The sequence below is a fragment of the Artemia sp. Qi Xiang Cuo genome, chromosome 17, assembly GCF_049724085.1.
Source record: "Artemia sp. Qi Xiang Cuo chromosome 17, ASM4972408v1, whole genome shotgun sequence".
NCBI classification, from domain to species: domain Eukaryota; kingdom Metazoa; phylum Arthropoda; class Branchiopoda; order Anostraca; family Artemiidae; genus Artemia; species Artemia sp. Qi Xiang Cuo.
Window position 1 is genome coordinate 9,712,518 of NC_142810.1, and position 72,089 is coordinate 9,784,606.

Genomic DNA, 72,089 nt, shown 5'->3' on the forward strand with positions numbered 1-72,089 from the left:
TAGTAAGTTGTAACCACCAGTTTATATTATGTGACTATTCGTCAGATTGACTGAATCCGGGTTTCTCGAAAGAGATTCACCTTGGTACAATTTTGTTTTCTTTGGTTTTATGTCATCAGGTGAATAGTCACAACGTATCTAGCAAGGATTTCGGAAGCAATGGTAATCAAACAGTTCGTTTAGAGAAACAGTCCAAAATAACTGGCTTTCCTTCTTCAAGCATTTTAGAAAATCTCTGGTAAACCATAGAAAACATTATCGGCATAGAAAAAAAAAGCACAAGGAGGTCACAAAAACAAACGATGTCTGTGGTCTATCAAAAATTAATATGTCCATGATTGTTACCAAGTAGGACTAAAAAAAAAAATAATAAAGCATTAACTGGGTATGTTACTGTTACAAATGCTTTAATTCTCTGTGTAATATTCTATTCAATTCCATCCAATATGAGCATGGAAACCGCGGCAGAAAAATTAACGCCTTTGCTGTGATGACCAGGAAAGTCGTGGACCCAAATAGGAGTACACTACTGGTAGTTTCACTCACAGTCTAGCCACTGATTGTCGTGACCAGTGTCTGACCATGAGGTGGGATATTTTCGAACGCATAAAATAAGATTTCTGGCGAAAGAAAAGAACCTTTGAGGGGCAATCCGAGGCAAGAGAAGAAATCGGCTTTCCGTACTAGTTTTGAGGATTCAGTGCCTTTTACCACTGAGGACTGGTGAGCAGTAAGTGACTCAATTCACTTTTGAGGTGCGAATGTTGCCTACCCAAACCAGTCTGAAGCTGACTGGTGGGGTTTTCCGGGCGGGGAAAACAAAGCTTGGCACCTTAACACTACCAAATAGGGATCTTGCACTAAGGGGTAAAAAGAAAAGCAATGTGAGTCTCAACTTTTTTTGGGCTGTGAGGAGGTAATTAGCCTTTGTAGGCAGAGCCCTGACGCCTTTTTATAAGTCCAACTATAATACCAATAATGGCTTTTTTAGAAGTACTTTTTCCCCTGTTGACCGCCAAATTTTTCATCCATCCTTTAGACAAGAGGCAGTGTCATGAGAATAGCACCAGTTCTATACTTAACGTTTCACCAAATTACGTCCTTAGCTTAGAAAAATTTAAAAAAGCAAAAAAAAAAACATTTTTTGGCGTTCAAGCCCACAATGTTTCAGGAAATATGATGTTCTGTATTGTCACAAACCTTACAAACAACATAACGCCTGAGAGGATGTGTTAAAAACTAAGAAGTTTTCTGGTTTTTATACTCTGATATAATTTTGATCAATACGTTAAAGAAAACACACAAAATAAATTAAAATCAACAGAATTCAAAGATTATATCACATGTTTGGATGGTAGTGGTCTGGATTCTTCTGGGGATAGAAATAGCTATTGTAGAAATTCTGAAAGTTTCCTTGGTAACCTTCTCCTGTGAAGAACTGTGGGCTGTAGTAATTTGGGTAGTATAGTTGTTGTTTTGCTTTCTCAAATTTAGCTCGCTCCGCCTCTGGGGAATTTTCAGGAGTTTCTATTGGTAGTTTCTGTTGCAACTCGGTTCTCTGATTTCCGAAAAAATTTCCTGAAAAAAAAATAGAGATATAATCTCAGACATGTTCACTTTCGGGGTGGTAGAGAAGGCCAATCCTGCAAGAAAATATTGCTTGATGGCACTGCGGCAGAGATACTGTAAAAAAACTAATACGGAAGAGTGAAAAAATAGAAAATGTGTTTATGGTTTCTTTTACTATTATTGTGAGGTTGTTTTTTTTTCTTATAACAGCTCAATCTTTTCAGACATAAATGAATGAATTAGTTAATTAAACTTACCAAACAGAGTTAATCTCGATTAACCAGAATCATACACAAAAGAAAATAAAAGAAAAAAGCACCTAAAAGTGACCGATCATCAACCACCCATCCCCTGAAAAAATACTGTATGTTAAACGCTAAAATTTTAGAAAATTCATAAAAAGGCTTGAAACATTTTTGTCTCGCCATATTATATTCAAGTCAAATGGAATTCATTGTAACGAAACCCCAAGTTTCAAATTAATTCTTAGACAAGAGCTACGCATATGAGACATTCAAATAACATATTTCTGCTACTTCTTCTATGTCACACATACAATTCGAAGAACTTGTTTCTTTTTAACAGAGGATAGAATTTATAGAGGTGAAAATAATTCATAGGCGAATTAATTCATTAGTAAAGGTGAATCACAAAAAGCTACAAATAATTTCCATTACGATTATAATTATCTCTGCTTCCAACAATTCTCGAGTAACCAGCCTGCGTATTCATCCTGGAATCAGAAATTGGCAGAATGGAAAGATGGTGAATGGTTGGAAATATTAATACCCAGCCACTGAAGTGATGTAACAAAGGGGACAGACAGCGATGTACATATAAGATGCGAAGGTCAAGAAGGCGAAGAACCAAATACATACAAGACCAATCCAAAGTGCCCATACGACAGAGCAACCATAAATAACTCCCTCATTAACTACATTATTATATGCACATTATTAAACATTATGAATATATTTTCTCATTATATATACACCTTTGTCTCCAACAATTTTTGTGTGGCCAACCTGCATCTTCATTCTGGAATCAGAAACAAGTCGAAAATTGAAAGGTCGTAAATTATTAGTAATGTTGTTGGATGTTGCACAACCACCCAGATGATGTAATAGAGGGAGTAAATAACGATTTGCATGCCAAAGACAAGGTAAAGGATGCAAAGAGCTGATAGTAAAAGCATTTAAATGAAGACCAATCCAAAGAACCTAAGCAGCCGGGCAGCAATAAATAATTTTTTAAGTCAGACAAAGAATGTGGCAGTAGCGGGGCCACAGGAAGCAAATGATGCAAGGAGGACTTCCATACGACGTGATAACCTTGTACTTCTATGGGCTTCCAGAAGAATGGTAGACAATGGATCGCGGTTGGTGGTTCCCTAAAAGATGAGGTTGGGGTTCTATCCTTCAACGAGCTACGGTCTTTGGTTTAGGATTATCTTACAGGAAGATTAGCCATTGCTGGCCTACAGTACAGTAAGCGACTAGGCACATGAAGAACTAAGTCTAAGTAAGTAAAAAAAAAATCTTAAGAAAAGTATCCTTACTTCTGCTGAATACAAGAAGGTCATGAGCATATGCTAGACATGTGATGTCAAAAGATCCACAAAAATATGTCGAAGGTGGATGCTTAATTAACTGAGAGACGCATATTTCAAATGGAGTAGGTGATAGAACTCATCCTTGTCAGACCTATTTGGAAAACAGTACGTTTTTTTAAGAACTGAACCGTTACCATGAACATTAAGAAAAGACGAAGAGTGACAATGCTTCGGCAGGAAAATGATAGAGAAATTTGTCCCTTTCAGACACAATAAATGAAATAATATAAAGTGGTTCATGGAAACATCCATTTAGAAATATCAAGAGCTCAAAGGTTAATAGTCTGTTTTTTTAGAGGCATCCAAAAAAGAGAAAAAAGTATCTGATCAACTTGGCCTTAACCCTAGGCAGAAAAACAAGTGAATTCTATCCAAAATCAACCTCTCAATCAAAATCAATTAATCAAAGGATACGTTCTAAAACCTCACTCAGATTGCAAAATGCAGTAATAGATCGGTTGTAGGAACAATCAAGTACCTTTTTTAACAGCCTTTTTATGGTATGGTATGGTAACCTTTTTTGTTACCATACAGCACAGAAAGCTATCCAGGACGATAGACGAGCTTCAAATTTTTTTGTAATAACAACTGAAGGTTACAAAATCAAAATTCTGCAGTCTGGCTGAAGATGAACAGCAGAAACCCGAAAATCAAACTCATTAGACGAATATTTTAATCGCTTAAGAGTAATTTGAACGAACGATAAAGCCACAGAAATTACATGAAACTACTAAACCAAAAGCGGTAGATATTTATGAAAATACTGACAAAAGTAACTGCGAACAGACTAATTCAATTTTTAATCGCTGATGATGATGATAACTTTTGATGAATGATATTCAGCCCAAGGTTAATCTTCTATAGGGCAAAAGCGGTGTAATATTTAACTTGTAAGTATTAAGTTTCTTGGATAGGGCTAAAGCATGCTTTTCAAATCATTTTAGCGAACATGTGACAGCAGCGTAAGCCGTTACCAGAACACTCATAGCTTTTGTAGATGACCTTATAACAAAACAGGTAGGGCAACTTAAGACTCCCTACAGAAAAGTATCTTCTCAACCATATTGCTCTTTTGAGACGTAGGCAGTTGGCAACCTTGCTCAGTAAAGTCACTACTCTACTTCTCGCTTTGGTTCTTCTTCAGGCACAGCGAAAGTGAAGTTTTGTGGCAAGCCGTGTATCAGTGTCAAAAAAGGGCGAGACACAAAAAGGGAAAATGTAGCTGACTTATAACACAGGCTAGTAAAAATTATACCGGCTATTCACGAATTACGAGTGAAAAAGCAAGCTTTTTAAAAAGTGACCGCGCTTTCATCATTATAACCAATTTTTATCAATAAACCAGGTAATGCTTGGTCTCAGGTATTTTCAAGCAAAGTTTTCAAAAATACTATTCAATTCCTGAAGAACTTGATAATAACACGAAGAAAAAAGTCACAATTATAAGTTTTATTAAAGTCATGAGCGTTATAATCCGAATTTAGTGCCGAGAACTGCTTGCCTGAAACAATCTATTCTAGCGGACGGGAATTGCTTTCCAAGTCTAGCCAATTTTGTCTTCTCGCGAATACTGATCTGGCAACTTTTCGTTAGACACAGATAATGAAAATAAGTAAAAGAAAGCTAAACTAGCTTCACTTTCTAGCTCGCAGAGAAAGGCCTAAATTTTCGTGATTTTTTTTTGCACTCTCGACAACACTGAATGGAAAAACTTGCTCTGGTATTTCACAACACTTGTATCATCTATACTCTTTCTCAATCCAAAAAGTTCAGCACTGGAGAATATTTCATCATTCCTTCATACGTCACAAGTCGGGTGAAGTCCACTGGACACGATTTGAACTCTTATATTTGTCAAAAATTACGCAATAAGATTTCACCTGTTGTTCCTCATGCTATAATTTGATTTATATAGCTAGTTTTATCTATTCAAGTTCAAAAGCTAGATAACAATTGAACATGATCAAGAGTTAAATTTATGACATTAATTTCGGCACAGATTCAACGCCATTCAGGCCATTTTTGTCATCACTGCAGCCTGGATAAATGTAAATGTTTGTTGACGTGATGCTTTTATGCACTACTTCAGTAAAGCTGGTTCAAATTGATCGCGATCAAGTGTTACATTTATGACATTAAATTCGGCACAGATTCAACGCCATTCAGGCCATTTTTGTCATCACTGCACCCTGGACAAATGTAAATGTTAGTTGACGTGATGCTTTTATGCACTACTTCAGTGAAGCTGGTTCAAATTGAACGCAATCCAGTGTTACATTTATGACATTAATTTCAGCACAGATTCAACGCCATTCAGGCCATTTTTGTCATCACTGCACCCTGGATAAATGTAAATGTTTGTTGACGTGATGCTTTTATGCACTACTTCAGTAAAGCTGGTTCAAATTGATCGCGATCAAGTGTTACATTTATGACATTAAATTCGGCACAGATTCAACGCCATTCAGGCCATTTTTGTCATCACTGCACCCTGGACAAATGTAAATGTTTGTTGACGTGATGCTTTTATGCACTACTTCAGTGAAGCTGGTTCAAATTGAACGCAATCCAGTGTTACATTTATGACATTAATTTCAGCACAGATTCAACGCCATTCAGGCCATTTTTGTCATCACTGCACCCTGGATAAATGTAAATGTTTGTTGACGTGATGCTTTTATGCACTACTCCAGTGAAGCTGGTTCAAATTGAACGTGATCAAGTGTTAAATTTATGACATTAATTTTGGCACAGATTCAACGCCATTCAGGCCATTTTTGTCATCACTGCACCCTGGATAAATGTAAATGTTTATTGATGTGATGCTTTTATGCATTACTCCAGTGAAGCTGGTTCAAATTGAACGTGATCAAGTGTTAAATTTATGACATTAATTTAGGCACAGATTCAACGCCATTCAGGCGATTTTTGTCATCACTGCACCCTGGATAAATGTAAATGTTTGTTGAAGTGATGGTTTTATGCGCTACTCCAGTGAAGCTGGTTCAAATTGAACGTGATCAAGTGTTAAATTTATTACATTAATTTTGGCACAGATTCAACGCCATTCAGGCCATTTTTGTCATCACTGCACCCTGGATAAATGTAAATGTTTGTTGAAGTGATGCTTTTATGCAATACTCCAGTGAAGCTGGTTCAAATTGAACGAGATCAAGTGTTAAATTTATGACATTACTTTCGGCACAGATTCAACGCCATTCAGGCCATTTTTGTCATCACTGCACCCTGGATAAATGTAAATGTTTGTTGATGTGATGGTTTTATGCGCTACTCCAGTGAAGCTGGTTCAAATTGAACGTGATCAAGTGTTAAATTTATTACATTAATTTTGGCACAGATTCAACGCCATTCAGGCCATTTTTGTCATCACTGCACCCTGGATAAATGTAAATGTTTGTTGACGTGATGCTTTTATGCACTACTCCAGTGAAGCTGGTTCAAATTGAACGTGATCAAGTGTTAAATTTATTACATTAATTTCGGCACAGATTCAACGCCATTCAGGCCATTTTTGTCATCACTGCACCCTGGATAAATGTAAATGTTTATTGAGGTGATGCTTTTATGCACTACTCCAGTGAAGCTGGTTCAAATTTTGTAATCTGTTTTTAATTGACTGATTCACAAGAAAAAACTCCATAAATACCAGCGGGGGAGACTTTTGGCTGTTGATAAATTCAAATATGCAAGTAACTGCAACAAATCAAAATATCAAATTAAAAAGCCATAAAAAAATGTTCCCCTGAAGCTTTGCCTAAGGACGGCCAACAAGCCCAGAGGTGACCGTTTAACCTATTTGTGAAACATCAGTAAAGATAGGCAAGTGACCTTATTATACCAGACCATTAACTTCAGCCGATTTCTTCTTTGTTTATCGAAGGGAAGTCATTCCTATGTCGCTTCGGCAGACAGCATATAAAAATGGGGAATACGCCAGGTCCAAAGAGGATTAGGATGGTGCATAGTAGGCGTAAGTCAAATTTTCAATTTGGTATTTGCAGCTTCTCGAGATATCTTCTGATTGCACATATGAGCCTTGCAAGACAAAAATTCTTAGTTTATTTGTCGACCTTACGTATAATTTTTCGAAGAGTTCGAACTGAGTTTGGGGTAGAAACTCAAAGTTATTATGACTGAGTCACTACACCTGATTATGCAATAGTGTTTCCACTTCTACCGATTCTTCAGGACATCTACCAGATTCCCAATCTGTTTCCCAATAAAATAAGATGACGAAACTATTTTCGGTAGAAAATCGTTACAGGTTCAGGGACATCTACCAAAAATCATCGAGGTTTTACAGATTGTTTTAAGTGAAAAGTGGAAACAGTGTTCTGCAAAGAAAATAGACAAGATAAAGTAGAAATTTGTTTGATACATTTCAACTAAAATTCAATTTACCTGGAAAATACCACTGTTGCATTTGCTGGTTCCAGTGTGTCTCAGGCATCGTTGATCCAGATTGTGTTGGGTGTACAACAGAGTCTGGTGGTAAATACTGGTCAAGTTCATTATTATCCAATCGTAAAGCGTCTTCTATAGTCGCTGTATTCATATTAAAGCGGTAATCTGGACGAAAGCTTGTCTCTCCTGAAATTTAGGTAAGTTTAATAAAGTGCTAGCCGTCTTGTAAATTATGCTATAGTAGTGGCAATAATGGAGGATAATAATGGATGATCATCGTACACATTAACAGGGATCATGGGGAAAGTAATGGTGATATTGATGGACATAGTAATAATAATGGTGGTGGTGGGAGGATGATGAAAGCGATAATGACTATGAAGATGATATAGAGCAACCACTCTACTAAAATTTAAATTATTATTGCTAAATTTATAGCACAATTGCTTAAAAATTAAATAGAATAAATTCATTCAATTAAATTACTAATTAAATAACTAATTAAATTAAATAACTAATTAAGTTTAATTTGTAAGCTTGGGTGCAAAGAGAAAAGCGGTAATTGTTACGGAGTTTCAGCGGAGTTTCGTGAATATTTCTTTTTTAATAAAAAAAAATGTTCGATTTTTTTCGTTTCAATCAAAAAAACATTTTTTGTTTTGTTTTGTTTTGGCCTAACTGACCTCCTACTAGGTAAAAATGGCTGCACACATGCGGCAGAGAATACAAGAATATCAATAAAAAAAAAACTTTTTTGGTATTTCGTTAAATAAATTTCATTAAAAACGACGAAATTGCCCGCCCCCTCGTAGATTTTTAAAGATATATTTTTCCTTTGCAAATCAACACCCCTACCCTGAATATAGTATATTTTACCCTCGACCCTTTTTCTAAGAAAGTGTGAGATAGATTCTTTGGTGTTTAGTACAAGACAACAAAGGATGTTTTTGGCAGTGATGGTGATGAAGATGATGATAAAACAGGCCTACTTTGTAATGACAGTTGTGACTTTTTCATATAATGAATTATAAATAGGGGTTATTTCAAGAAATAGCACTGAACATTGAGCAAGGATAACTGAGCAGAGATTCGGCAGATGGTTTTGATAGCACAATACAAATTTGCTGAAAATTGGATCAGTAATATGCTAGTTAATATTGGGTTGTGCCCTGAGCGTTTGATTTTCATTGAGAAATTCAACCAGTTTTCCTAAAGTAGTTGGTTACAGAGATATCAACATGGGCAATCCAAAATGTGTTAGTTTGAAATTTTATTGAAAACGAAAAAACATTAAAGTTTGATTTTTTTTTTCAGACGTTAGAATTTGAAAAAATAAAAGAAGAGGCAAGGAGAGGGAAAAAATTAAAAAAAGTAAAAAAAATTACAGGAGAGAAAAAATTCATAGTTTTTTTTCACTTAACAAAGAAAAGTTTGTTGCAAAAAGAGGATATTTTTAGAAATCAGAAATTTTGAGAAATTGCGACGTCAGAAGCTCCATTTTTTAACAATATCCAATTGTGAGAACAGGGGATCTAGTGCGTTTTCGAAAAAAATGAACTTTTAGCAAAAACCAAATAAGTTATGGGGAAACGGATTGGTCCAATGGATGGAACGTTGTGACTTTTAGAAATAGGCCAAGAATTACAGTTTGAAATAAAAATGCCAGAAGGTAGGAGTTACCTTCTGAATTATTACAGAAGGCAATGCATGCTGACAACTATTTGTCTTATATGTTTTCTTTAATTTCTTTAAGAAAGGAAAATTTTTGCATTTGCATTGTTCTTTTAACAAACCAAGCAAACCTAGAAACTATGTATCCAAAATTCTATTCCTGTAATGGTTTCTTAAATTTAAGTCTCTTTTCAAACAGTTCGTGGTAACGAACTGTAGATAAGGAGCGACCCGGCTCAATGGTAACCGAAACTCTAGAAAACGGAATTTTGATACCAATAGATATCAAACAGTTCGTGGTAACAAACTGTAAGTAAGGAGCGACCCGGCTCAATGGTAACCGAAACTCTAGAAAACGGGTTTTTGTTACCAATAGATACATCAATAGAATCAAATGTCAATGCTGATTTCAAATATATAACCTTCATCAAGTTTAGTGCAACCCATCAAAAGTTACGTGCCTGAGAAAATTTGGCTGATATTCAAAAAAAGGGGGAAAGACCCTCTGAAACTTATAGAACCTTAATGAAAATCACACCATCATATTCAGCATATCAGAGAACCCTACTGTAGAGGTTTGAAGCTCATATCTACAAAATGTGGACTTTTACATTTTTTTCCAGAAGACAGATCACGGATGCGTGTTTATTTTATTTTTTTTTTTTCCCCAGGGGTGATAGTATCGACCCAGTGGTCCTAGAACATCATGGGAGGGCTCATTGGAACGGAAATTAAAAGTTCTAGTTCCCTTTTTAAGTGACGAAAAAAAATGGAGGGCAACTAGGCCCCCTCCCACGCTTATTTTTTCCCAAAGTCACCCGATCAAAATTTCGAGATAGCCATTTTGTTCAGCATGCTCGAAAATATGATAAATATGTCTTTTAGGGTGACATAATCTCCAAAAGTTCCCAGAGGGAGGGCTAAAAGTTATGAACTTTACCCAATGTTAACATAGTAGGCCTATTGGTTATTGGGAAATATACAGAAGTTTTCAGGAGTTTTTTTTTCTGGTAGTGGGAGGGATGGATGGGTCGGTGGTTATGTTGGAGGATCTGTTCATGATGGAAGTTTTTATGGGGGAAGTGAAATTGCCATGAAGAGGGCGCCGGACTTCCCAGCATTATTTATTGGTTATTGGGAAGTATACAACCATTTTCAGGAAGGATTTTTTCTGGGGGGGGGGGGCTAGAGCAGGGGGTTACTATGGAGAATATTTCCGTGGTGGATGTTTATTTGGGGTAAGAGACATTGCTATGAAGGGGGCGCCGGATTTCCAAGCATTAGAAATTAAATCGATCATTAGACGATCAGAAATTAAATAAAAAAAACAAGTTTTTTCAACTGAAATGTAAAAAAGAATATTAGAAATTAAAACGAACAGAAATTATAACGTATGTGAGGGGGTTCTCCCCCAAGTCAAAACCTCGCGCGTTACGCTACAGTTTTTTTTAGTTCTTTCAAAAGATCTATCTATTCTAATTAAAAGGCCTTTGTGATTCAGGGGTTTGTGAATCAAATTTTTTTTTTAACTTTTAACGTAAAGACCGTGGTATTGACTAAGGGGAGAACCCCTTCATATACGTAATAACATATACGTAATATAAAAACAATAAAAAAACAAGCGATACGGCTCAATAGTAATCGAAACTTTTAAAAACGGAATTTTGATGTCAATAAATGTATAAAAAGAATGTGTTTGTAATGCTGATCCTAAATATATAAATTTTATTAAGTTTAGTATTACTCATCAAAGGCTACAGGCCTGAGAAAATTTACTTGATTTTTTAAAAAGGGGGGAAACATCCCCTACAAGTGAAAGAATTTCAATGAAAATTACACTGTCAGAATTCAGCGTATCAGAAAACTCTTTTACATAGGTTTCAAGCTCATATCTACAAAAATCTGCAACTTTGTATTTTTTCCCAGAAGAAAAATATACGAATATAGAAGTTAGTTACGTAAGTTAATTTGTAAAGACATCCATTTAGCAAAAGAAAAGTGAAATTTTTATGCAAATAAAAGCTGCATTAACTAAAAAACGATCAGAAATTAAATAAAAAAAACAAGTTTTTTAAACTGAAAGTAAGGAGCGACATTAAAACTTAAAACGAACAGAAATTATTCCGTATATGAAAGGGCTGTCCCTCCTCAACACCTCGCTCTTTACGCTAAAGTTAGACTCTTTCTCACAATTTTTTTAAACAATAAAAAACTTTAGCGTAAAGAGTGAGGCGTTGAGGAGGGAACAGCCCCTTTCATATACGGAATAATTTCTGTTCGTTTTAAGTTTTAATGTCGCTCCTTACTTTCAGTTTAAAAAAACTTGTTTTTTTTATTTAATATCAAAAGAATTGGATTATAATGCTGATTTCAAATATATAAGTTTCATAAAATTTAGTCTAACCCACCAAAAGTTACGAGCCTGAAAAAATTTGCCTTATTTTCAAAAAAAGGGGGAAACACTCCCTAATAGTGATAGAATCTTAATGAAAATCAAACCATCAGATTCAGCGTAACAGAAAACCCTACTGTTACGCTGATCTACGTGGTGAATTGCGTGGGAAGATCTTTCCATGGAGGATCTTTCCTTGGGAGAAGGGACATTTCTTTGAAGGAGGCGCCGGATTTCCCAGCATTATATAAAAAATGATTAGATATTAAATAAAAAAACAAGTTTTATCAACTGAAAGTAAGGAGCAACATTAAAACTTAAAACGAACAGAAATCAGTACGTATATAAGTTGGATCTCCCCCTAGTCAATACCTTACTCTTTACGCTAAAGTTTGTTTTAGTACTTTCAAAAGAGCTATCTGTTCTAATTAACTGGCCTTTGTGGTTCAGGGATTCGTGATTGGAACAAAATTTGAACTTTAGCGTAAAGAGTGAGGTATTGACTAGGGGGCGAACCCCCTTATATACGTAATAATTTCTGTTCTTTTTAAGTTTTAATGTTGCTCCTTACTTTCAGTTGAAAAAGCTTGATTTTTTTATTTAATCTCATAGCCAGATCTATAGTTGGCTTGGTTTTACCGATGCCATGAGACACACCGTGTCCACCCTTTTGGCATCAGCTGTGTTGGGAGAAATGTCGGATATTGACTCGTCAATTATGTAGTTGATGAGTACTATATCTAGGACGCTCAAATCAACCAATAATTTGGGATGCCCTCAGGTACCCCTGACTACATTTCTGTGTGTGTATTGGGTGTAAGGTACGGGGGTCGCCGCTTATTGGTACAAAAATGGCGCAAAAAGGTTGCTATGCCACTTACTTGAGGGGGAGAACCCCTTGTCGGCCCAAATTTTAGTGAGATTCCCGCTCTTACCCCAACGGTTCCGTATCTATCGGGTATGTCAGTGCCCGATTTACGGTATACCCTGTCCCAGGGTATGATAACGCGATCGAGTGGTCAAATGGCCACTTTCTAAAGCCAAATGCACCCGCCTTGGGTTACGGCTAGAAAATCTCTAACTCTCTCCTTGGAGGTAACAAATCCCCCTGTCAATTTAATAATGATCGTATCTCTTAACTCTAGTCCTACCCTATCTGGGTTCTGGAAACTAGTACACAGTTTGTAGAAAATATCTTACTTGTATTCTTTACAAGGGTCACAATAATAACACAAAAATATGTTACCCCGAACGGGGTCTAAACGCTGACTAAATCAAAAATAATAATCTTCACAGCACTGTTCATAGGGGTGGACCTTCACTTGGCCCAGCCAATAATCTCAATCCCCATTCATAACCAATTCTACCTTCCCAGCCCTATTATTCAATGACTCAAACCAGGAAGTACAAAAATAGAATTTACTTCAAAGCTTACTTATTGCAACACAACTATAGCTTAGCAACGAGACTTTTAAATCGTCATTAAAATTATACTAGAGGCAAATCTAAGCAAATCTAATTAGAACGAAAACAAGTTATTTATCTGAAAAGAAAAGAAACAGAGGTGGAACCCCAACAGTGTGCTATAGACCATTTTCTACTTTTACAATTCAATACCTCTATTTTGTCATGAAATAAAAATACTCTGAAAGCCATTAGCACTAGCTTACTTTAAACTAAAAAGTTAACTCAAGATCAAAGAATAAAATACAGCTCTCAGAAATAGAACAATACCTTTGCGGCCCTGAAATTACCCAGTTATTAGTAGGATGTACCTCTGCATGTGTTTCAGATCGGAACTAAGTCCTTATACTTTATCACAAGACATGCTTAGGCAACACATAAGATTAGTTAAGCATAATTTAAAAGATTAATTCAAAATTAAATAAAACTAAAGACTAGCTAATCCATAGCTGACATTCTTTGTGGCAAAAGAGGGGGTAAGCCGTGCATTTTGGCCTCTGAACTAAGGTAGATCGAGCTAAAAAGGCAGCCAATGCTTATATATAACATCTCGCTGTTATATTATGAGTGTTACTACACTTTAAACGGCTTACCATTTTGAGAAACTTGACTGCAGTTACTTGGTCCAGGCTGGGTAACTGGGGAAAGAGGTGGGGTTGACGATGTACAGCTTGATTTTGAACTATTTGCTGGGGAAGGTGTAACATAGCCAATGTTTGATATAGGAGGTATGGACGAAGAGTTCAATTCAAATGCGTGCTGCGGTTGCAGATGTTTATAGCAGCTGAAACAAAACATATATGAGGTAACAAAGATGGTACTCTACGTAAAGCTCATAATTGATAACCCTAATTGCCCAACAGATTGCTAAGTGTAACCCCTTAGCCCCTTCAATTTACTGCATAAATGATTATTACAGTTTCGTTGGATTGATTTTCATTCCAACTTCCACATTCACTCTTAGAAACCAGGTGACACTGCCAACCCATTGTGAATTTCAAGTTAAGCTTTGAAAGAAAATTAAATAAACCATTCCTGTCTATCCCTCCCCCCCCCCTCCCCAGACAAAATTGATCTAAGTAATTGAAAATCACTTGCATGGGTACGTTATAGGGTAGACGCATAGTAGAGGAAAGACATCAGGCAGGAAAAAAGAAATTCCACTCAGTGCTCTTTCCAAATACAATCATGGCTGCCGTCACAACTGTATCCCAACCCCCCCCCCTCTCATAGTGAGACCAGATATAAAATACGCTATGAACGGAAAATTGCTTATTTTCTTTGTTTTTTTTTCAAATAGGCTTAATTTGACAGTATGAACTAACTTGTACTGAGAAATGACCACAAAAAATGGCAAACCCACAAAATCAGCCAAGCTTTATGTGTTTCAAAAAAGGCCACCATAGCGATTGCCAAAAGTTGTATACAAGACAGACCACCTGATCCACATGATTCTTGGATGTAGTGACCCCTCGACCCCCACAATCAGACACATAAGAAGGGGTGGGGCCTTCGCCCCCCCCCCGAAATATCACGATTTTTTTTATTCCCATAATTTTCTGACTTCTAACAGAATAAGGGATTTGAAGACTTCCCCCCCTAAAAAAATTTCTGCGTGCGTGCCTGCCCACAATAAATAGTTCACTAAACGACAACAAAAAATACAATAATCATTGCCGTCGCAAATGCGTCACAGACCTCCTCCTATGTAACAGGGTCAAATATAGCCTAGGCTATGCACAAAAATATTTTACTTGTTTTGTTTTCAATTTGCTCCATTTCGCATAGTAAACTAACTTTTAATGAGAAAAAAGCACAAGAGATAATGGCGAATTCGTGAAATCAGCCAAGATTGATGAGTTTCAAAACAGGCCACCATAGCCACCAACATAAGTTGCACGCAAGATAGACCACATGGTCTGTATGATTTTTGAACGAGGTGACGCCCAAAAAAGGGCTTTATTAACAAAAATAGTTGCATTAATTCAATCTAAGATTAAAAGTTAAATTTATGATTGTATTAATTTCTCTTAGTGACAGGAAAATAAAATGTGTTTATCCAGAAGAGCTATCAATCATCCAGTTTCATTGTAAATGAAAAGCAATACTTGCTTATGCAAATAGCGGCATGTCAATCCAAAGCCTACTACATTGATAAATAATAAATGATACGTATTGTATTTTCCATTTAGAATGTGCAGATTACGAAAAATCAAGTCTTGTGACTTTGAAAAAAAAAATGCATATGGGTATTTTTCCCTTACTTGTGAAGACTTTGGCATCTAGGTCAGCAGAAATTGGGAGCTGATTATTCAAAAAGTACTCAATTTAGACAGATTGCCCATGGATGGTGATAATGATATCAAACTTCTGTTGCATAAATATTGAACTTTCAAACAATGTTTCAATATTGACAGCAATACAAAGAATTAGTTTTGTTTGTTCAAAGGTTCAATAAATGATTCTGAAAGGATGCGAAGTGACGTGCTTGGACGCAAATATCTTGGGTTTAAGGGAAAGCTATTCAGGTCTTATGGTTTCTCCTTGAGAAGAGGGTTTTCTACTTAAAATAAAAACATTTTATACCCAAATTTTGGGATTTATTCAGGCACGTACGCGGGATATTAGGATAATTATGGTGGGGAGGAGGCGAAAAAATTTTTTATGATTTGAAACGGAAGTGCTCAGAAATTTAGGAAAATATCATCTTTCACGAGAAAGAGGGGGAAGGGAAACCTTCTTACTATTTCTCTGGATTCATTGTACAGTTGAAAAAACTTCTTGTGTGGGGATCTTCCTACCAATATACTTAGCTGAATATTCTACATTTCAACGAAAAATAAAAAGGAAGGTGAATATTCTTGTATCTCGGAGGCTTTTTCTGATTATCCAGCCTTTGTTTTTGTATTTTTATGATTATTGGTGGCCCTTTCTGAATGGATTTTTGGATCTTACACAGTAGCAAGTTTTCCCATCATTTTGACAGCTGGTCAATTTTGATTTTCAAATTTCTATTCAGTAAAAAAAATAAATAAATTAAAACACATCACTTTGTTATCGAGCTACCTGCATTAAAAAACAATCTTCAATTAGGTTATTTGAGACTTTTTGAGACTGTAGCCCCTGGGGTTTTGCATAAATATTAAAGAAAAACCGCGCAGAGAATGATTTACAAAGCAGGATAGAAAAATTACAAAGATCTGACTAGTTGGCTGGGAAACAACCAAAGGCAACCGATTACATTTTTAGGAGGCAAAAGGAAAGTCAAGCCAGTACAGATTTTTACTCGTTTTAAGAGAGGCTTAGACACATATTCGATATATGGCTTATGCTTTCGTCATTAGTCTATAACAATTTTTTTATTTATTTATTAGATAGATTTATTTTCCATATAACAGTAAATTAATTACGCAACAATCTACAAACCCCACAAAGGCTCCATGGCCTGCAGGAGGGGGGTTTTGAAAAGATCACATAGACAATAAAGATTTAAACTGTTAACATTTAAACATATAAATATAACATCAACATTTAAACGTATAAACACAAACATTTAAGCATAAACATTTAAACTCTTAAAATATGAAGCATTTGATTCATAAAATGGATAAAAAAAAACAATAAAAAAACAAGGAGAGTTCATTAAATAAGTTTTATCAAACTGCAATGAATCACAGCATCTATAAATATAATAATAATAAAAAAAAATGGATTACACTATATACGTCAAGGAAAAATTTATCACAAAAAAAAAAAAAAAAAAAAAAAAAAATTACGAGTCTTTGGAAGGTGACAAACGAGTGGTATTCTCGAGCAGAGTCGGGGAAGGGTATTCTGTTTCAAATGACAAGGAACAAAAGGATTAAAATTGGATCTTATTGTTGGCGTATGCGGTTATGCTGTTGGTTATATTTTTTATTTATTTTAGTGCGTTCTTTGTTTGCAGTTAGAAGGGAGAGGGGAGTTAGCGCACTGAATGACCAATCTTCTAGGTGCTGATGCTTGTAAATTTTCATATTCATACATTTTTCACATATTACAATGAACGACAAGCAAAGCAAAACCCTTACTAACAGTATCCAAAAGTTTAAAATACAGAATTCTGAAAAAAAATACATAGCCTACAATAAAATTACTGCTTTAAATCTATAAGGGATGTTAATTTTAAGGTTGATGGCATAAGAAAATGTGTGCTATTTAGGAAAGGGTGGAAAGCAGCCACAAATATGGTGCAATCATGAATTGAAAATGTCAGAAATTGGTAAAGCAGAGATTTCAAGTAAGAACTCTAAAGGAATGCTCATGGATCTGTTTATATTTGTGCTCACCAGTGGTGATTCACCATATGAAATATATAAAGATTAGTAAAAACACCGTTGAGATATCAGATGGAACTTTCGCCTACAGCCAAATCATAAGACCCCCTGGGTAATGTTTGCTAAGAGATGCTTGCGGCCCATCAAGAACGGATGACTTCTGAGACCCCCAGTTTCATTTCGAGTGGCATTCTATTAAGTACTGACAGAACACAACTTCAATAAATGGAAAAATTATTGATGACATAAGAAAAGGCAATCGGTTTTTGGCTATTTCTTAGAGATTATTTTGTCCAGTGATAGATTATGACGTGGCCCTACATATATATACCCCCTCCTCCATGGCCCTATACAGGACTACAGACTACATGATAAAGGACTAAAGCAATTAGCCAGTTAATATAAGCATAACTGAACCGGCTAGTGCCTTGGATGCATCGGGGGCGGATCCAGGATTTTTTTTTTTTTTTTGGGGGGGGGGGGGGCGCAAAATAGGTTGATCCGATAAAAAAAAATTAGGGGGGGGGGCACAAAAAAGGTTGATCCGATAAAATTGCGTTACGAGCAAGTTTAATTAACGCAAACTTGCGTTAATTAAGTAAATTACACTACTTCAGACTACGCTAGGGGGGCGCGCCCCCCTGGATCCGCCACTGGGATGCATGCCATTTTCAAAAAAGTTTATTAGAATAGGCTACATAAGTTAAATAAAAAATCAAATAAAACCCGGGGGCAGTTTTGAAACTCAAAACAAACATCAATTATCCCATATGTAAATAAGGATTCATCCACTGCCACCTTGTCTTGAAAAACATCCGACAGAAAGTTGTATTAACACAGGCCCTTAATGACCGTTACGACCTCTAAAGGCTTTCGAATTTGAATAAGCTTTCAGCACTTACCTGTAATTTGGAGGTCGTTGGGGGAACGGTACTGCATTTTGTGGAAACGAGACGGTGACTTTTGTCCTTTCTCCTGAAAACGAATTTAACATTTTTTTAAATCTTATTTCTCATATTAGTTAGAGATTATAGAAACACTAAGAAATGACATTTATGACAACCCATAATCAAAAGGTATTGTTCAAAATGTCTGTAATACTGACAGCGTCGGTTAGAATAACAACTGAGGTTGTAATTCAAACCAATAAATAGCGGTACTCGGGCTGCTGATTCCAGGTAAATTCTAGTTAATTTTGTATTTGGTTTGGATATTTTGGAAAAAGAACCATATTAAGTTTAAAGAAAAATGTTGTTAAAACGTGGATGCAGCGGTAGCAGAAACCTATTAAAGGTGAAAGTAAAGCGCAAATTTTACATTAAAACGTACAGAAATAAAACTGGTATTCCGCTTGAAAACATTTTGTCCCTTGGATACATCTTGGATCTTTTCATAACAGAAAACTATGACTTTCTAAGATGATTTATTTGGTTGTTTCCTAATTATGAATATTTTAAGGGCAGTAACACGCTTGTGTCAGTGTTGTCACGATAAACTATGAAAATAAATAAGCAAAACAAATCAACAGAACTTGACAGCGTTTATCATCCGTAAATAATTAAAAAACTAACAATCTGTTCTCTCCCAAAGACAAAAAACTTCAAAATAAAGTTACATCTTCTTAAGCTGTTTTGGGCTATTTATTTTTAGCTTATTTTTACTTACTTTCATGTTTCGTTTTTTTTTCATGTGACACCTGCCACCACTAAAAATATTTTTTTACTAAAAGTTAAATTTTTGATTTTTATCTGATTCTTTAATATAAATATGGTTGTATAAGTTTCCTTTTAAGCAAATCAAACAATCAGATTTTTTTTCACTACCCAGGGCACTTTATGAAAATTTCTTGATCGAAAAAGCTTGACACGTAAACCTTTAGACGAACAATTTCTTCGAGTACATGACTTTTTCAACGTCGAAAAAAGATATATCAAAGTTTCTTTTAATTGCAGTCGGTTTTAAAGTGTAGGAAAAAGAAACAATCTACTTGGATTGACGATAGAAACTTAATTTAAAATTTGTGGTCCTTGGAGTACCCCTACTGAGTACACTATTACTGACAAAAGTGTAGCTAAAATTAATTAAACTTCGTCTTGGCAGAGGACGAAATGGAAACATTTAGGAAACAGAGCTTTATATTATTTTTCAGGCACTTTTTTAGAATCTAACTTAAAGCGATGAAACTGACGAAATAAACACGGTTTTTGGAATTTAAATGTTGTTTTATAATGTGTAACTTCAATACGTTTTACCATACTTAATTTTTCAATTTAATTTGTAAATTGATTTAGATTAAATTTTAATTTAATATGAAAAAGTAATTTTTAACGTTTAATTTTTAAATGAATGAAAATTTCTTTTTCAATTTGATTTTAATTGTTGTTCTTGATAACAGATTCAATGTGTTATTTAATTCTATTAATAATATTTAATGCCTCGAATATAAAATTCAGGCTGAAATACAGCCTTTTCTTTAGGAGTTATTATTTTAGAAATGCATTCACTCTTAGAAGGGGGTTAAACTTTAAATAGTTCCAGAAACTTAAAGCATACATTTCGAGTGATGTCCCGTTGCTCCGCCACACAAAGTATTTCTTGTCGTGCCACTCACTCGGTCATACTTGCCTCTTTCAGCCACATCAAACCTCTTCACACCACGTGTGGTATATCGGTCACACATGTGCATGCCTTTCAAACGGCGGCAACCCATCTATATGCGATATTTTGGAAGCTTCTCTACTGTTTTAAAGATGCTTTCACACGTTTTAGGAGGTGAAAATCATTGAGAGATGGATAAGACTAGATTTATTCATAAAAAATTCAGCAGAAAATAGACACATGGTACTAATCCCCGTAAAGCCTTCAAGGCCTTTTAAAGAGGGGAAAGAGACACGCGTCATTTAAACAATAACTAAAAAAAGATATTAAAAGTTTATGAAATAAAGTTTATAAGATCAAAAATAAGCAGAAATTAATTAATCCTAGACAAAAAAAACTAATGAAAATTAGAGAGGCCTAAGTTTTCCAAATTTTTCTAAAGAGGCCAAACGAGTGACACCTTGACGTGATACAGACATCATATTCCACCGTGGTTGTTAAAAATTGAGACCTGACCTTACAGATGGAATGATAGGAATTTGAAATCCATCTATGTTACTAAGATCAAAGAGTTTGGGCAACTTACCAAAGTGGTGTCTGGTGCTAGGGTTGGAAAAATAAAACTATCAGTACCATCTGGCGTTTGGCAAAACTTGGCATTTTTTCTAACTTTTTAATCATTTTTCTGATAGGTACTGAGATCAGACACTTATCAAAATAATTTTTCGACAAGTGATTGGAAGGCATCTATCCCCCCCACGCCCATCATTCCCCCAGACACATCCAATCAAAATTTTGAGATAACCATTTTGTTCAGCGTAGTTGATTTCCAAATAGAAAATACGTTTTTGAGGAGGACACTCCCCCACAACCCTCAGGGCACGGGTTTTCAGTTATGTCCCGGGGGCATGTAAGGTTTTTATAGAAGGCGTTGTCGTTGAAACTTCAAAAAAGGCTCATTCGATTGGAAATTCAAAGGTCTAGTGCCCTTTCTAATAGTCGAAAGTGATTGGAGGGCAACTAGCCGCCCCTCACGCCCATCATTCCCCCAAAGAAATCCAATCAAAATTTTTAGATGACCATTTTGTTCAGCGTAGTTGATTTCCAGATAGAAAATATGTTTTTGAGGAGGGTACTCCCACACAACCCTCAGGGCATGGGTTTTAAGTTATGCCCTGGGGGCATATAAGGTTTCCATAGAAGGCGTTGTCGTAAAAACTTCAAAAAAGCTCATTCGATTGGAAATTCAAAAGGCTAGTGCCCTTTTTAATAGTCAAAATTGATTGGAGGGCCACTAGCCCCCCCCCTCCCCACCCATCATTCTCCCAAACACATCCAATAAAAATTTTGAGACAGACATTTTGTTTAGCGTAGTTGATTTCCAGATAGAAAATATGTTTTTGAGGAGGACACTCCCCCGCAACCCTCAGGGCCAGTGTTATAAGTTATGCCCTGGGGGTATATAAGGTTTTTATTGAAATCTTTGTCGTAGAAACTTGAAAAAGCGCTCATTCGATTTGAATTCAAAGGGCTAGTACCCTCTTTAATAGTCGAAAGTGATTAGTGATATTTTTTGTTGTTGTTGTTGTTTAGACCAGGGCACTTCGTATCGAAGGAGGTGTCGTGGGAACTTCGAAAAGGGCTCATTCGATTGAAAATAGAAAGGGCTGATGCCCTTTTTAATAGTCGAAAGTGATTGGAGGGCAACTAATCCTCCTTCCACTCCCATCCTCCCACGCCCACCCTCCCATTTACCCATTATTTTTAAAAAAAAAATGTTGCCTCAATATTACATCAAAATGCACTGTGATAATGCTAATTCCCAATAAGGCATCTCAGAAACTATAAAGTCTTAAAAAACGAAAATATTTAAAGCATTATTTCCTTTTTCCCTGAAAAGACTATGTCAATATAAAACGAACAGAAATTAATTTAAAAAATGTTTTCCACAAAATAAGTTTTTCAAAGAAGTGTAAAGAACTCCAGTAAACAAAAAATGAGCAAAAACAAAAACAAATAATCTACCAAGCGTGAAACTACGACAAATCAGCATCGATAAATAAATGAAGCCCAAAACGAACAGAAATTACAATAAATAACCGATTCAAACTCAAAACGAGCAGAAATTAACATAAGTTGGGCGCAAAACCCCTATGCCTTCCGAAGGCCAGAACAAAATTTGCACTTTACTGAAAAAATACAAATGAATGGGCATTATCAGTTTAACATACATATACTGATATTTAGTAATCATAATGTTAATATTATTTGATTTATTAAAGTTATAAAAGTAAAAACATTTATATTTTTTTCAGTAAAGTGCAAATTTTGTTCTGGCCTTGGGGTTTTGGGCTTTGATAATCTTGAACCACCTTTTTCGGTTAGATGTGTGGAAGTGGGTGATGATGAAGACAGAGGGGATACTATCGGTAAACCATCCAAAAATTTACTGTTACTCACTACATAAATATTAAACATTAGCCAAAATTCCTATATTCTCTTTATCCTATAAAATAGGAATCAATCTGAACGACTGAGGTTCGAGAGGTTAAATAGAGGTTAAGTCATTAAATCAAAGAGTAAGTGCTTAAAGGAGGTAGGTAAAGAAACGGTTACAGACTTCACAATACGAAACAACGGTGCTGTTCTCCGTTTTACAACCCTGCAGCCAGGAGGTTAACTGAGTTGTTCAGGGCCAGCTATCTTAGGCTTCCTTACACCTTTCATACATACCTTCCCCAGGTATCTATATAGAGCTGGGTCGATTCTGGCTAGGCTTATAGAGTTACATCACTGATCCCTGTCCTTTGCAAAATAATTGGTAACACCAGGACTCGAACTCCAGTTCTAAAGGGCATGGCGTTGCAAGTTCAGTGTGTAAACCGCTCGGCTAAGACTAAAGGAGGCAAAGACCTATTTGTTACGCTTATTGAGAAAGTGTTTAAAGCTTGCTCAAACATTACAAAAAAAATAATGATAAATAAAGAGAATAAATTACCGCTTGAAAATTTAGATTCCTTGCAGGATTTTTCCTCTTCTGCCCCCTTTGCAGTCTTTCGACGGCGTGGCTGGTATTTATAATTTGGATGTTCCTTTTTGTGCAGCTCCCGCAGCTTTTCTGCTTGCTTCATAAAAGGGGCCTTTTCCTCATCGCTCAGAACTCTGTAAATAAAATAGATTAGTTTTTTCAAAAATTCTTCCGCCGAAAACCATTTAGAGAAATTTTCAACTCGGCTGTGATAATGCAAAGGATTTTATGCTAAACAATTTAAAGTTTATAGGAAAAAAAAAAATTGAACAAGATAGTTTCCGATTTCCTTCTGTTATGAAAATTTTAAACGTTCCAATTTTCTTCTGTTGTAATAGTTCTAAGCGTCTTGAGAATCAAGGCGTTTAAAAGAATTTGAACAGGTAGAACTTGTTTGGTTTGGTCCCACTGATTAGGTAATAAGTCTGAAAAGATTGACTCTAAGTAACCTGTTCCAAATTGAAGTAAATTGAACAAAATTCAAGTAAACTCAACCAAATTGAACTAGCAGAGACAAAGTAAATTGAATCAATGGATGGAACTTGATTAGTTCGAAGAAGTGGTCAGTAAGTTGAACTCAATGAAACTGAACCAGAATAAATTTAAGCCAATTTTGAGCCAACTGAAAAAAATGAACCAGTAGATAGAACTTCCTTAGTTTGAGCGAGTGTGTGGCAAAGTGAAGCTAAAAACAAGTTTTACTCAGCGCACCTTTAATTTATGCGGCTGAACTTGCCCCTTCCCCTCCTTGAAACTAGATTTTGTTCATGGTTTGATCTGTTCTGTATGTTGCTACAAAATTGTAAAAACAGTAACTCTATGGACTTCGAAGTCCATATGCATTTTTTATGCAAAGGCAACAAATTCGAGCAAAATTTTTTTTTGCGAGTAAACAAGAAGTAACAGTGATACTTTTCCACGGTTATAGCTACATGTGGTCAGGGGGGCTTATTGGTGCCACCCTACAACCTAATTTTTATGATCTGTTCAGTTGTCAGTAGTTTTACTCCCTTTATAAGTCAGGTCGTCATATTATAACAGTGGAGTTAGTTTAAGGTCATAAGTCACCAACACCTTAACAAACGTTAAGGATCTTTCACATTCCAAACATATGACTTTTAGTGTAAGATTTTTAAACGTGAGACTTTTAAGACGTAAAGTTTTTAAACGTAAAAAACGTAGGACTGTATAATGCTAGAGTTGTTAAGTTTACTGTTACACCTTTTACTTCTATCATACATTTTATCGAAGCGGTTGCCTTACACTGCAACACTATTTTATCTGACGAAAGGTTGTAGCTAAGAGGTTGTAGATTTCTTTTGTTTTGCTTGCTTATTTACATGATTCAACATACTAATAGTGACAAAAATGTGGTAATATCCTACAAAATCCATAATTTTAAAACAGCAAAGAAAACATAGAAAATCGTAGTTTTCAGGTATGAATAGACCTAAGAATGATCTAGAGGGGGAAGGGAATAATTTAAATTGATTTCTTGGTAATTTAAACCATCATAAAGCTTTCCAGGGGCCTTTCACTCACCAAGGGCCTGCGTGTGTTTGCTGGCTGTGAACCAGTGGTGGATCCGGGTGGAGGGAAGGGTGTGCGTGCTCCCTGTCGTAGTATAAAGTAGTGTAATTTACTTAATTAACTCAAGTTTGCGTTAATTAAACTTGCTCCTAGCGCAAGTTAATCGGATCAACCTATTTTGAGCCCCCCCCCCTTATTTTTTTATCGGTTCAACCTATTTTGCGCCCCCCTAAAAAATCCTGGATCCGCCCCTGCTGTGAACCAGTATTTGTGTCCATAAAATTGTGTTTAGCTTAATGTATATTTGTACTAAGGTGAATTGTGCTGATGCAACGCGTGTTTTTGGTTTCTGTACTAAAAAGAGTTGCCCACTTTCTGTCACTTGGTGCACATCTCTACCATGAGTGGCGCACTTTCGCCACGCTTGGAAAAGGCCACGCAATACTTGCTAGATTTCTGCTAGACTTGGTACATTTTCAGCACCCTTGACACGCGCCCCCTGGTGTCCGTGATTTCTAGAAGTCGGTGACCACTCGCTAAAAAGACACGCGCCATCATTATCTATATAAAATGTACGTCACAATGCAGAAATTGAATTCAAAATAAGACTTCGCGAAATTCTTGGAATTGGATTTTCAAGACTTTTCATGATTAGATTCTTGCCTTGATGTTCATCAAAGATAAAATGTTCTGTAAAGAAGGACCTTGATCATAATGTAATTTATTTTATTCATGGTATAAATTATAATATAAATCATGATACAATTATCATGATATAAATTAGGATATAAATCATAATATCTATCATGATATAAATCATGACATAAATTATAAGTTGGACAAAATATTTAATCAGTTTTTTCAATGTATGGTCTTCAAGAAAAAATTATTGATATTTCGTGGCGTTTGATGTTTCTGGCGTCATAAAACCAAAATTTCGTGATTTTAGAGGAGATCGACGCCATCGTTACCGGATATACACAAAATGAGGTTCACACCCACAATTCGCATTTTTTGCTATATACAGAACCGAGGGACGCCCACTTTCCGCCACCCGATTTATATTTCAGAACGCCAAGGGGGTGCACATTTCTGCCACGCTTGAGTTTTTGCCACCCTTAGAACATTTTCCCCTCGTGCAGAAATATGCCAATTTTTTTAAATTTGGCATCAGCAAGGTTCAGTACACAGCCTAGGTCTATATCTAGACTCTTAAGGGGGGGGGGACTTGCAGTGTATTCGCAAGGACAGAGATTGGAATATTTGACATTAGGTTTAAAAGGTGTATTAGGTAATATATTCATCTTTTAGCTAATTAGTTAATCAAGATTTACCCGTTAATTCATTTTATCGTTTATTGCCGTTTTTTTTTTTTTTTTTTTTTTTTTTTTTTTTTTTACCGAGATTACTGTTAATTTATTTTCATCGTTTAGCTAACTAGTTAATCGAGATGTACCGTTAATTTATTCCGCCATTTTTTACCGTTTTATTTACCAAAATTATCATCTATTTATGTTCATCTTTTAGCTAACTAGGTAATCGATACTTACAGTTAATTTATTTATGACAATAAGAATAAAATATAAAACATCAAATACTTTTGCTACTAGTACTTGCTAAGCACTAAGTGAAAACAAGGGCACAAGGCACAAAAGTATAGGGGAGGGAGACAAGGATTTTTTCAGTTTTTAAAAAAATGAAAATACAAAAAGATATTTTTCAAAATACCGAGTGGGGTACTTTTTTCAATTTTTGTCGATGAAGATATAAAATAAAGGTATTTTCCAAAATCTAAGAGGGACAAAAATCTAGGGGGAACGGACTCCCTGCTCCTCCCTTCAATCGGCGCCCCTGAGTGAAAATTAAAAATAGTTACAATTAGATCATATTAAGATTTCTTTTGAACTAACTGAAATAAAATGCCAATTCAGTTCCTATGAGCATTCTAGGAAAAAAACTTTTCTGGGATGTGACTTTTAATTTAGGACGTGGCAATTCAAATTACTTTGATTTTTCCAAATACAATTATTTAAAACGCTATTAATCATAATTATGTTACATACTTTTTTAGATAAAATTCACCCCAATTCTGCTGAATTACATGTCACATGAAACTACCAGTAAGATATCTTAAGTCAACAATTGGATTATCCAACTTCATACATGTCAAATTAAATCCATAGTCAAATAAAATAGTTTTTTGTGGAAGGAGATATTCTTTTACGATTAATGGAAATATATATTGGGCCTAAATCTTTTTAAATATTGCCTATTTGATTAAGGAATTACGTTAATGTTGTAAATTAACAGCTCCTAAGCAATGGCAGATCCGGAGGGGCGAGGAGGGCCCCCCCCTAGCGTAGTCTAAAGTAGTGTAATATACCTAATTAACGCAAGTTTGCCGTTATTAAACTTGCTCCTAACACAAGTTTATCGGATCGACTTATTTTGCCCCCCCCCCAAAAAAAAAAAATCCTGGATCCGCCCCTGCTCCTAATCCTAAGATCTGTTTATAAAAAGAATCAAATGCAATATATTATGCAGGTCTAAAAATCATTCAGTCAATTGCAGGGAGGTTCAAAGGGGGGGGGGCTAAGCTGCCCCTAGTGCCATGGCTGGGGACCGCCGTGACTGGGGGCCACCGTCACTGGGTCTTTCATTTATATATGTTTTATACGGAGGAGGGTGCCGTAATTAATTTTGCCCCGGGCGCCACCCACCCTAGAAGCAGTCCTGGTCAAATGCATAGGGTTACGGAGCGTTGCGTACGCTACACCACCTTATCTGTATCTTAGATCATTGATTCCTTCATCACCTACGACACATTCCATGGCACAATCCAACCACGCGAGGCGTGCCATCGAACATGACTTTTGAATCTGGGTAGCCCTCGTAGGAACATCCCTTATGTGCAATCATTTATGCTTGATTCAGTATAAGACTGAAGAAGTATTTAGTATATGCAGATAACCATTAAAAAGAGGTAGAATTGGAGAAAAGCGACTTTTCAGTGATTAATAAAGTTCTAGTAATGCACAAAAGAAATTCAAAGAGGTTGCTCTGTAGCCAAAATATGAATCCAAAATAAATTTACAGGCTCTCTTTACCTCCAATCCTTCTCTACTTGCAACGAGTGCAAGTTAAAAAAAAAAAAATCCTATTTCAAAAGCTCCAGATAAAACCCTTGAAAACACCCTGCTAAAGAGGTGCAACCTGGGCTACCAAGAGAGGAAGACTTACGACGATCTCATTTTTTTTTTTTTTTTTTAAATAAAAAAACCCCTTCTCTGAGACTTTTGTGCTTTACATGTAGAGAAGAAATGGAGGTAGGAAAGGCGAACACGCTTTGAAAGCCTTAATTTTGGCTTGCCGAAGACGTCCTCCAAGTTGGAACAGAAATCTCCGATTTTCTGAAAGTCACTCACTTTCACCTTTGCTAAAATGATATTTAAAAAAAAGTACATAGGCTATGTGATTAAGGTCCATCAGCCTTACAACAATTTTGGTCGCACTTTGCTTATCTAGAATTTAATTTTAGAAATAATATGATGGTTCCAGTTGTTTGTTTTATATCCTAAATAAAAAGATACCTTTGTTTCCTTTTATATTGGAGAGGACCCAAGATTCGGGGGATGGAGGACAATTTTACAAGGCCTGAAGTAACTTGAAAAATTATATGAAGAATATGCAGTGATTAAGATAAAAATCGTAAAGTTTTGGAAATTTCACTTTAAAAACCCCCCGATAGAGTTAATGAGGGAAGAACAGGGGGGTTTAGGTATCCGAAATTCCTTTCACTTGCATGCTTGCCCGATCGAATACCTTGTGCACTTCGCTCACTTTCGCTTTCCCTAAATGATATTTTAACAGATATTTGCGATTCGTCACCCCTACAACAATTTTGGTTGCATTTTACGTTTTTAAATTTAGTTATTGAAGTAATATACATTTTTTTTTTGGAATAAATATACTCGTTCTGCTTTATTTCGGAGAGGACACTAGATTTGGGGTGGAGGAAACTTTAACAAAACATGGACAAATAATACATGGATAATTTAAAATGGACAAACATAAACTGTTTAACAAAACATGGAAATAACTGGAAAATTAAAAAAAAAATACACACTGAATATGAAAAATCGTAAAATTTTGGAGATTTGGGGTGATGAGGGTTAAGAATGAGTATTAAGGAGCCCAAAGTCCCCCTTTGATGAAAACCTTCTTGATTGAATGTCTTGTGCATAACAGAGCCCAGTTTTACTACATATAAGATTAATTATGCCTGATGACAGATCAGTATTCACGCGCTCTTTACTCCAGAAACATATACAAATAAAAAAATCCTCATGGCTTTATTGTCATTCACAGCTCATCAATCGGCAATTAGAAAGCCCGGTAAGACTGGCCAGAAAGGCCTTTGTTTAAAAGTGGCAGCGCTCTTGTTTGCTTATTAAAGATTTGCCGAGACATTAATTTGGGGATCTGTTCTAACGGTCTGCTTTTAAAAGTTTCATGACGATTGCAGGAGATAAATAGTAGAAATTTATGCGTCATTGGACCTCCAACCTCAACTCGATTTTTAGAGGTGTTGATAAAATCCTTGTGGGTGTTCCACAGTCCAGACTTTTCCCCACTTTTACCTAAGGGCTGAACTATCCAAACACAAAATGATGTTTATTTATTTCGCATATTAGTTTGACAGCCCTTTCTTAGAAAGTGAATAGCTATAGCAGGCAAATATGAAGTATTTTTGATACTTCTGTATTATCCAGTATACACTCGAGAAGTGAAGTTAGGTTAATCCTAACAAAATACACCAAAATATGATGAAAATATAATACTTCAGTTTATATAATAATATAATTTGGGATATATATTTGCACATTAGGGGGGGGGGGTAAAAAAACCTAACCTTAAATTACCCCCACCCCAATGTACAAATATATAGCCCTAATTATATAAATCCAACGCATTCTGTCACTCGTCATTTGTCTTTGTGATTGTGAAACCGGTTTTCTTAGATCTTACATTCAGCAAACTTCTCGAGTGTATACTGGCTAATAAGGAAATACCGTATTTATTCCTTGAGGGGGGCGAGTAATAAAAACAAATTTAGTCTGATGATTTAAATAAGAAGTGCCAAGAAATTCAGGAAAATTTAGAATTGCAGGGGAATCCTGGCAGGCACGTACGCAGGAATTTTTTTCGGGGGGGGGGCCCAATTTGTTTGGGGGGCGGGGCAAATCCTTCAAACCCATTATTCTGTGAGAAAAATCAGAAAATTATGGGAAAATGAAAAAAATCGTGAGATTTCGGGCGGGGGGGCCCGGGCCCGGAGCCTCCCCCCCCTGCGTACGTCCCTGAATCCTGGCCCCCAAGGTTCCCTTTGAGCAGGCTACGCCACTGCTCTATACATGATAGTAAAAATATGCTTAATTCTGCCCTAAAATTCTAATCCTTCTTGGGAAGAAGGGGGCTTAGAAAAACCTAGGACAAATATTAAGCCCACTGTACAACTTCATAGACCAAACTTTTCACTACTTTTATTTGGGAGCGGGACTGTCCGAGTACAAAATGATTTTTATTTATTTTGTATAATAGTTTGTTTTTCTTTTTCAAAAATTATCGTTTACACCAAAAGTGAAATCCCCTCTCCCAAATCCTGCTTAAGTAACCAGAACAAATTATAAAATTATAGGCTAAGGTTTAAATTAATGTGGGGTGTAGAAACCCCTAGAAAACTTTTTATGTCGAAACTTTTCGCCGCTTTTGTGGACTGGACAATTCAAGTTCAAAAAGATGTTTACATATTTTGTATAATACTATGACTGCCTTTTTTCTAAAAATTGGAATGTTTTTTCTAAAAATTGGACACCGAGAACGTCTATGTAATTTAGGCTCAAATTCATCATATCATACCAGTGTTTCCCAGAAGGGACACACTTTTTCATATTGGGCACTTTTTGAGGTGATTGTCCATTGGATTCTTAGAATCAATGTATTTATTAATCATATTCACGGTCATTTGGTCATTACTAGAAAGTGTGGGAATGGCTTACTTATGGAATGACGGTCTTGGTTCCCCTGATCTACCAACAAATTTAGTAAGCCAGGTACGATTTATCTTAGAGGGTCAAGAAATTCAGTATTGGCAAGGGCTGGTTTTAAATTCTGCTACATTGAATCAGTATAATCAGGTTAAACCTAGTTTTGGAGAGGAAATTTATTTTAAATTCAATTTACCGGCTATGATTTTATGTCGATGGATTCAGCTTAGGGCGAATTGTCTTCCAATCCAGAGTAGACAAATGGTGTTTGACAGGGGGATAGTACATCCTGATGGTCGGTATGTGTGTCCTCTTTGTAGAGATGAGGACGAAGATTTGGACCATTTTCTCCGAAAGTGCCCGGTGCTCTCTGATTTAAGGGAAAATTACTTACATGGGATTGTTTTGCTGCTTCCAAATATCTTACAATGTAGTAATCCAACCACAATATTTCGTATTGGTGCGTACATAGAGAAGGGATTAAAAAGAAGGAAATGTTTTTACAATTAATTATTATTAATTATATGGAATTAAAGTTATTTTTTTTTTTGTATTTTACCAGAAGGTATTTTTCGCTATGTATTCATGTTAATGTGTGTTTGTAATTTGCTCTGTTGTAATTTTTCTATTTTCATATTTTTTGTGTGTATATGGCTCTTGGGCTTTTTGAAATACACGATCTATCTATCTATCTATTCACGTTGGAAATATTGGACACTGGGTACATTTTTGTTGGAAAAAGGATGCTTTCCGTGCAATTGTGCTTTATGTGTTTTCCCCCCATCAGGTATATGGTAACACTGCACCTCAACTAAGCATAAAAAGGATCGAGTTGCATTTGTAATCAAACTCAGATTATACCACCCTGGAATGTTTATCAGGTTATGACCCCTTTATGCCCAATACCACCTTCAGGTGCAGAGACCATCTTCCTTCCAAAGATTGATAGCAGATGTGTTGTCGGAACATTCTATGTGTGTCTATCCAAATGGAAAATTATAGGTGGGTTGGCTTAGACAAACGACAAAAAAAAAAAAAAAATACAGTCGGTTATAATATAGATATGCACTTTTTCATAGGGCTGGTCTTGGAGCTCTTAGCTCCTGTATATGTCAAAGTCTCTTGTATATTCTCCTATATTTTTCGCATAGATTACCTGTTTTCATGTGTTATTTAGTTACTCCCCCCCCCACACCCACCAAATAAAACAATATAGAAGCCTGAATCTATATACTAATAATTATCAGTATCTATGGACAAAATCACAAGATACTGTTAAAATGTTTGGTGAAGAAAAAAGAATTCGGTGAAGAAGAAGATGAAAATTGCTTCCTACTCTTGACAGATAAGCACTTGAACTAGGCCTCGGCCCTGCTCACCCATCCAATCACCTAGGACAAACAATACACCAAACACAATCAACCAAAATGAAGGGCTAGTAGACATGCATAATCGTCATCAGTAAATGTAAGCCATCATAAACTCAAAAGTAAACTACCATGTTTATATTTTATTTAAGCAGGTGTTTTATAATAATTAATTTTTTTTAATATTTATTATAATTTAAAAATTTGAATTAAATAAATCATTATTAATAATTGAACATGTTTTGTATAGTTTTTCTATTTAAAAAAGAAAGTGTCATTTAAAGCTGATCTCTTTTTCGAAAGTTTTCTTCCATTCTCTTCTTTAATCTAATTTTTGTAATTGTTTCTAATTTTGCCGTCTTAATTTTTTATTGAATTAAAACTGTTTTTATATTAGATTTATGTTTTACACTTAATTTACTTTTACAATTTCAAATTGACTTTTCTTTTTTATATTTAATTTATTTGTCGTTCGTACTTAAATTTATTTCTTCTCATTCATATTTGCAGCTCAATTATAAATACCAATTGAAAAAGTTACTGTATATCAGAATTTGGGAGTAAACTCGTTTTTGAGATCTTCCTAAAAAGGCCAAAAAAAATTTTTTAAGTAGACACTGCCCGTTCTCGCCACCCAATCAACACCACAGAAAAACTAACTTCGGTGCGACGGTGTCAATTAAGTTTTTTTTTTTTTTAAATGCCAAATGATCAGGGAAATTTTTATACTCAAATATTCACCAGAGGTACCAACATATATAACCGAATTTATAATAACAGTTAATTTAAATAATCGTAATTAAATCTAAAGTCGAGATAAAAGGATTTTTTATAAGTGTGCATTGCCGGCCCTCACCAAAAAATTACATCCATCGAAAATATAAAACTTCGGTGTGATAAAATGAATTGATTTTACTCTTCCAGAGTAAACATAGCAAAAAACCTTTTATTTTTATTGCTGCTTACGTTGGTGCGTTTTTTCCTCTTTTTATGTCTGAATCGACTTTATTCCTAAAAAGATGGGCCATACCTCTCCAAAGATCAGCCAACATATTAATAACGAAATAAAATATCTTTTAAAATTAAGGGTATAAAAGCTTAAGTAAGCCCCTTTGAACGGGGATCTACTAAAACTTCTGCATACATAAAGAGACAGGAGGCCGACTGAGGCCCATACAAACGTGCAGGCTCCCCTTAGCCCAAATATATTCAAAGCTTCAGGGTTTACCTCAACCCACTCCATTAGGGGACGACCTGCTTTTTATTTGGCCACAGTTAGATGGCAAAAATTCTGTCATAACATAATTGTCTTTAATATAATAATTTGTATTATGGTGTGTACGTTAATTTTTTGATTATAATGAATGGAATTCTTTTCCATAAAATGCTGATTGTACCCAAATAATCTTACACGATTAAACTGGTACGATTGATTAAACAATTTAGACTGGAAACTATTAGAATTGATACTAACATCACCAACAGCAACTGAAAGAAGCAACTTCAAATTCTTGAATACTTTATTAACAAAATAATTTCAACCAATTTCTTATTTAATTCGGTTTATGGTGATTTTAAACATTAAATCTTTTTTTCAAGTTTTGAAGAAAAAAAAATTTGCATTAAACTTGTACTTTAAAGAATATGATGGTAAACATTTTCCATTCGAAAACCTTTAATTGGAAAGCTTTTCTCATTCGACAGTTTTTTTTCAGAACATATTTTTAAATTTGAAGTTACTCTAACGTTTCTAGGTTATACTAAATAAAATAATGCTAGGTTTTTAGAAAATAATGAGATCCGGCTATACCTCAAACCATGATGCCGTCTTATTATGATTGCAGTGTCAGATGCAACCTAGTAAAGAACGAACTCTAGCCCATAGTAACCGAAAATTTAACAACATGTTTTCAAAAAAAAACTGGAAAGTGAAGAAGAACCGCCATTCGGAACTGATTCAGGAGCGGTAACAATCATTTTGATTAATCTTATTGGTAAAAGTTTTTTTGCAAAAAAGAGTACAGAAATTCAGAAAAATAGCCTGAAACTCCACAAAAATGTTGTGTTATCGAAAAGAAAACTACTCCATCAGAATCACCAAGCCGAAAACCTACTTTTAGAAGAATTAAAGTTCTCCATGTTGAGGAACAAGGAATATTAATTTTTTGTGTCGGAAGCAGTGATTTATCTTTTTTTTTTTTTTTTTTTTTTTTTTTTTTAAGGAATAATGGCTAAATTGGAAAAGAGCCTCTTAAAATCATGCCTTTTATTACTGACAAATTATTGACAAGGTTAGTTCTAATCCTGTGAAACTGAAGTTAAGGCAACTTAAACGTTACAGACGTTGTTGATAAATCGGCCAAAAAAAATACGGAATCCCAGCAACATTTTGATTTTTTTTTTTCGGTTCGAGAAAGGTAAACAAAGGTGTTGCGATGACAGATAGGAAGATTTCTACATGATACATTTCTTCTCTTAACTTTTATTATGACTGTAGGCTACGCAATATTAATCATGACTATTAATATGTCTGAACACGCAAAAGGAATCCCTGAGGCCACACAGGCCCACTACCTCGAAATCCTTAACCATAGCCATAAACCGAAACACTCGTGACCTTTTTTGGCCTGAACAGTGTTATTTTCTTAAATAAGCTGATTTTAAATATGAAATCGAATGTTGTAGTTTATCGTTTTGTTCGTATTCTCAAAAGGTGTTTTATAACCGTATTTTTTGCTATTGTATTCTAAGGTAAACATTGGGGTTTTGTAACAAAGAATGTTTTTTTTTGAAGTTTCGTAATATTAGCGTCCCCATAAAAAGGGTGTTCTATGAAAAAAGAACACCCTGCAAAATGTCTGGGCAGATGTTGTATATGGGTAGTTGATTGCATAATGCTCCAAAAAGTTTGTCTAGTTTTAGCAGCTAAGTTTGAGGATTAAATGACAGTGTAAAGATTTTAAATTCCTTGGTTTGGAAGTGTGGGTGGAAGGGTATTAAGGAAGCTGCTTCACGAAAATGTAGGAGTGGAGACAAAAAAAAAATTCATTTTCCAAAATCTAGGACGAGGGTATTTTTTTCGGTTCTTTTCGATGAAAATACTAAAAAATTATTTTTCAATTAAAATACTAAATGAACGTATTTTTCCAAATCTAAGGTGGGGAGTAAAAAATATAGGGAGAGCAGGGAGTGCCAATCGTGATCCTTGTCTAATACTCTCCCAGAGCCCGGAGGAGTTCAGCGTGAAACGTTATTGGGCGTTTATTTTTGTCTCATTCGAGTCAAAAGTGACCTGATTAGGTGAGATACCTAATCTGGGTGTTAGGCAAAAGGAAGGGTTTTCACCTTCTTCTAAGTGTCACAAACTATCATGTTTTTGTGTATTTTTTTCGCTAGGGAAGGGGGGGGGGGTGCAAAGCGCCCCTTTGCTCGCCTATGCACCCTCTTGCTCATCTTGTTAGTTTAGATAATCTGCGGTGCTGTATTTGATCATTTCTCGCATTTAACTCAATGCTCTAATAAAACTTATCAACAAAACACTAGACTGTCATTAATAAGGAAAAAAAAAAACTATGTCTGTTTTAGTAGTGGTACCAGATGCCTAGAAAAGGCCAGCTTCTGATTTACAAACGAACATTTGATTGCTATTTTATCACAAATAATTATCTACATTCTTTATATCAAAACAAGGAGAAGCGAAAAGCGGCAAAAAGCCAGAGGAGGGAAATAAGCCCGGCGTGCCGGGGGAGGGAAAATCCCAAGTTCATACGAGTTTACTGTCAATGTTTTGTTTATGTTATAATTCATTTGTTTTTGCATTATTAAGAATTTTGATACCCCCTCCCTGAATGAATTTAGTGCCGAAAATCAATTAGTGGAGGAGATAGTGACGAAAAATTAATAGAAGTGCCAAGGTGAAACCACTCACATTTAGGTTTGATCTTCTCCTTTTACGTTGTATACAGGGTCATATGCATGATTTTTGTTGGGGGTGGGGGGAAGTTTTGTTTACGGGGTACCAAATTTTTTTTACTAAATGGAACAAAAATTTGTTTACATGTATTTTTTTTTATTTTTTGCAAGTCGGAGAAAAATTTCCTAGGAGGGGGGACTCAAATTGGATAAACCCCCTAGATACGGCCCTGGTTGTTGGTCAGCTCTATCCTGCCTTCTTTCCTTTTGGCTTATAGACCGGGGAATGTTTGGCTTATGCAACGTGACTCATAAAACCTAAATATACCCAAATAGACACTTAACTTTCGGTAATAACTTGGTAATTGTTATTTGAATAAATTAAATATTCTAACTAATTATTCTGCCATTGCTCTTGTAGCTTCCTATGGGCCAAGTAAATTTAGTTGTGCCGTTTTGTAAGCCTATGTTGACTCAGAAATGTTTCCCGTCTCTACTTATTTATCAAGGTACTTAGCTGAGCAAGTGATGACAATTTGAAAGTGATCATGGTATAATTTCCACTTGAAAAGAGAGAAGACACACCAAAGACAAATACAGGAGTCTAAGTTGCAACTTCCGTGGCCGTCCCTACACTTGAGTGACATACCCCACTTCCATTTTTAGTACGAAGAGGTTACCTCAATCGAAGCAAAGAGCACTTAGAGTTAAGCACATATTTTGGATGAGATTGACATCTTTCCTGAAGTTGACAGTTTCTTATGTTTTGCAGCTAAGAAATTTGAATAGTAATTTTGCATAATATCTTAAAAAAGTAAAACAAAAACTGAGAATTCAATTTTCAACAAAACAGATATAAATCAGTTTCTGAAGATTAGCAGGCACCAAATTAAACAAAAGAAACTTGGGCCGAAAATCTGCAAAAAATAAGCTAGATCATATGCTACCAAACAGCTCAAGAAGATTTAGCTTTTCTTTGAAGGTGTAATAGTCTTTGAAAATCAGCAGATTTTCGTATTTCAAATTTTAAAGATGAAACAGTATTTTCAAATTGACCTAATTAATTTAGCTAGTTTATTTTCACAGTTCAATGTGGAAGCACTGATGAGAGTGTGGTCCTACCCTAAAGGCTTCAAAAATTGTGAAACGATAAAAAAAAACTTTGAAATTCAACGGATTGTTTTTTTTTGAAATTTTAAAGAAGAAACACAGTTGTCGCATTTAAGCAGTTAATTTAGCTAGTTTGTTTTCACAGTTCAACGTGGACTGACGAGAGTGTAGTTCTATCCTAAAAACTTCAAGATTTTGAGACAAGGAAAAGAAGATCTTAGAAAATCGCTTCCCGAAGATGGATCTAGGGGAAACAAATGTTTTTATTTCAATATCCATGGTTCTTTAACAGTTTATCTGCACAGAAGTCAGATATATGAAGTTATCTTTTTCAGGTTAATGCCAAAAATGAGTTTTAGGGTCTGCATTTTCAAGTTTTTTAAGTGTATTTCCTTCAGACAAATCTATTTTTATGGGATTATGCCCCGCACACCTCCCCCTTTTATGCCCCTTTTATGCCCCTTTCTTACGCCTTTCTTACAGGTCTTATGCCCCTTTCTTACAGGTAAGTATATGATTGTAATACCTTAAGCAACCAAACGCTCAAAATTTCCCTTTGTTTTAGTTTTTTGTAATATCTAAAACATAGTATGTAAGTTTAATAAAACCCAAAATATTCAGCTTATATAAAATGCTACGAAAATTATATGGAAAATCGTTAATGCTACAATTTTAGAACAGACCACAGTACAGAAAATTATAAAATTCCGAAAACTACAAAATATATTTGCAAGGAGCTACAATATAGCAATAGAACAAAAAAATATATTGTACGATGCTAAATTTCGAGTTCCTAAAAAAAATTTAAACATAAAAAAAATAAAAGAATTAGCATCTTTATATGATAGTTTTTTTATGGCTGTACTTCCAAAAACAACGAAAAAGAACATCTTAGTTTCAGTTTCATCAACTGATATTTTCTTCTTTTCAGTGGCTTTACAGCCTCGGACATAATAACTCAACAATGATAAACCTAGAAAATCTTAAGCAGTACTACAACAGATCTACACCGACGAAAAAAATTATGTGACAATCTATCAAGAACCCTAACATTATATATTACTTTACTTGGGTTATTTTTGTTCTTCAGAAAAGAAAGTACTCGAACCACATAGTTACACTCAACACAGAAGGACTATGGAACGTTAAAAGTATCGAACATAATTGTTAATCATATCGAACATAATTAATTAATATTGAACATTAATTGTTTTGAACATAATTTGGCCTTGTTTGGCCTGTTTTCGTCATAGAGTTTCTTGAGGTCACCTAATATTTCTAAAAACAATTTCCACTGGTAAATAGGATGCTTTTTCGTTAAAAGCTGAGGATAATAAACTCAGACGTGTTAATTCAGAAAAACTAGAGGAGGGGGAGTATATTTTTCTGCCTACAGAAGGAAAAGTTTGTCGTTTATTCAATTTAGTCAATAAATACCAAAAAAGGGGTTTTCAATGAAAATACTCCCCAAAAAGGATTTCGTAAAATAATGGGGGATAAGAAAATCTAGGAGGCAAAGGCTTCACTCCCCCTTCTCTATTTAATGGCACTGAATGAACTAAACGAAATCAGGCTTGACATCCGTTTTTCAGAAACCAGTAACTGCTGATGCATTTCTGCCAATGCATGAAATTGAAAATAGTTCAATTTTTTTTTAATCTCGAGATTCTGCTATATTGTGGTGTAGATAATTTAAAAATGTCCAAAAATGGGCTTAGTCCATCTTTGGACCACCTTAGTCCATCTGAGCTAAGTCCATCTACATTATACTTGATTTGGAAAGTTTTTCAGCTGCAGAGTACGGTACTCGTAGTAATCATCTCGTAAATATACTCGTAAATATCGTATTACTCTTATTATAGTAAATATCGTAATAATCATCTCGTAAATATCGTAATACTATAAATGTCGTATTATATCGTGATAATAATACTCGTAAGTATCGTAATAATCAGCAGTGTGGTATAGCAATTGAATGGTATCAGGTATCGTGATTTATGCTATTGTGATGTAGCCCACTCTTTGAATATATAGCTAAACTATATATATTGAATATAAATATATAATATGAATAAAATATGAATTACAGAAAAAAGAAGAAATAACAGTAGCGTCAATTCATGAAAATGTAAGGGGTTGGTGGCAAAATTTATGGTAGTGCGCATTTCTTCTTTTTTTTTTAAAATAAGATTACCGATAAGCAATTTATAAAATGAGAATGCCGAAAACAAGTATTTTCTAAATTTGTAAGGGGGGTAGAACATCTTGGGGTGGGCGAATGCCCTATTTTCTAATTGATGCCCCAGAAGAAAATGTAAGAAATTTGTGTTTAATACTTGAGCTCAAATTAGCTTCGCTCTTTTGATGGTTCACTAGGTTGTTACTATTTAGTTTTTCCTTACTATCTAGCTTTTTTATGTTTTCTTGTTTCTTGATTTTTGTGCATTTCGAAGGCTAATGATAACTTTCGGAAATCCTCACAGATAAATCACTCGGTTTTCTCTTGCTATCCTTTCCAAAATAAGTTGCTTACTTGAAAATACAACTGTTCATTTTTATCGGTATTACTGAAGGAAAGGAGTTGTGTACAGGAGGAGAGTGCGTAGCTATATGAGCGTCAAGCAGCTTTTTGCTGGAATATGTTGTTGATATAGATATTGTTAGATACATTCACGGCAAGCATGGAATCACGACAATTTTACCTTGACAATTATAAATGATTATGACAAGACTTTAGCATGAAAATTTATTACGAAACATCATACTACGTCATTTATTACGTCATATTACGTCATTTACGATGAGGATTTAATGTCATAACACTAAGACACTTTGGTGTAATATTGTTACAAACCGTTCTTCTCAACACACAAAAAATGTCAAAAACATAACAATCTGAAATAAAAGAAGCAAAAACATATCTAAAAAACGAATAATCAAAAAGAAAAAAAAATCAAGAATGTTTATTCTTTATCACTCACAGTAGAAATTATCACTTAGAAATTATCATTTTTAATTTTAAAATTTTTTTATAAGAAATCTGATAATCTATAAACAAGAAATAAAAAAGTCTATAAAAATCTCATAGTCTAAAAGAAAAAAGAAGCAGAAAATCAATAACACTTTTCTTTATCATTCACAGTAGAAGTAGCCTGATCTCATTCCGAATAAAAAAAAAAAAAAAAAATCTTATAATCTAAAAAAACTAAAAAAAAAAAAAAATAAAAGAAAATCGGCACCCTTGCATTTTGCGGGCATCGCTATATACTGTATGTCAAACGGGAAGTACTACCGTCACCTGACAAAACCCGTCAAACGGCTATTTCAGAGACCTATATTGATTGCAAAGCGTTGTTTCTCATGGATTTTACAATATTTAAACGATTGTTTTTTGGGGTTTAGGGGGAAAAAGGTACCTAGGTTTAGGGCGGAAAGGTTACGTATTTAATATATGCTATGCTTTACCCCCACCCCCCTAGTTTGCAAATATGTAGCCCAAATTTGTTTCCCAACTATTATATATTCATCCTATTTTATTTCATTTCATTAGCATTATCCAAACTTGACTTCTTCGCGGTGCCCGCTTAATGCACAAATGCCAGAAAATCTAATAATCTAAAAGAAAAAAGAAAAAATAAATCAAGAACGTTTTCATTTATCATTCACAGTAGAAATTATCACGCAGCATGATCCAAGTTGAATTAGAAAAAAAAGTAAAAAAATCTAGTAATCTAAAAAAAGGAAAAAAGTCTAAAAAAGTATAATAATCTATAAAAAAGGAAAAAAATAAATCAAGAACGCTTCCATTTTTCATCCACTGTAGAAATTATCACGTAGCATAATCCCATTTTGAATTTCAAATTTCCGTGCATCAGTTTTTGCGGCATTTTTCTTAGGGTGATCAGATAACTGACATAACAAATTCTATCGGCAAAGTTTCGCAAAGGGTGAGCTTAAGCCATTTGGCAATTTTTCTTGATCAAGTTACTTAAAAGCGGTGGCAGATAAAGAGAAAACGTAAGGTATTGTAGTTCGAATATATATTTAGTTTAATTACAGCGAGTGCTTTCCCGAAGAGAGAGAACGAGACTGCCTGACTATTGAGGTAATAAAAAGCTAAATAACATTTTATAATCGATGATTAGCTATATTGGTCTTTCTCAAATGTAAGACAGGGGTTGAGTACTCCGATTAATTTTTAAATTTACTAGTTTACCAGTGGCGCGTTGCTGCAATCTCAAAAGAAAGGATAATCTTCCTGGAAAACTATCCTCCGAAAAATTTTCCCCTGCGGAAAACTCCCCCTCGAAGATGTAAAACTCACCTCCTCCCCGTCCCCCAGTCAACCTCCCAAAAAATTCCCCTTCTTTGTGGAGTTGAGTTCATAAATCGAAAAATACGATAATAAACTGAATCGATAAACAAAAACATCAATTTTTTTTAATGTCATACTTTGCACAATAGAGGTGAAAGAATGGGAGACTTTAGCTCAGACTAAGTTTTTTACACATAATTCATATACCTAATTAACTAATTGTGATTATATGTGCAAAGAGTTGGAAAAAGATATTCAAATCAACTTCATTTTAATAAGGAAAATTCCCCCCCCCGTGGAAATCCCCCAAAAATCGCCACTGGAAAATTTTTATAAAACGTAAAGTAATCATAGCCGTATCCAGGATTTTCTTCGTGGAGGGGGGGGGGGGTTCAACAGAAAAAAATTTCAGGGGAGGGGGGCTTACAAAAATATCCAAAAAACCACATACAATATTTGTTTATATTCATTTTCGTTACGTTTTTACGAGCCGTGACAAACATTTCGGGGTGGAATTTTAACCCCCTCCGACCTGGATACGGACTTGAAAGCAACGATACTATTTTTAAATTTAAAAGTATTTAAATATTTTAAAAAATTTAACGAAAAATTGTATTATTTCGGATTTTTGCTAAATGACACAGTCCAAAATTAACCAACAATAGTAATATTATCTAATAATATCATTACTAGAAAAAAAATTCCTCCGCTCCATTGTCTTGAAAGTATATATTTTTTCATAGTTATTGCTTTTCTTCTTTTTTTATGTGTTTTACTCCACAGTATTTTTGTTATTATTGGGTTATAAATCCAATAATAACGATATTTAACTAACCCGTTAATTAAATATCAAAGACATGATATTCACAATAATATGACCGGAAGAAACTGTCTATTATTTGTGTTGAGGGGTTTCCAATTTCAGTCAGCACGAAAAGTATTAAGAGGGCCTTGGGAGAGATTGTAAATTAAAAACCTTTAAAAGAGCATACTTAAGAACTTATTAAAGATTCTCGGTGATCAGAGGAACAGTGTAGTAAAGCGTGCAGGACACACACACACACGCAAAGACGTACATTTGGTTTTATATGTAGGCCTATAGATATTTTGTTTGTAATTTGCTGATTTCTAAGCATTTCTCAAAATCCTCCACCCCCCGCTAATTTCAACCGTTCACTATATATATCCAAACTCTGTGTGTGTGCCTAACGTCACAATCTATTCGGAGCTAATATCTCATGATGATCGCAGGATGATATTGTCCTTGTCATTGACAAAAAGACGAACCTACAATATTTTGTTTTAATCTCTGTCAAAACGAATTAGGTATCACCAGACCAGGGTTTCCACCCATAGGGATTTATCCCTATTTCCAGGGGCGGATTCAGGATTATTTTTTTTTTGGGGGGGGGGGCGCACAATAGGTTAATCCGATAAAAAAAATAGGGGGGGGGCGCAAAATAGGTTGATCCGAAAATTTGCGTTAGGAGCAAGTTTATTTAACGCAAAGTTGAGTTAATTAAGTAAATTACACTACTTTAGACTACGCTATGTGGGGTGCAGCCCCCTCGCCTTCCTGGATTGACCACTGCCTATTTCTAGTGATTTTTTTATATTGCCTAGAAAATTCACTAAATCACCACATAAATCGATCATTGAAGAGAATCATTAAATCAACCAAAAAATCACTAACATCTAGAATTGTTTTACCACCGGGTGGGAACCCTGCACCAGAACACAGAGAAACAATTTACATATTAAAAATGTCTTTTCAATTGTTTTATTTAAGCAAATTCATACGAAAAAGACATTACCCCCCCTCCCCCGGTGACTCAGAAACTCTTCATCCCATTTGTTGGTTTAAATTGTCTCACAAAAAAAGTATTTGGGTATAAAAACTGTGAGCTTTTTGTCTCTCCCGGAAATTGCATTTTCTTACCAGTCTAAATATTTTGCATAGAATTGGTTAATCCGACCCATTACTAGCTTGGTTTTACAAAGAAGAGGTTATTTTTCTCTCCAGAAATGACAAACGATGCAACATGCTTACGAAATATGTAGAAAAAAATATTGGTCTTATTAGATAAAAAAAAACAAGTTTTTTTAACTGAAAGTAAGGAGCGACATTCAAACTTAAAACGAACAGAAATTATTCCGGATATGAAAGAGGCTGTCCCATCCTCAACGCCTCGGTCTTTACGCTAAAGTTTTTTATTGTTTTAAAAAATAGAGTTGTGAGAGAGTCAAACTTTAGCGCAAAGAGCGAGGTGTTGAGGAAGGAACAGCCCCTTTCATATACGGAATAACTTCTGTTCATTCTAAGTTTTAATGTCTGTCCTTACTTTCAGTTAAAAAACTTGTTTTTGTTTATTTAATTTCTGAACATTTTTAAATTAATGCAGGTTTTGATTTTGGCTCACCGTACATGAATAATTAAAACGAAATTTGCAAGTTAATTTTACTTTTTTGGCTAAATGGCTTTCTCGAAAGTTGTTTAATTTTCTTTACGAACATTTTATTAGTCATAAATATATGTAACTTCGAATTAACTTACGTAACGAACTTCTATGTTTGTATATTTTTATTACGTATATTAGGGGGTTCGCCCCCCTAGTCGATACCTCGCTCTTTACGCTAAAGTTCGAATTGTTTTCAAATTCTTTAAGAATGACCCCTTAATCACAAAGACCGTTAATTAGAAAAAAATAGCTCTTATGATAGTACAAAAAAAACTTTAGTGTAAAGAGCGAGGTATTGAATAAAGGGTGAAACCAATCATATACGAGTAGTTAATAGTTTCTGTTCGTTTTAAGTTTTGATGTTGAAAAGTTTTCAATTGAAAAGTTTTTCAGTTGAAAACTTGTTTTTTTTATTTAGTTTCTGATCGTCTTTTTAAATAATGCCAGGAAATCAGACACCCCCTTCATATCAATGTCCCTTCCCCCATGAAAACGTCTTCCATGGAAAGATATTCCCCACGTATACCTCGATCCATCCCCCCTCACTACCAGAAAAAATCCCCTCTGAAAACGTCTGTATACTTCCCAATAACCCATACTATGTGTAAACATTGGGCAAAGTTCATAACTTGCAGCTCTTCCCCCGGGGACTGTGGGAGATTTAGTCATCCTCGAAGACATATTTATTATATTTTTCGACTGTGCTGTACAAAATGGCTATCTCAAAATTTTGATCGGGTGACTTTGGGAAAAAAATGAGCGTGGGAGGGGGCCTAGTTGCCCTCCATTTTTTAGTCACTTAAAAAGGGCACTAGAACTTTTAATTTCCGTCGGAATGAGCCCTCCCGCGGTATTCTAGGACCACTGGGTCGATACTATCACCCCTCGGGAAAAAAACGAGAAAAAAAACAACAAATAAACATGCATCAGTGATCTTTCTTCTGGCAAAAAACACAAAATTCCACATTTTTGCCGATAGGTGCTTGAAACATCTACAGCAGGGTTCTCTGATATGCTGAATCTGATGGTGTATTTTTCATTAAGGTTCTAAGCCTTTTGGGGGGTTTTCCCCCTTTTTTTGAAATTAAGGCAAATTTTCTTAGGAGCGTAACTTTTGGTGGGTAATACTAAACTCATATATTTGAAATCGGCTTAAAAATTTTATTCTTTTGATGTATCTATTGGTATCAAAATTCCTTTTTTTAGAGTTTTGGTTACTATTGAGCCGGATCACTCGGTACTTTCAGTTCGTTACCATGAACTGTTTGATTATTTTTAATATAGCTATGACCCGCCATAGACAGTATTTAATGCTTTTATATCAAAGTAATATCTCTTTTTCACGTTTACCTACTATTTATTATTGTATTTTCTGTATTTTGTTATTTATCATTGTATGACTGTATTTTGTGTATTATTATATTTATTATTTATAATTGCATTTATTTTATATTTTGTTATTTATTATAGTATTTTTGCTATGGGACCCCAGGATCCATTTTCGGTCCAGAGAAATTCTGACAATCCTATGGTCTGGGCCCAACTTAAAAGGCATGTCGCTTACGTTTCGTAAAAATGGTTGCAAACTTGTGAGATGAAATATTCATAATATAATATAGTAACTGGGATTTTCTGTGGTGGTGGGGGGGGGGTACCAAAATAGTGTTCGGCCCTGGATACAACCCTGTCATCATGCATAAATTTTAGTCATATTTCAAACAAAACAACCAATGAGGCTTTTCGCTTTTATTACTGGCTCAAAAGTTGGCAGGAACTTTTAATGAAACAAAGGCTAGTGCAACAAAGGTAATACAACAAAGGTTAATGCATGGGTTAATGCAACAAAGGCTAAAGAAAACATCGCTATTTTGCTCCCACTTTCTGGCGTACATCTAAGGAATAATTTTACTGGCTTGTATAAATACACATAAAATAAACCTATAAATAAATCACCGGATAATTTTAACGCAAAAGTACAGGGTATAGGGACACCAATTCACGAAAATATTGGGAGGGTAAAAACTTTTTTGCTATTTTTTAAATGAAGATAAAAAAGAAATTTAATCTAGGGATGAGAAAAATTTTGGTTTTTCGATTTTTGTAATAAAAATTCCAACTAAGGTATTTTTCATTTTATGGGAGGGGGTGAATCCTGTTTTTGAATAGTTGAAAATAAGGACTTTGAGAGGGTGTTCATTATCTTCACAATTTTTGGGGGTTTCCCAATTATCACAAAAAAAAATCGGATTCTCTAAAATATCTCCTATAATTAGCGCTCTTAAATACACGATTGTTAAACTAAAAAATTAGTCGAAATTTTCATGATAATTCGGAGAACCCGATTTTCACTTGGCAAAATTTGAGGAAATCTGGACAAATTCGAGGATAATTGGAAGGACTGGTTTCGGGTTCTAAAAGGGCACTGGGCCAAAAAATTTTGCATGGTAACTTGGCTTGTCGCCAATACTAGGGCCCATTTTTTTGGGTGATTACAGGGTCCCAAATAAAAACTGCCTCATTTTGGGCTCCTTTTTTAAAGAGCAAAATTCAGAAATGATTATTGAGGACTTTGAGACTTACCTCCATACTCTCCCCAAGGTCTTTGAAAGCTCTGCGTTGTGAAGTTGGGGATACTGCTCTGCAAGCTGACGTCTAGCTTCTTGGGCCCATACCATGAAAGCGTTCATGGGCCGCTTTACATGGTTGCTTTGCTTGTCAGCAACATTTCTTCATAAAAAAATAAAAATTACTTTGATGCTACATGTTCTATTTCTGCTATAAAATATCATATAATAAATAAATTTTCGTCATTTTTTTATTTGATAATTTTATAATTATAATAGATTTTTCAATTATCTTAGCTAGGTTTATTTATCAATTATTGTAATAATTCTAAATTACTTACTTTATAGTTTACGAAGTTTATATAAATATTTAATGATCGAAATGTTCAGAGCAATGAACTGTAAGTAAGGAGCAACTCGGTCAAATGCTAGCCAAAACTCTAAAAAAGAAACTTTGAGAACAATCAACATATATACGAATTGGTATTTTATGCTGATTCCAAATACACACAACTCACTAAGTTTAATGTTACCCATCAAAATCTTAGAACTGAGAAAATTTGCCTGATTTTGGAAAGGAGAGAAATGATTTGAATGAAAAGCACATCATCCAGTTCAGTATATCAGAAAACCCTATTGTACAAGTTTCAAGACTGGATTTACAAAAATGTGAAATTTTGTATTTTTTCCAGAAAAACGATCCCGGATGTTAGTCTATTTTTTTTTCCTCGGGGGTGATCATATCGAACCAATGGTCGCAGAACATTGGGAGAAGACTCACTCAAATGGAAATTAAAAGTCCCAGTGTCATTTTTAAGATATCAAAAAGATTGTAGTGTAACAATCCCCCAAACACATCTAATCGGAATTTCTAGAGAGCCATTTCATTCAGCATAATTGAAAGGTCTGATATCTATTATTCTGGAGATGACAAGACCCCCAGCAGTCTCTGAGGAAAGGGTTGTAAGCTATGGAATTTGCCCATTGTCTACACAAAGTATTTGTTATTTGGAAATGCACGAAAGTTGTTCGAGGAGGTGGGGGATTTCTTCCAAGGGGAGATTTTCCGGGAAAACTTTCCAAGGAAGGGGGAGGGATTTTCCAGTTTGATTTGAAAAACGGTCAGAAATTGAATAAAAAGAAATAAAATTTGAACTGAAAGTAAGGAGCAACATTAAAACTTAAAACAAGTAGAAATTATTCCGTGTATGAGGGGTTCACCCCCTCCTCAATCCCTTACTCTTTACGGTAAAGTTTAATATTTGATCCCAATTCTTTAAGAGCGACTACTTAAACTCTATAAGGCCGTTGGTTTTGAATAAGAAGCTTTTTTAAAGCACTAAAATACTTTGACCGATTGAGGAGAGGGTATTCCCCTTCATATACGGAATAATTTCTATTTATTTGAAGTTTTAATCATACTCCTTACTTTTAGTTGAAAAACTTTTTTTTTGCAACAAAATTTGGGTTGCAAGTTCTGATCATTTTGGGTCGTTTTTCAACTTCTTACTAAAGTAATTCAATTCTCTGAACTTATACAACTCTGAGCTAGCAATTATCATTTAATTTATATGTGATATTTAGTTGATAATTAGTTACTCCCTGCTTTAATTTTCCTGAATTGTAATTTAATTGATATAAAATTTATTTAACGATAATGAGCTTCATTGGAATTTCAAAGCTACTGACTAATTTATTTGCCGTTTGATTGCTTGTTCTTATTTGTAATATTAAAAAAAAAAATTGGCTAAATATTTGAAAACTATTGAATGTTACAGAAACAGATTACAAAACCACGAGGTTTCTGATAGACTAGAAGCCTTTGGCCTTCTATATTTAAGTATATACGTATGTAATATAAGGATGAAAGTATGTAAGTCACAAAGTATAATCATCTACGGAACAAGTACTGACAAAACCTATCCTCTCCACACAGAAAAAGTGACCCTTCGTTACACAATTTACACAGACCCTTAGGTTATTTATAAGATCCTTAGTTACACAATTCAATACAAATTTTCGGGTAACTCGTCGCCTGAATCACGCTCTAGCATAGTTTATTGGCTGGAAGCAAAGTACTTTGGCTCGGAGCGATTAAGTAGTACAACATTCTGCGTCTAGAGGCGCTGAGGTACGCGGGGTCACTTTTGGAGAGTTTTGCCCGTACTTGTTCCGTAGATGATTATACTTTGGTAAGTCAGTACTACATTTATTGCAGTACTGATAATTCCGTGGTGTTTTGCAAAAAGAACCCAAATCCACTTTTTTCCGAAAGTTAGTTAAGCATTTGGTTCGAAATAACTCGAAGATATCTATCGATTGGTCAATTCAAAATGGGCTTATCTTTAATTCTGACCGAGTTATAAATTGTTTAAAAAGGGCATAAAGAGCGTAAGTTCCATATCTTCTAAGTAATGAGCAATTCAGGAATTTGGATGTTTCCACCGAAACCGATTGGAAAGTTAACTAGGAATCAGTATTTAAAGTTTCAAGTTTCTTAAACTCTGATTTGTGATTTTTTCATTGTGCGTTTTTATTTTCATTTTGCTCCCCTTATAATTAGGCAAAGTGGACTTACCCCCTTTTTGCAAAACTCCACGGTATTATTCATTTAAACACTCTATAAGCACAAAATAAGATAAGAGGGGAAAAAAGAAAGAAAACAAATAGGGTAAACGAAGAAATAGGGAAAACAAATAGAAAAACAAGTAACCGAAAAAAAAACATGTCAAAACAAGACCACAAAACAAATATTATAGCTCAAAACTGCTCATATCTGGGAAAGACAGTTAATTATGAAGTGTCGAAGTTTCTTCGAGTGTAACGAATGAACTTTGAAGAGGATGCAGGAACGTAATCCCTGATTGGAACTTGCTAAAACTTAGAGGTAAAAACCAGAGGAGGTCAGGGTTGGATCCAGGATTTTTTTGGGGGGGGGGCGCAAAATAGGTTAACTCGATAAACTTTCGTTAGGAGCAAGTTTATTTAACGCAAACTTGCGTTAATTAAGTAAATTACTCTAATTTAGAGTACGAGGAGAGCACGAGGAGGTTTGGAGCAAATCAGATTCTAATTGTTACAAAAACAAATAAAGCAAAATAAAGCGTTAAAAACAAAATGGCACTTCCAGCACAAAAAAGGATATACATTAATATTTAGGTCAACCATATAGGGCTATACGGAAAGCAGGTCGTCCATGTTTGGGATGGAAGGATGTCGTTAAGCAAGATTTAAGGGAAATAAAAATTCCTGAGAGGGTATAAAGAGGGAGGCTTTGAATAGATTGGGATGTAGGAGGAGAGTCCTTACCTGTGTTGGCCTCAAGTGGCTTGGTACTGCAGTGAGCTGTTAGTAGTAGTAGTATTAGTAGTATTTAGGATTACACATGAATAGTTTAATGTCGGTACACAAACCTTTTCAAAACAAAAAACAGTTGAGAAAGCTAAAAATAAGTTGAGAAATCATCAAATGAAAAATATTTTAGTATTTTACACTTTAATATAAAAAAAATTTATCAAAACTCAAGTGCAAAAGACCTCATCAACTAAAAAAATACTTTGATGTCGTCAAACAAACTCAACCAAAAACTGAGAATTATTCCCTAGTAAAGTAAAGTTAAAATATTTAAACTTAAAATTATAATATTAGATTTTTAAAAAATTTTAAATAATACATATAAGGTTGAATTAGACTGCGTAAAAACCATTTCCTCTCATTCTTAAAAGGGCAATGATACTTAGAAAAAAACTAAACATTAAATATTTTGTTAGATTATCATTCAAGGTCCGTCGGCTACTTAAAGACGCGTCATTATCTCGACTGAAATTTTTGGACACAGAAACTTTCATCCTCAGAGTTTTATTGCTGCTTTTAAAACTCTTGAATAATATACTTTCTATTTAGGAGGTTAGTTTTCATTTTTAGTTTTCAGACTTTTTAAAAATCCCTCTGTTAGTCCATATCCTTTCTTGAAACGTGTAACTCAGTTTTTTTATTCCAAGAATCTCCATATTTGGCGCTCTTTCCTCGACGAGGAACCCCAAATGGACAAAGGGGGGGGGAGGGTACACCACTAATTGGTCTCCTCCCTTTTAAGATAAAAAACACGATATCATAAATCCTGTTATAATCAGACCAAAATATGATATTTTGTTTTAGCTTAAAAAACTTTTCAATCCATTGCCAGTGGCGGATCCAGGGGGCATGGGGGGCGCACGCCCCTAGAGTAGTCTAAAGTAGTATTATTTAGTTAATTAACCCAAGTTTGCGTTAATTAAACTTGCTCCTAACGCAAGTTTATCGGATCAACCTTTTTGCGCCCCCCTAATTTTTTTTTATCGGATCAACCTATTTTGCGCCCCCTCCTAAATTTTTTTTATCGGATCAAGCTATTTTGCGCCCCCTTAAATTTTTTTTATCAGATTAATTTATTTTGCGGCCCCCCCCCTAAATTTTTTTATCGGATTAACCTATTTTGCGCCCCCCCCTAAATTTTTTTATCGGATCAACCTATTTTGCACCCCCCCAACTAATTTTTTTATCGAATCAACCTGTTTTGCGCCCCCAACCCCCCACCCCTAAGAAAAATCCTGGATCCGCCCCTGTCCATTGCCCTATAAAACTGTCAGAGACATATTTGCCTTCTCCCTCTATCGAAAGCGTTGATGGGGATGTGCTTCAATAGCAATATAGTTGGTATTAATAGGACCAAATTAAGCATGTTATCTGGCAACCTAAAAAAACACTTGCAACTGAATTACCTATCTGACAACGTCGGCAACTTAACTGGTATCTATAGCTAGCCCATGCAAAAAAGAGACAAACAGAGGTAAAATAACACAAAAGGTGTCTCTAGAGATCAAATTGTCCCAGGATGCAATAAGGAGCCTAAAAGATCCTAATGGAGCATCCACCACTCGGTATCTACCTCTCGCAGTCTGAGCAGGTAAGGCAGGTAAGGCCGTGAATTTAACCGTATTACCGTAGTATAGTCATAAGCTATTGCTATGGCTATACTTAGCAATATTTGACTATACTTTGTATTTGAATTTTTAAAGGCTGATTAAAATCTATACGCAGTTTTTGACACGCATATTTATTATATTATCATTCTGTCTTATAAACTGCATATATTTTTAAGATTAATCTCTCTTATTCTTTTTTATAAACATAATGATTGACTTTTTCTTTAAATTAGTTGATTTTTCTTTGGGGTTGTTTATTATAGGGTGGTGTTAAACAGCTTATTTCAATTGGATTGTAGAGGTCACCTTTTTTTCTTTCTTTCCTTTTTGTTTTATTTTTCAAGTTTGCGGAGTTGTTTTTTAAACACCAACTTTTCGTATGAATCATTTTGTTTTGACTACCAGTAATTAATTTAAAGCTATTTCACACACGTGTTTCCCCTTTTAATTACGAGATTGGGTTTATATGGGAACTCGAGCCAGGCAAGTATCCAAATTTTTTTTTCGGGGGAGGGGGGATTAAATAAAGATTTTTATTCGATAATTAAAATAAGAAATTCGCAAAAATTTGGTGAACACAGGATGTCGGAGTGGCCTGTGGTGAAAAGAACCCAAGCGTTGCGTGTACTGGCCCCATGCAACAGAAATGTGCCACTTGTGTGGCACAGTTCTGTTTTTTTATGTATTATCATTTAGATTTTCAATCTGTCGTCTTCACTTTTTACTGCGAACCCTGCATCAAACTCCTTAAAAAGTCTTTGTTTCAATAATTCATTATTACTAATAATCACGTAAATTGAAAACAAAGCTAATTATTCTTTAACACCTTTTTAGTAGATAAAGAGATGTATTTTAAACAAATAACAAAAATCATTCAACAAATAACATCACTAATCTTCACAAAGCCCCCATGGTTTGTAAAGAGGAGGATTATGAAACAAAATTCATAGCTTTGGTGTTACCATATGGAGTTACCGAAATCCATGTGGTAACTTCAGGGCAACTATTGAGTTACCGTGGCGTAAATTTACGCCCTTGAAAATTGCAAAACTTGAAAACAAAATGGTTTATGTATTAATGCTGTCTGAGTTACCATAATATCTTATTATCATAACATCTTTTTTTAGTTATACCAACTACCTTTGGAGCTGTTATATTCAAGATGTTCGTAGCATTGTTAGTATTGGTAGGTAGTGTTGGAAAATAGGTAGAAGAGGTAGGTAGAGGGTTGCGGTAGATAGAGGGTAGAGGTAGCTGCAAAATAATCGCTTGTCAAATTTTCAGAGAAACCAAGTTATAGACACTTGATAAAACATAGTAAAAGTAAATCTTTAGGCTGCAACTTTAAACTGCAACAGAATTAAGTACAACACATAAACTACAACCAAATTCTACATAGGATTGCAAAATCAGTAGTGACATTCTTAAGTTAGCCCCCTCCCCCATTCCTGCGTCCATACCAGGTCATTCTAAGGTCATATTGTCCTCATTTTCATACAGCACTCCTAAATTCTCATTCATAAGTTCTCATTTTAATTGAACCCGACGCCGTCTTTTCTGTTTGAAGATATGACTTGTAGGGTAATTTCATTATCTTATTAGACATTTTTATAATTTATTCTTTGAAGTATAAAAGACATCAAAATAAATTATTTTTCTGTCACTTAGAATTTTACTCAGCATGCCGCTTACTCCTTCCTAGAAAAGGGATTTTCTTGGATTTGTTTCTCGGTTGTTTCAAAACTAGGAAGTTTTTAAGGCATTTAGGTACCACATCTGAGAACCGTGAATATGAATAAGAAAAATAACGTTTGACAACGTTTACAATAAAAATTACAACGTTTTTCCCGTCACATTTGAGTACTGTGAAAATAAATAAGCAAAATACGTTCGACAGCGTTGAAAACGTTTAACCATAAACTTGACAACGTTTTCCGTCCGTTAGATTCAAACATTAGCAGTTTGTTTATTCCCATATGTGTGATATGTTAAATATGGAATAAGTTCGATATCTTGAATATGTTCAATATATGAATATGTTCAATATACTGCTAAAAAATTGCACTTGCCCATTGGACTTCCTGACTGAAGGGCCATGAAATGGCGATTACCATTGACGTTTCAGACTCTGGAGTTCAGTGCCACATGCTCTACCATTTATGCTTACTACCAAAAACTGTATAGCTACTTATTCAGGTTTTTTCATTAAAATTTGAATTACCTAATTTTTCAAAATTTTATTAGCTGTCTATGTTTCCAGCCAGTTCAAAAAAAAAAAAATCAGATTTCATTTTCCTCATCACTTTAGAAGCGGCATCGCAAATTAATTTTGTAAAGAATCAAAAACTGTGTTGTAAACTAAGTACAAAATTCTAAAGGATGTCACAATTGAAGGGGTAAGATTAAGATTTCAATTAAAATTTGGAACTTTAGTTCTTAAATTGAGAAAGTCAGTTTTGAATAATCATGTCGGCAAATCCACGTCAAGTCACAAGATAGACTTTTAAATGGATCAAAACTGGAAAACTTGTCATAAATTTGCTTTTGTAAAGTAAACTATCTACTAATAGTCTACTAATATCTACTAATACTAATAAGGTCGTATCCAGAGAGGGGGAGGAGGTCTGAACATGCTCCTTGAAATTTATGTTGGACTAAAAAAAACGCAACAAAATGCATGTAAACAATTTTTGATGTTATCTTTTTTTAGTTTTTTTGTGGCACCCCTCCCCCCTCCCCAAGAAAAAAGGATCCTGGATACGTCTTTGCTAATAGTTCTGAGATGATTTCCACTCAAAACGATTCATTAATTAATAGAATGAAAAACATTATTATCTAATCGCTACTTTTAAATAAGCAATAAGTTGATGCTGCTAACACAAATTTGCTGAATTGGAATGGCAAGTATATTTTACTATAATAAGCATTTTAACAAATACCCATAGTGGGACCTCTGGGCTCATGACACTTTCTTCTGCCGAATATTAAATTATATTTTTGATTTTCTCCTATTCACCTAAATTGCTCGTATAATTAACAGTTTTATTTTTGCTCAAAACCATATTTATTAGTTACAACTTAACAAGAAAATCATAAAATAAGAAATAATTCGTAAAATCCGTTAGAAATCGTAAAATTAGAAAAATATGACTTAGGCTTTTCTCGGTATTTGTGTACTATCTGTATCACATGCAAAAAGTGAAGTTTGGTTAATGCTAATGAAAAAAAACAAAATAGGATAAAAATATAAGTTTAGAAACAAATTTTGGCTATATATATGCACATCAGGGGGTTGGTGGAAAGTATAGCATACATTAAATATGTAACCTAACCTAACCTAGGTAACATTTTCCCCCTTAAACCCCCAAAAAACAATAGTTTAAATATTGTAAACGCAATGACAAACCACGGTTTCCAGTCAAATTCTCTATTGAAAGGAACCCTTTTGACTAGTTTTTTAAGCATCTTCCCTGTATAATATGGCGCGTGTGTTACATATATTACATAAGTACCCTTTTTTTTGCTTGACACTACTGATTTGCGATTTTCACCCTAATCGGCTCATATAAAGAGAGAACTGTCATATAGTGACAGTAATTACTAAAATATAATCTTAAATTAACTAGAATCAGAATTATATAATAAATTCGTAAGAAATTTTTAGATTAGAAAAGCAGGACTTTGCCGTTTTTCACTAGGCACTACCGCTTTGCGAATTTTAACCCTAATCGGTTCATTTAATTAAAGAAAAGACAGCTACAAGGACGATATATTACTACAATGTTGTCTTACTTTAATTAGAATCAGAATTACATCGTAAATTCGTAAGAAATCGTAAAACTAGAAAAACAAGACTTAGCCGTTTTTTTCCTTAGCATTACTGATTTGGGACTTTTGATCCCTATCGGCTCATATAAAGACAGGGCAGCTACAGGGACACTAAATTACTAAATTGTTTTCTTTCTTTAATGAAAACTAGAATTAAATCGCAAAATTCGTAAGAGATCTTAAAATTAGAAACTGTGGCTTAGTTATATGTCGCTCGACACTACTGCTTTGCAGCTTTTGATCCTAATTGTCTTATAAAAAGGCAGGACAGCTATACGGAAGACATGTTACTAAAATAATTTCTAACTTTAATTTACAACAGAATTGGAATTAAGTCATAAAATTCATAAGAAATCGCAAAATTAAAAAAAAACAATCTAGCTGTTTTCACCTTAACACTACTGGTTTGCGACTTTTTATCTTAATTGGCTCATATAAAAACAGAAGAGCTACAAAAACAATATATTACTAAAATATTTTCTTACTTTAATTAAAATCAAAACTAAATCGTAAAATTATTAAGAAATCATAAACTTAGAAAAACTCAACTTATTCGTTTTTCGCTTGACACTACTGGTTTGCGACTTTTGATCCCAGTCGGCTCATACAAAGACTGGACAGTTACAAGGACAATATATTACTAAAATGTGTCCTTACTTTCCTGCGACAGGAACCTGGCTCCAATCATATCCTTTCAAAACCTTTGCTACTACATCACCCAGATCAGGTTGGGAATTCTTCCGTTTTTCCATTACTGAAAAACACTTATCGAAAAACAGTGGTGTCCTTTGTTTTGGGGACACTATGAAACAAGTCCTATTGTATTTTAGTGAATACACTTATTTGTTCTCAATTTGAATTGGGTGTTAATCCAAAGAGGTACTAATGAATATAGCTTTTGTCCTGGAATCATGTATTTACCTCTAATAATCTTACTGATGGTTGAGGGCGTGGTTAAAGAATTTCTGCCAATGAGCTTAGAATTCTACTAGTTTTGCAATCTCTGTGAAACTAGTAACTCTTGTTCCTGTGTGATTTGATTTTAGATGCTTTTATATTACGGTTCAAGTGATTAATGCAGCGGGAGGCAATGGGCATCTAGCTCCAATCCCATAAAATGTATGAAAGCATACATACTGCGGACTTTTTACCATGCAATAGGTATATACAGCTATGACAGCAGGCACGTCAACTGGGGAGTGTAATTACCACCCCCCCTGATTTTGAAAAGTACTTTTTTGGGAATTTCATTGGTAAAATCTAAAAGAAAAACAAAGCTACCCCCTCCCACACTAGATGGTGAAAAATATATCCTCCCATCAAGGTTGTATCCAGGATATTTTTTGTGTGTGTGTGTGGGGGGTGTTCATGAAAGATTTTTTTGCGCGGGGGGGGGGGGTCAAAAACATTTAAAAACACATCAAAAATTGTTTATATTCATTTTTGTTGCGTTTTTGCGAGCCTGACCAAATTTTTTTTTTTTGGGGGGGGGGGTCCTAACCCTCCCCCTCCCCCTCTTTAGGACCTTGTCCCCATAAATTTTTGTGAATTGACACCCAAATTTGGTTATAGTTATCCGTCATGGGTGCCATCAAAGGGACTGGATGTTCACCCCTATCCTTCCCCATTGAAAGCAAAAATAAATAGAAAACAAACTTTTTTACTATTCAGAAGGGATTCGATGTTGTTATTAAAAAAAATTTGTCTGAGCAACTTTTAGTAGCTGAATCTACCCCAAAAATTTGTCGGTCTTCATCATAGATGTATTATTTTAAACATATTAATTAGTCTATCTCCTGCACCCATGCTCTTTTCATCTTAAAACTCTAAGCCTTACAATTTGTTGTAATTGAAGTGTTAGTTTGAGTAGTTTAGTAGCAGTAGTAGTTGTGGTAGCGTTAGTAAAAGTAACAGTTGTAGTAGTGGCATGCATGCATTACCTTTTTGTCAATTGATCTTCCCCTTTAAGCATTCTCTGAGAGTTCCAGCTTAATACCCAAATCCATCCTTGAGATACGCCCTTTTGACAAACTGCATGCAAATAGTGTGTTTTGATTTAGTTCAAATTCCCCCTCAATAATCTTTCAAATTTTCCCCTACATCACGTAGCCTTAATTGTACTAACATTATAATAGTAATGGTGGCAGTAGGAACAGCAGTAGCAGTAATAGTGTATTATTATTAGTAGTAGTAGTAAAACGAGTATTAAGAGCAGTAGTAGCAGATACATGTTGACTATTGGCTAGTTGAACATCCTGCGCATGATGCCCCAGAAGTTTCATCTTCATACAGTGAGCCGTTAAAAAAAATACTGCTGAAACGTGTGCATTGGCAATTTGTATGTACAGAGTAAGTTTTGATTTAGTTCAAATTCCCCCTCAATATTCTGTCAAATTTTCCCCTACATCGCGTAGCCTTAATTGTACTAACATCATAGTAGTAGTGGTGGTAGTAGGAACAGTGGTAGCAGTAATAGTGTATTATTAGTAGTAGTAGTAACACGAGTATTAAGAGTAGTAGTAGCAGATACATGTTGCCTATTGGCTAGTTGAACATCCTGCGCATGATACCCAGAAGTTTCATCTTGATACAGTGATCCGTTAAAAAAATACTGGTGAAACGCGTGCATTAGCAATTTGTATGTACAGAGTAAGTTTTGATTTAGTTCAAATTCCCCCTCAATATTCTGTCAAATTTTCCCCTACATCGCGTAGCCTAAATTGTACTAACATCATAGTAGTAGTGGTGGTAGTAGGAACAGTAGTAGCAGTAATAGTGTATTATTAGTATTAGCAGTAACACGAGTATTAAGAGCAGTAGTAGCAGATACATGTTGACTATTGGCTAGTTGAACATCCTGCGCATGATGCCCCAGAAGTTTCATCTTCATACAGTGAGCCGTTAAAAAAAATACTGCTGAAACGTGTGCATTGGCAATTTGTATGTACAGAGTAAGTTTTGATTTAGTTCAAATTCACCCTCAATATTCTGTCAAATTTCCCCTACATCGCGTAGCCTTAATTGTACTAACATCATAGTAGTAGTGGTGGTAGTAGGAACAGTAGTAGCAGTAATAGTGTATTATTAGTAGTAGTAGTAACACGAGTATTAAGAGCAGTAGTAGAAGATACATGTTGCCTATTGGCTAGTTGAACATCAGTAGAAGTGACCCTATTGACCCCAGGACTCACCCCTGCTGCCACCTACAACTTTTTTTAACACCATATATTGGCACGAGACCCACGTGGTTTATGGTTTTTTTGTCAATGAGAATTTGAAAAACAGGAATTTTGTCACATTTATGTATGTTTTCATGGATGGTTATGTGTGTTGGTCGATTTATTTGATGTTTTTCATGGATGTTTAATGGTTTTTGTCAGTGAGAATTTGAAAAACAGGAACTTTGTCACATTTATGGATGTCATCAGCAATTCATGTCTGTTTTATGGTTTTCTCAGTGAGAATGAAAAAACAGGAATTTTCTCACTTGGATTTACATAATCGCTAGGGGGAAATTATTGATTCACGAGGGGGAATTAAGAAACAAACATGGCTTCTTTGATCTTTAGGTGAACCTAGCCTGTAAACTTGATTTACATAATCGCTAGGGGGAATTATTGATTCACGAGGAGAGAACCACGTGGTTTATGGTTTTTTGTCAATGAGAATTTGAAAAACAGAAATTTTGTCACATTTATGTATGTTTTCTTGGATGGTTATGTGTGTTGGTCGATTTATTTGATGTTTTTCATGGATGTTTAATGGTTTTTGTCAGTGAGAATTTGAAGAACAGGGACTTTGTCAAATTTATGTATGTCAACAGCAATTCATGTCTGTTTTATGTTTTTATCAGTGAGAATGAAAAAACAGGAGTTTTCTCACTTGAAAAAACATAAACCACGTGGTGCTGTCACGAGTAGCACATGTGAACTTGATTTACATAATCGCTAGGGGAAATTATTGATTCACGAAGGGGAGAATTAAGAAACATTAAGGCTTCTTTAATCTTAGGTCTGAGGGATAAACGTTCTTTAGGTCAGTGAGAAAAATTAATATTCTATTTTTAAATAGGGCTTCATTGATCTTTAGTGTCAGGAATTATAATTGACATCACTTGTTATCTTGGAATTATGCGGGAGTCTAAAGAGATAGAAATTCTATTTTTAAATACGGCTTCACGGAGCTTTAAGTCGGAGAGATAAATTGATATTCTAACGAAACCCTAATAGTTTAGCTAGGAAAATTTATGAGATGAAGAGATTAACGTAGGAAAGGGTTTCCTAGAAATTTGAAATGCGTTAGCGCAGAGATGCCAAACAAAAGGAACACGCTGAAATTACGTTTAGGGATTATTTGGGCGAAACCGTTTTATCCATTTTATGGGATTATTTGGGCGAAACAGTTAGAGACATTTTAAAAGGTGATTTTAGGAAAGGTTTTAGAAGAGAATTTGAGGGTGAAACTCTGTGGTCGTTATAATACACAAGTTCCATTTGAACAGTGTTGTGAGGTCCTCTACCACAACCCAAAGGGTTCCGATCCCCCTACCCCGATCCAAAGGGTTCCCATCCCTCTACCCCAACCCCGAAGGAAGCCCCGGTCCCCAAAGGTCCCCCAAGCTCCCCAAGGGTCCCGATATATTTCTTTACCCCAAACCCCCCCCCCCCCAAACCATCCAAACATCATTATAATCAATTGAAAACATAAAATATATTCTTTTTACCCTCCCCCATTTTTTTACAACCAAAATTCTAGCAAAAAGAAATAATTTTCTTTCGTTAAATTTATGCAATTTTAAGTGTATATATTCTAGCTAAAAGCGACCATACCTGGTTTTGACATAATGCTCTACGCGAGGTTAAAATTAGCTCTCACCTCTTTTCCTCTGTGTTTACGAACGCGGCAGCCAACGTCAAAAGGACCTGTGTCTCCGTCGAAATTAAATACATAAAATATTTTCTTTTACCCACAAACCCTACCCCCCCCCCTCACTGTTTTACAACAAAACTCTCGCAAAAAGAAATAATTATCATTTCGTTAAATTTATGCAATTTTAAGTGTTATATATCCTAGCTAAAAGTGTCTATTGACTTCCGTCACTGTTGTTATTAACCCGCTCGGGTGTGACACAAGTCTCTGCATTGCGAGGCATATAATTAGCTGTCACCCAGTTCCCTCTGTGCTTACGAACGCAGCAGCCAAAGTCAAAGGCAACTGTTTCTCCATCAAAATTAAAATACTTTGAGCCAATTGTAATAATTAGGCCCAGACGCAATGTGCTATTTTGGAGAAGAGAAACAGATTATTTTCAAGCTTTCTTTCGATAAAGTTTGTTTTATATTCCCGGGAGGGGAGCGTGAATCCAGGATTTTTTGCTGGGGGGGGGGTTAGCACTTTTAATAGTGACAAAATAGAAAAGATAATTGTTTCTTACCTTAATTGCTTCTTCGTCATTTAGTGATTTTAGCTATAAAATTTTAATATAAGGTAGTAAGATATGCCTTTCTCTTGAATAAAACACATGATTAACTCAATGAGAGGGTAGACTTAGGGTGGGTTAATTTTCCTAAATTTAGGGGGAGATAATATGGGTTTTTTGCTTTACTAAAATGCAATACTTTTCTAAACAAAATTGTAGTTAATAACTTTCTTTCTGTAAAAAAGGGGCAAATTATTTAGATACTAATTTTTTCTCTTCTTTTTAAGGCCAATTATGAAGAATGCGTGCCCCCTCCTTCCAAGAAAGCCAGAGATGACGAGGCAACCACCATACAGTCCGGTCAAAAACCGAAAAGAGAATGGGCGGCTTCTTATAATATGGTGAACCCTACCGGCTCATCTATGCAAGATCGTGAAATAGCCGGCCCAGCCACGCAAGAACATAGCGACGCCGCCCCGTCCACCCTCCAACACACACTACCTGGTCCTTTGGGTGCACAAGCCTAGAGGGATTATGCAAATATAAGCATTTTTTCCTACCTTTCTATTTCTTCCAATTTTTAGTCTTTTTCAATCCCAATATAAACTTATATCTGTGAGATATTAAGCTCATATTACATATCTAAATGTCATTTTTTTTTTTGCAAAGAAAACACTCTTTTATAATCTTTGCTATCGCTTCAATATTTCATAAGTGAATATTTTTAGGTAATTTCTATTAATAATCACTGCCTTTGAAACTCAAAATGCTATTTTTTCTAATCTTTGCTATTTTCTATGCATTCTAAATTTAGGGGAGGGGGCGTGAATCCATGATTTTTGTTGGGGAGGGGATGAGCACTTTTAATAGTGACAAAATAGAAATGAAATTTAATTTAAACACTTTTTTTTCAGATATAATAATGTTTGGTGTGATTGACACAGAATATATTGGTCTGAAATATTCCGCAACTGGCATTATTTTCAAAGCAGCTTTCTTACTCCTAGACAATCAACGACGTGAAATTCATTGCTATAAATGGAACATCAGATACAATATGTATAAGTACGAGAAAAAAAGATGGAGTCCAACACTAAATTTTATAAATCGAAATGGCTTTTACGCTAAAACCTTACGACCACATAATGAAAATGGCTATGAAATAAAACATGTTCAAGAGGAAATTCAGGAAATATGCAGTTTTTTCGGTGTGCTATTTTCTTGCGAAAACACACAAAATCAGAAAAAATGTTCAATGTTCCTTTAGTACCTACACAATTAGACTAAAAATGAAGATATTTATGCAGAGTTTCAACTAGCTATGACTAAGTTTGCTAAAGACAAGCTATTTTCTTGTGAAGATATTTATGCAGAGTTTCAACTATCTATGGCTAAGTTTGCTAAAGACAAGCTATTTTCTTGCGAAAACACACAAAATCAGAAAAAAAAAGGTTCAATGTTCCTCTAGTACCTACGCAATTAGATATATTACGCAATTAGCAAGAAATGAAGATATATATGCCTACGTACGCGCGCGTACGTAGGCTAACCTAGCCTAACCTAACTTAGCCTAACCTAACTTAATCTAACCTATCCTAACCTATATTAACCTAACCTAACTTAATCTAACCTAACTTAACCTAACCTAACTTAATCCAACCTAACCTAACCTCTCTGCGCGCGTACGTAGGCTAACCTAACCTAATCTAACTTAATCTAACCTAACAATATTTTTTCTGATTTTGTGTGTTTTCGCAAGAAAATAGCTTGTCTTTAGCAAACTTAGCCATAGCTAGTTGAAACTCTGCATATATATTATCCTTTCAAACTAATTGCATAGGTACTAGAGTAGAATTTAATATTTTTTTTTCTGATTTTGTGTGTTTTTGCAAGAAAACATTTTGTATTTAGAAAACTTAGCCATATCTAGTTGAAACTCTGCATAAATATCTTCAATTAATACTAATTGTGTAGGTACTAAAGGAACATTGAACATTTTTTCTGATTTTGTGTGTTTTCGCAAGAAAATAGCTTGTCTTTAACAAACTTAGCCATAGCTAGTTGAAACTCTGCATAAATATCTTCATTTTTAGTCTAATTGTGTAGGTACTAAAGGAACATTGAACATTTTTTCTGATTTTGTGTGTTTTCGCAAGAAAATATCTTGTCTTTAGCAAACTTAGCCATAGCTAGATGAAACTCTGCATAGATATCTTCATTTTTAGTCTAATTGCGTAGGTACTAAAGGAACGTTGATCATTTTTTCTGATTTTGTGTGTTTTCACAAGAAAATAGCTTGTCTTTAGCAAACTTAGCCATAGCTAGTTGAAACTCTGCATAAATATCTTCATTTTTAGTCTAATTGCGTAGGTACTAAAGGAACATTGATCATTTTTTCTGATTTTGTGTGTTTTCACAAGAAAATAGCTTGTCTTTAGCAAACTTAGCCATAGCTAGTTGAAACTATGCATAGATATCTTCATTTTTAGTCTAATGGCGTAGGTACTACAGGAACATTGATCATTTTTTCTGATTTTGTGTGTTTTCACAAGAAAATAGCTTGTCTTTGGCAAACTTAGCCATAGCTAGTTGAAACTCTGCATAAATATCTTCATTTTTAGTCTAATTGCGTAGGTACTAAAGTAAATATCTTCATTTAAGCCTAATTACGTAAATACTAATGGAACATTGAAAATTTTTTCTGAGTGTATGTGTTTTCGGAAGAAAATAGCTTGTCTTTAGCAAGCTTAGCCATAGCTAGGTGAAACTCTGCATAAATATATTCCTTTTTATTCTAATTACGTAGGTACTAAAGGAACATTGAACATTTTTTTCTGATTTTGTGTGTTTTCACAAGAAAATAGCTTGTCTTTAGCAAACTTAGCCATAGCTAGTTGAAACTCTGCATATATATATCTTCATTTAAGCCTAATTGCGTAGGTACTAAGGGAACATTGAACATTTTTTCTGATTTTGTGTGTTTTCGCAAGAAAATAGCTTGTCTTTAACAAACTTAGCCATAGCTAGTTGAAACTCTGCATAAATATCTTCATTTTTAGTCTAATTGTGTAGGTACTAAAGGAACATTGAACCTTTTTTCTTATTTTGTGTGTTTTTGCAAGAAAATATCTTGTCTTTATCAAACTTAGCCATAGATAGTTGAAACTCTGCATATATATCTTCATTTTAGTCTAATTGCGTTGGTACTAAAGGAAAATTGATCATTTTTTCTGATTTTGTGTGTTTTCACAAGAAAATAGCTTGTCTTTATCTAACTTAGCCATAGCTACTTGAAACTCTGCATATAAATCTTCAATTTTAGCATAATTGCTAAGGCAATAAAGGAACATAGAACAATTTTTCTGATTTTGTGTGTTTTCGCAAGAAAATAGCTTGTCTTTAGCAAACTTAGCCATAGCTAGTTGAAACTCTGCATAAATATCTTCATTTAGTCTAATTGCGTAGGTACTAAAGGAACATTGATCATTTTTTCTGATTTTGTGTGTTTTCACAAGAAAATAACTTGTCTTTAGCAAACTTAGTCATAGCTAGTTGAAACTCTGCATAAATATCTTCATTTTTAGTCTAATTGTGTAGGTACTAAAGGAACATTGAACATTTTTTCTGATTTTGGGTGTTTTCGCAAGAAAGTTGCTTGTCTTTAGTAAACTTAGCCATAGATAGTTGAAACTCTGCATAAATATCTTCATTTTTAGTCTAATTGTGTAGGTACTAAAGGAACATTGAACATTTTTTCTGATTTTTTGTGTTTTCGCACGAAAATAGCTTGTCTTTAGCAAACATAGCCATAGCTAGTTGAAACTCTGCATAAATATCTTCATTTAAGCCTAATTGCGTAGGTACTAAAGGAACATTGATCATTTTTTCTGAGTTTGTGTGTTTTCGCAAGAAAATAGCTTGTCTTTAGCAAACTTAGCCATAGCTAGTTGAAACTCTGCATAAATATCTTCATTTTTAGTCTAAATGCGTAGGTACTAAAGGAACATTGAACATTTTTTCTGATTTTGTGTGTTTTTGCTAGAAAATAGCTTGTCTTTAGCAAACATAGCCATAGCTAGTTGAAACTCTTCATAAATATCTTAATTTTTATTCCAATTGTGTAGGTACTAAAGGAACATTGATAATTTTTTCTGATTTTGTGTGTTTTTGCAAGAAAATAGTTTGTCTTTAACAAACTTAGCCATAGCTAGTTGAAACTCTGCATAAATAGAGGAATTCTTTAACCATTTAGGGTTAACTTGCCTTTTTAGGGATGAGCATTTGGGGTTCTCCTACATGCTGAACCTGAAAGTGTGTTCCCTGACTTACTGGATCTGAAAGTGTAATTTCAGAAAAATTCTTTAACCTTTTAGGGTTAACTAACCTTTTTATGGATGACTATTTAGGGTTCTCAAACATGTTGAACTTGAAAGTGGGTTCCCTGGCATGTTTAATTTGAAAGTCTAATTTTCGTGGATATGGACTATTCAAAAGAATAAAAACGTCTCAGGCTTAAGATAATTTCAGAAAAATTATTTAACCTTTTAGGGTTAACTTACCTTTTTATGGATGAATATTTAGGGATTCTCCAACATGCTGAACTTGAAAGTGTGTTCCCTGGCATGTTGAATCTGAAAGTCTAATTTTCATGGCGATGGACTATTCTAAAGAATAAAAACGGTTGAGGCTTGATAATTTCAGAAAAATTCTTTAACCTTTTAGAGTTAACTTACCTTTTTATGGATGACTATTTAGGGTTCTCCAACATACTGAACTTGAAAGTGTGTTCCCTGGCATGTTGAATCTGAAGGTCTAATTTTCGTGGCGATGGACTATTCTAAAGAATAAAAACGTCTCAGGCTTAAGATAATTTCAGAAAAATTCTTTAACCTTTTAGAGTTAACTTACCTTTTTATGGATGACTATTTAGGGTTCTCCAACATGCTGAACTTGAAAGTGTGTTCCCTGACAGGTTGAATCTGAAAGTATAATTTTCATGGCGATGGACTATTCTAAATAATAAAAAAACGGTTGAGGCTTAAGATATTGCTTAAACATATTTTAAACATTTGAAAAAAATAATGACATATTTAAAAAAAAAAGAAGCTTAATCCATTTGATATGAGGAGGAGCATGTTTAGGACTTTGGATATCTGATGCATTTTTCCATGTCAGGTATCTTTTCCGGTATTCATTTAGCGAAATATCTAACTTCATCTTCTGGGTCATGGACTGAATGCAGGTATTTCTCACATTTGAAGTCTTCTAAATTGAATAATGCTATGTGTTTATGACATTTTTCCAGTAAGAGTTTATCAGTTGGCACGTTTCCCTTAACATATACATCTTGCAAACCGAAAAAACTGCATATTTCCTGAATTTCCTCTTGTACATGTTTTATTTCATAACCATTTTCATTATGTGGTCGTATGGTTTTAGCGTAAAAGCCATTTCGATTTATAAAATTTAGTGTTGGACTCCATCTGTTTTTCTCGTACTTATACATATTGTATCTGATGTTCCATTTATAGCAATGAATTTCACGTCGTTGATTGTCTAGGAGTAAGAAAGCTGCTTCGAATATAATGCCAGTTGCGGAATATTTCAGTCCAATATATTCTGTGTCAATCACACCAAACATTATTATATCAGAAAAAAAGTGTTTAAATTAAATTTCATTTCTATTTTGTCACTATTAAAAGTGCTACTCCCCTCCCCAACAAAAATCATGGATTCACGCCCCCCTCCCCTAAATTTAGAATGCGTAGAAAATAGCAAATATTATAAAAAATAGCATTTTGATTTTCAAAGGCATTGATTATTAATATAAATTACCTAAAAATATTCGCTTATTAAATATCGAAGATTTAGAACACATTATAAAATATTTTTAACTTTTCAAAAAAAAAATTACATTTATATTTGTACGATGGGTTTAATATATAAAATATATAAGTTTATATTGGGATTTAAAAGGACTAAAAAATTGATTAAATATAATGGTATGAAAAAATGATTACATTTTCATAATCCCTCTGGAATTAGGCACCCGAAGGACCAGGTAGTGCGTGCTGGAGGGTGGACGGGGTGGCGTCGCTATGTTCTTGCGCGACTGGGCCGGCTATTTCACGATCTTGCATAGATGAGCCGGCAGGGTTCACCATATTATAAGAAGCCGCCCATTCTCTTTTCGGTTTTTGACCGGACTGTATGGTGGCTGCCTCGTCATCTCTGGCTTTCTTGGAAGGAGGGGGCACGCATTCTTCATAATTGGCCTTAAAAAGAAGAGAAAAAATTAGTATTTAAATAAATTGCCCCTTTTTTTTACAGAAAGAAAGTTATTAACTACAATTTTGTTTAGAAAAGTATCGCATTTTAGTAAAGCAGAAAACCCATATTCTCTCCCCCTAAATTTAGGAAAATTACCCAACACTCAGTCCACCCTCTCATTTATTTAATCTTAAGTTTTATTCAATTGAAAACTATATCTCAATACCCTTTATTCAAATTTTATAGCTAAAATAACTAAATGACGAAGAAGCAAATACGGTAAGAAACAATCATCTTTTCTATTTTGTCACTATTAAAAGTGCTACCCCCCTCCCCAGCAAAAAATCCTGGATTCACGCTCCCCTACCTGGAATATAAAAGAAACTTTATCGAAAGAAATCTTGAAAATAATCTGTTTCTCTTCTCCAAAATAGCACATTGCGTCTGCGCCTAATTATTACAATTGCCTCAAAGTGTTTTAATTTTGACGGAGAAACAGTTCCTTTTGACTTTGGCTGCTGCGTTCGTAAGCACAGAGGGGAAAGGGTAACAGCTAATTACAGGCCTCGCGCCGGAGAGCCTTGTGTCAAACCAGAGCGGGTTAATAACAACAGTGACGGAAGTCAGTAGACGCTTTTAGCTAGGATATAGAACACTTAAAATTGCATAGATTAAACTAAATTAAAATTTTTTCTTTTTGCGAGAATTTTTTTGTAATAAATTGAGGGGGGGGGGGTTAGGTTTGTAGGGTAATTTAAATTCTTGATTTTATTTAAATTTTTCTGATACAATGGTAAAGTTTACTTTGGCTTCCTCGATAGTAAACACAGAGGAAAAGGGGTGACAGCTAATTTTAACCTCGAGTAGAGCATTATGTCAAAACCAGGTTAGTTTAATCACAACAGTGACGGAAGTCAATGGTCGATCTTAGCTAGGATATATAATCTTAAAAATGAATAAATTTAACGAAAGAAAATTATTTATTTTTTCTAGAATTTTGGTTGTAAAAAAATGGGGGAGGGTAAAAAGAATATATTTTATTTTTTCCATTGATTATAATGATGTTTGTATGGTTTGGGGGGGGGGGGGTTGGGGTAAAGGAATGTATCGGGACCCTTTGGGAGCTTGGGGGACCTTTGGGGACCGTGGCTTCCTTCGGGGTTGGGGTAGAGGGATTGGAACCCTTTGGATCGGGGTAGGGGGATCGGAACCCTTTGGGTTGTGGTAGAGGACCTCACAACACTGTTCAAATGGAACTTGTGTATTATAACGACCACAGAGTTTCACCCTCGAATTCTCTTCTAAAACCTTTCCTAAAATCACCTTTTAAAATGTCTCTAACTGTTTCACCCAAATAATCCCATAAAATGGATAAAACGGTTTCGCCCAAATAATCCCTAAACGTAATTTCAGCGTGTTCCTTTTGTTTGGCATCTCTGCGCTAACGCATTTCAAATTTCTAGGAAACCCTTTCCTACGTTAATCTCTTCATCTCATAAATTTTCCTAGCTAAACTATTAGGGTTTCGTTAGAATATCAATTTATCTCTCCGACTTAAAGCTCCGTGAAGCCGTATTTAAAAATAGAATTTCTATCTCTTTAGACTCCCGCATAATTCCAAGATAACAAGTGATGTCAATTATAATTCCTGACACTAAAGATCAATGAAGCCCTATTTAAAAATAGAATATTAATTTTTCTCTCTGACCTAAAGAATGTTTATCCCTCAGACCTAAGATTAAAGAAGCCTTAATGTTTCTTAATTCTCCCCTTCGTGAATCAATAATTTCCCCTAGCGATTATGTAAATCAAGTTCACATGTGCTACTCGTGACAGGACCACGTGGTTTATGGTTTTCCAAGTGAGAAAGTTCCTGTTTTTTCATTTTCACTGAGAAAAACATAAAACAGACATGAATTGCTGTTGACATCCATAAATGTGACAAAGTCCCTGTTTTTCAAATTCTCACTGAAAAAAACCATTAAACATCCATGAAAAACATCAAATAAATCGACCAACACACATAACCATCCAAGAAAACATACATAAATGTGACAAAATTCCTGTTTTTCAAATTCTCATTGACAAAAAACCATAAACCACGTGGTTCTCTCCTCGTGAATCAATAATTCCCCTAGCGATTATGTAAATCAAGTTTACAGGCTAGGTTCACCTAAAGATCAAAGAAGCCATGTTTGTTTCTTAATTCCCCCCTCGTGAATCAATAATTTCCCCTAGCGATTATGTAAATCCAAGTGAGAAAATTCCTGTTTTTTCATTCTCACTGAGAAAACCATAAAACAGACATGAATTGCTCATGACATCCATAAATGTGACAAAGTTCCTGTTTTTCAAATTCTCACTGACAAAAACCATTATACATCCATGAAAAACATCAAATAAATCGACCAACACACATAACCATCCATGAAAACATACATAAATGTGACAAAATTCCTGTTTTTCAAATTCTCATTGACAAAAAAACCATAAACCCCGTGGGTCTCGTGCCAATATATGGTGTTAAAAAAAGTTGTAGGTGGCAGCAGGGGTGAGTCCTGGGGTCAATAGGGTCACTTCTACTGATGTTCAACTAGCCAATAGGCAACATGTATCTTCTACTACTGCTCTTAATACTCGTGTTACTACTACTACTAATAATACACTATTACTGCTACTACTGTTCCTACTACCACCACTACTACTATGATGTTAGTACAATTAAGGCTACGCGATGTAGGGGAAATTTGACAGAATATTGAGGGTGAATTTGAACTAAATCAAAACTTACTCTGTACATACAAATTGCCAATGCACACGTTTCAGCAGTATTTTTTTTAACGGCTCACTGTATGAAGATGAAACTTCTGGGGCATCATGCGCAGGATGTTCAACTAGCCAATAGTCAACATGTATCTGCTACTACTGCTCTTAATACTCGTGTTACTGCTACTACTAATAATACACTATTACTGCTACTACTGTTCCTACTACCACCACTACTACTATGATGTTAGTACAATTTAGGCTACGCGATGTAGGGGAAAATTTGACAGAATATTGAGGGGGAATTTGAACTAAATCAAAACTTACTCTGTACATACAAATTGCTAATGCACGCGTTTCACCAGTATTTTTTTTAACGGATCACTGTATCAAGATGAAACTTCTGGGTATCATGCGCAGGATGTTCAACTAGCCAATAGGCAACATGTATCTGCTACTACTACTCTTAATACTCGTGTTACTACTACTACTAATAATACACTATTACTGCTACCACTGTTCCTACTACCACCACTACTACTATGATGTTAGTACAATTAAGGCTACGCGATGTAGGGGAAAATTTGACAGAATATTGAGGGGGAATTTGAACTAAATCAAAACTTACTCTGTACATACAAATTGCCAATGCACACGTTTCAGCAGTATTTTTTTTAACGGCTCACTGTATGAAGATGAAACTTCTGGGGCATCATGCGCAGGATGTTCAACTAGCCAATAGTCAACATGTATCTGCTACTACTGCTCTTAATACTCGTTTTACTACTACTACTAATAATAATACACTATTACTGCTACTGCTGTTCCTACTGCCACCATTACTATTATAATGTTAGTACAATTAAGGCTACGTGATGTAGGGGAAAATTTGAAAGAATATTGAGGGGGAATTTGAACTAAATCAAAACACACTATTTGCATGCAGTTTGTCAAAAAGGCGTATATCAAGGATGGATTTGGGTATTAAGCTAGAACTCTCGGAGAATGCTTAAAGGGGAAGATCAATTGACAAAAAGGTAATGCATGCATGCCACTACTACAACTGTTACTTTTACTAACGCTACCACAACTACTACTGCTACTAAACTACTCAAACTAACACTTCAATTACAACAAATTGTAATTACGAGTATGTCAAAGGAGTCTTTATCACGAGAAGTCTTTGGAAGGGACATTTTCATTTTCACTGCTTCTGTGCAGACTCTAGGCCTACACACAGCCCCGTTCTTAGCCGTGTCGAGTCGTAACCAGTGGCACTTTTCAGTACGTCAGCAGCAAAGTATATACACATACAACAAGTACTGACAAAACCTATCCTCTCCACCCAAAAAAAGTTACCCTTTGTCCACGTTTCCGGAGACCAGTCCAAACCTATGCGAACCTGGGGAATAAATGCACAAGCTCCGTCGGTGATTATTCTTGTTCCGTAAATGCTGTATTAAATTCAATTTATTCACTCGGAGTGATTAAGTAGTACAGCATTTTTCCTCTAGAGGTGCTGAGGTACGTGGGGTCACTTTTAAAGAGTTTTGTCAGTACTTGTTGTATGCGTTTATACTTTGAGAGGCACTGAGGTCACTTTTGGAGAGTTTTGTCAGTACTTGTTACGTAGATGATTATACTTTGGTCAGCAGCTTTTCCAAAATTATTAATGATCAATATTTTACTTTCAATGTAATATGAAAAAGTGCTTCGGGAGAAATTTATTGTCATTTGAGATCAAAATATTTTTAAACAACACGTCGTTTCGTATAAATACTGATACAAAAAATAGTTTAGATATGCATTTCGCAATTCATTATATTTTGTATAAAATATTTTCTTTTTTACCATACTAAAAATTTTAGTACAAAAAATGACTTGAAATATTTAAAACGCATATAATCCAAATATAAAAGCAGAAACAGCGAGTATTTTGGAATTGCCACTAAGACCAAATTTCCTTTGTTACTGGAAAATCTTTTTTAGGGGTTACGGTTGTAGTTAGCCGGAGTAAATTCTTATATACTCGTTATAACGAAGTGGGTGATTTCGGGTTTGCGCTTTTGTCCTTCTTTTTTTTATTAATTAAAAATTTTGTCCACAAAATATGTTTTTCAAAGAAAAGTAAGAACACCTTTAACCCAAAAATGAGTGGAAATAAAACATATTAATCAACCATATGTAAGACTACCACTAATCGCCAGCAATAAGTAAATGAAACCCAAATCGAACAGAAATCATAGACGGCGCAATAGCTCTGCCTAAGTAAAGAACAATGTTGGCACAATGTATTATTTTTATATTTTTTTTGCTTTCAGACCAGGGCACTTCCTGTAAAAAGGTCTGTCATTGAAACTTCGAAAGATACTCATTCGATTGTAAACGGAAAGTTATAGTGCCCTTTTTGATAGTCGAAATTGACTGGAGGGCAGCCAGTACCCCTTCCTCCCACGCCCATCA

At 34.8% G+C, this 72,089-nt stretch overlaps 1 protein-coding gene across 1 annotated transcript; it reads right to left on the minus strand.

The window, feature by feature from the left end:
• Window positions 1–1,254: 1,254 nt before the first annotated feature.
• LOC148941870 (transcription factor Sox-9-B-like) lies at window positions 1,255–56,038 on the minus strand. The gene is made up of 7 exons (XM_089102839.1): window positions 55,829–56,038; window positions 46,396–46,542; window positions 23,046–23,209; window positions 18,352–18,424; window positions 13,727–13,917; window positions 7,604–7,792; window positions 1,255–1,578 (listed from the first exon to the last, which is right to left on the minus strand). The coding sequence occupies exons 1-7, from the start codon at window positions 55,921–55,923 to the stop codon at window positions 1,340–1,342; spliced, it is 1,098 nt and encodes a 365-aa protein (XP_088958965.1). The 5' UTR covers window positions 55,924–56,038; the 3' UTR covers window positions 1,255–1,339.
• Window positions 56,039–72,089: the final 16,051 nt, after the last annotated feature.

Coding starts and splice junctions, on each gene's coding strand:
- LOC148941870 (XM_089102839.1), bottom strand. CDS start 55,923: ATGGAAAAACGGAAGAATTCCCAACCTGATCTGGGTGATGTAGTAGCA. Junction 46,543..55,828: donor CAGGTTCCTGTCGCAGGAAA/GTAAGGACACAT, acceptor TTTTTTATGAAG/AAATGTTGCTGACAAGCAAA. Junction 1,579..7,603: donor GCAACAGTGGTATTTTCCAG/GTAAATTGAATT, acceptor TTTTTTTTTCAG/GAAATTTTTTCGGAAATCAG.